This window comes from Arachis stenosperma, chromosome 3 (assembly GCF_014773155.1).
Source record: "Arachis stenosperma cultivar V10309 chromosome 3, arast.V10309.gnm1.PFL2, whole genome shotgun sequence".
NCBI classification, from domain to species: domain Eukaryota; kingdom Viridiplantae; phylum Streptophyta; class Magnoliopsida; order Fabales; family Fabaceae; genus Arachis; species Arachis stenosperma.
Window position 1 is genome coordinate 94,766,898 of NC_080379.1, and position 71,835 is coordinate 94,838,732.

At 39.2% G+C, this 71,835-nt stretch overlaps 2 protein-coding genes, 1 long non-coding RNA gene and 2 other non-coding genes across 6 annotated transcripts; 2 read left to right on the top strand and 3 right to left on the bottom strand.

Moving 5' to 3' along the window:
* The first annotated feature begins 7,584 nt into the window (after positions 1-7,584).
* LOC130968041 (AUGMIN subunit 8-like) lies at positions 7,585-12,810 on the top strand. 2 transcript variants are annotated; one of them, XM_057893122.1, is made up of 7 exons: positions 7,585-7,872; positions 7,970-9,466; positions 9,564-9,683; positions 10,174-10,290; positions 10,387-10,476; positions 10,778-10,885; positions 12,286-12,798. In XM_057893122.1, the coding sequence occupies exons 2-7, from the start codon at positions 8,123-8,125 to the stop codon at positions 12,349-12,351; spliced, it is 1,845 nt and encodes a 614-aa protein (XP_057749105.1). In that variant the 5' UTR covers positions 7,585-7,872; positions 7,970-8,122; the 3' UTR covers positions 12,352-12,798. The 2 variants fall into 2 exon arrangements, with proteins under 2 accessions (XP_057749105.1, XP_057749104.1); XM_057893121.1 differs by having other exon boundaries at positions 10,174-10,476; positions 12,286-12,810.
* Positions 12,811-14,151: 1,341 nt separating this feature from the next.
* LOC130968042 (uncharacterized) lies at positions 14,152-15,169 on the bottom strand. The gene is made up of 2 exons (XR_009081499.1): positions 14,559-15,169; positions 14,152-14,460 (listed from the first exon to the last, which is right to left on the bottom strand). It is a non-coding gene; the product is annotated as an uncharacterized LOC130968042 (long non-coding RNA).
* Positions 15,170-34,659: 19,490 nt separating this feature from the next.
* LOC130972661 (small nucleolar RNA R71) lies at positions 34,660-34,767 on the top strand. Its single transcript, XR_009083825.1, has one exon. It is a non-coding gene; the product is annotated as a small nucleolar RNA R71 (small nucleolar RNA).
* A 15,817-nt stretch (positions 34,768-50,584) lies between these two features.
* LOC130972551 (small nucleolar RNA R71) lies at positions 50,585-50,692 on the bottom strand. The gene has a single exon (XR_009083713.1). It is a non-coding gene; the product is annotated as a small nucleolar RNA R71 (small nucleolar RNA).
* Positions 50,693-67,811: 17,119 nt separating this feature from the next.
* LOC130966414 (uncharacterized) lies at positions 67,812-68,390 on the bottom strand. Its single transcript, XM_057891213.1, has one exon. It carries the CDS (start codon positions 68,388-68,390, stop codon positions 67,812-67,814), a length of 579 nt encoding a protein of 192 aa, XP_057747196.1.
* Positions 68,391-71,835: the final 3,445 nt, after the last annotated feature.

A 71,835-nucleotide genomic window follows, 5' to 3' on the forward strand; every position in this document is an offset into this window, starting at 1 on the left:
GGAAAATTTGTAGGTTTCTGAGTGAACGGAACCCATTGACAGCACATACCAATAGCCAGACCATGCTACTTCCGTGGGAGGCAAAAAAACCGGAGTTAAAAAATTTACTTATGTTATAATTAAGTTCATGCCAAAGTGAAAAGTGCTTCTGAATACCAATCGTTCCTATTTTCTAGTTTGATTATTTGCTGAGGCCAGCCATATGCGAGGCGGCTATGTCCGTGGAGGGCACTCACGTGCCCATGAACCATGGCAACCACCCATATAGGAGCAGGACTAACTATCTAAAAAAGCAAAAAAGGTACGAAAACACAGAGAAGACGAGTTCTCAAGAGACAATTCTCTAGTCCCAAGGGACAAGGAATGGATGCATGACGAGAGGGAGGAACCTAAAGAGGGAAAGCAAGTGAGGAGGTCCTTTAGCGCGGCAGTCAGAGGGGGGTAAAACTCCCGTAGCACTAGTAGAAAAAAGAAATCCAGAACAAGGTAAGGGAGACGTTGGAAATAAGGAGAAAAAGGGCACTGAGGAACCAGAGATAAGACTAGAAAAGCTTGGGGGTATACATAACTTTGTGCTCAATGACGCAGCATTGGAACACCTCTGAAAACCATGGTGGGAAGCACTAATAGTAAAGTTGCTCGGCCGAAAAATCTCATTACTAGCCCTCACAAGAAGACTGGAAGCAATGTAGAGCAAACATGGAAGCATTGAAGTGGTGGACATTGGTAACGACTTCTTTATTGTGAGATTTTACTCACAAGAAGATTTGGATTTTGTGCTCACTGGGGGGCCATGGAAGATTATGGACCATTACCTTACTCTACGTTTTTAAAAGCCAGACTTTAATCCTAATGAGGCCATAGTAGAAAAAATTGCAGCTTCGGTTCGCTTGCCAGGGTTGGCAATCGAATACTATGAAGAAAACATATTGAAAAGAATTAGAAATGTCATTAGGAGAACTCTAAGAGTGGATACACATACTGCAAAAAAGTACAGAGGGAAGTTTGTCCGCCTATGTATAGAGCTGAACATCACCGAACCTCTTGTTTTACAGTATTCTATCAATAGTCATCGATACTTTGTAGAATACGAAGGCATACATAACATATGTTTCAACTGTGGACTGGTGGGTCATGATCATTCAAACTGTTCTAAACTCCATGGCTTACAACATCCAAACCCAGGAATACCTCCAGAGAACCTAAGAGAAAAGGCAGGAGAGAAGACGAATAGATAGGAAGGGGAGGCTGCAGCTAAGGACAATATTGGAATTAACACCAATGACAAGGGCAAAAGAGTAATTGGAGAAAAAAGGGAGGCATGTGGCCCTTGGATGGTGGTTGCAAAGACAATAAGACGAAAAAGAACAGCAAGGACGGACAAAGGTACCGGTAGTGGAGCGAATGGAGATAGTGGAAAAGAGGAACAACCTGTCTTGAGGGGTACGAGGTACGATATACTCATGAATGAGGGAGAGGATTCTCATGAAGATTCTAACCAGTATGCAAAAAAGACAAAATAGAAGGGAACCATAGTGATCAGCACAACAATATAAAAGGAAAGGAAGTAGTGCAGATCCATCCCACAAAGAAGGCCTCTAATTCAAGTCCAAAACATGCAGGCCAAAACCAGAAACCCAATAACCAGAAAAACAATGATAAGCCTTAAATTCAAACCAACATCAACCCAAAACAATCTAACATAGAGCAAAAAATGACCCTAAACCAGAACACAAACACAATACATGCCTATACCCAGGACCAAGACTATAGAATACTACCTAGCCCTCTTAACCAGACCACCAACCATAGACAACAAAATCAAGAATCCATGTGCACCAACCCGGCAGAATCCCCTGATACCACCATGAAAGATACGTTCGTCTTGGAAACTGCTCCCATGGATGAAGGGATGGAAAGTCAGGCTGAACCAAAGCCTCCCGATCCACACTCTATAGACACAGAGATCATGATGGAAGCATCAATTCAATATGAAGAAAGAAGAGCCCAAGAAAAGGGAGCTACAACGGATGGCATGGAGATCCAAAATCCAGAAATGGTGATGCAACAATAAGACAGTGACATGGAGCTTGTTAGAGAAAAAGTCAACACCTCTCCTGGTGAGGAGGTATGGTTGAATTGATTTTGCTTTTTCACTTCTCTTTCTTGATGATTATATTGATTTGGAACTGTAGAGGGGCGGCCAGTGCCTCCTTTGGTCGTACCCTAAAAGAAATTATTAGAATAAACAAACCAGATATGGTTATCCTTCTAGAAATAAGGTGTAGTGGAGATCAAGCACTAAGGGCTATTAGGAGTTTTGGGTTTAGTAATTTCCATATTGAGGAAGCCAGAGGCTTTAGTGGAGGAATTTGGATCCTTTGAAAAGACACAGGTCCGAATGTAAATAAAGTGAACTCTCAAACTCAATTTGTCCATATGGAAATAAAACAAGAGCAGAGACAGCAGTGGTTCTTTACGACTATATATGCCAGCTCTCAGGAGAATACCAGGCGTAACTTTTGGGGTACTTTGAAGAGTCTTGTGGATAACATTAGAGGTGAATAGTTGCTAGCGGGTGATTTTAACGAAATAGCATGTCTGAATGAGAAAAAGGGAGGAGGAAGAGTTGATTCTGGTAACTGTAGAAGATTTAGTGAATGGATAGATAATTGCTCCTTAATAGATCTGGGTTACATTGGCACCAGATTTACATGGAGGGGGCCAAAATGGGAGGGGCTTGATCGTGTCTTCAAAAGACTAGACCGTGCGCTGTCGAATGTTAATTGGAGGACCAGATTCCCGGAAGCAAGAATTGATGTACTAACTAGAACCAATTCAGATCATCAGCCTTTGCTCATAAATATGGAACCCTAGCACAATGTGGCAAAAAACAAACCCTTCCGCTACGAAGCTATGTGGAATCTTCATCCAGAGTTTGATAAATTTGTGAATCAAAATTGAAAGAGCTATTTATATTTAAAACCGGCACTTGGAGAATTCACTGGAAAGGTTGTTGATTGGAACAAGGAGGTGTTTGGTCACGTTGGAAGACAAAAGAGAAAAACAATAAACCGTATTGGAGGTAATCAGAGAGCTAATAGTTATGGCTGAAATCCGTTCTTGGACAGGTTGGAGATTGAATTAAACAAGCATTTGGAAAAGCTTCTTGATAGGGAGGAAGTGTTATGGATGCAGAAGTCGAGAGATTAATGGATTGTTCATGGAGATTGAAATACAAAGTACTACCACACCAGAACAATCATCAGAAGAAGGAGGAACAAGATTCTAAAATTAAGAGGTAGCAATGGAGAATGGATAGAAGAACCAGAAGAGTTAATGAACCATGCGGTGACCTTCTTCAAGGATTTGTTCGAAGATCACAATATCACTAATACAACTATTAGCATGGATAAGACCTATCCACCTCTAGATGAAACCATAGGGAAGGACATGTACAACCTACCCACAATTAAAGAAATAAAAAGGCTATGTTTAGCATCGGATCGTTGAAAGCTTCTGGCCCCGATGGATATCCAACTCTCTTTTACAAGAAATTTTGGGAAATTGTTAACAAGACAGTGACTGATATGGTGAGACAAGTTTGGATGAACCCTGACATGGTAAAATTCTACAACCAGACCCTTATAGCTCTAATCCCAAAAGTAAAAGTTCCAGAATTTATGTTTCAATTTCGTCTGATTTCCCTTTGCAATGTTAGCTACAAATGCACCTCAAAGATCATTGTGGAAAGATTAAAGCCAGCTCTTAAAGACATGATAGCTCCTCACTAATCCAGCTTCGTACCAGGGCGGAGAATTCAAGATAATATCATAATAGCCAAAGAAGTGTCTCATTTGATGAAGAAGAAAAGAGGATAAAAAGGAATAATGGCGATCAAATTCGATTTTGAGAAAGCTTATGATCGCCTTAACTGGAACTTCCTCAAGAGTTGCTTGATGGAATTCGGCTTGCTTGGTAACTTCACTAAACTGATAATGGAATGTGTATCTTCTGTCAATTATAATGTCTTGTGGAATGAGAGCAAAACACAAGATTTCTCTCCTCAACGTGGCTTAAGACAGGGTGATCCTATCTCGCCCTATCTTTTTGTAATTGCCATGGATAAGCTATCTCAGTTAATAAAGGAGCATGTGGAGAACTCTTATTGGAAGCCTGTCACTATCAGCAATAGGGGACCCGGCATTTCTCATTTACTCTTTGCGAATGACCTCTTGGTATACGCAGAAGCAAGTGTGAAACAGATAGAGACAATTCAAAGTATTATGAATGAGTTCTGCCAAGCTTCAGGACTGAAAATTTGTGCAGCAAAGATAGCAGTGATTTTCTCTAAAAATGTCAAACAAGAGATAAGAAGGTAAGTCTTGAGTATATGCCAATACCAGGAAAGTAAATTCTTGGGTAGATATCTTGGAGCTCTCATTAACAATAGCAGAAAGAGCAAGGAAAAATTCAAAAATATTCTAGAAAGAACCCAGTCAAAGCTCAAGGGATGGAAAGTGCAATGTTTATCTTTAGCGGGAAGAATAACGCTTGCTAAATCCGTCCTTAGTCCTCTAGCATATTTTAAAATGTAGCATGATAGAGTCAACAAAAATATATGCCAAGAAATTGAGAAAGCACAAAGAAGATTCGTTTGGGGAAGCAGTGATAGCCACAGAAAAATGCAGCATGTGAACTGGGGAACTTTGTGTAAGCCGAAACATCAGGGAGGCTTAGGTTTCAGAAGCTTAAGCTCGATGAATGATGCGTTCTTGTTGAAATTAATTTGGAGGCGGTTAACCGAACCTGAATCTTTATGGTTGAAAGTCTTTCTCAATAAATATGAAAAGAAAATCAATGGAAGATTGGTTTTGACAAATAGAAGGAACGATTCACCCCTTTGAAAAGAGGTATCCAGATTGTGGACTGTAATGAAAGACCAAATTGAATGGATGATTGGAGATGGGAGAGATGTCAAATTTTAGCTAGACAATTGGGTCAAGAGTGAAGGAAGACTCATTAATGTGGCTAGCAACACCATACCTGAAGACCTAGTTGAAGCCTCTGTGAGAGACTTTATTGATGAAAAAGGTGAATGGAATTTCCAGGTTTTGCAAAAATTTCTACCCACAGCCACTATAGAAAAAATTTGATCAATGCCCACACCAAAAGAGAATATTGACAGAGACAACATAGCTTAGAAGCACACTGCTAATGGAGAATTCTCTGTTGCATCAGCTTATAAAATTAGAATGCGGCTAGATGGAGCTGGGGAAACAAAATGGAAGATACTGTGGAAATGGAAGGGGCCGGAGAGAACAAAGATTCATATGTGAAAGATAATGCACGGAAGGCTTTTTACAGCACAAAGAAAAGCTAAGCTCCTGGGCACTAACCCAAACTGCCACCTCTGTGCAAACTCAGAGGAGACCATTATTCACGTGCTTAGAGATTGTCTAAAGGCAGCAAGTATTTGGAACCAACTCCTTAAGTCGTGTGATATCCCAGATTTTTCAACCTGCAACTGAATCAATGGATTGATCTAAACCTGGAAAATGAGCTTGGAAATTTTTCTCAATATTCTTGGCTCGATATTTTCTTTGGAAACTTGATGCAAAGAATTGGCAATGGAGAAATAAAGAAGTTCACAGCTCGCCCTTCACAAGACCCCCTATGGCGGATAAAATAATCCTTAATCTGGTTCGAATCAATAAAGAAGCGTTCATAAAACAACGACTAGTTCAGCACAAGTCCGTAAAATATCAAAATAATGCAAATTGGAAACCTTCACCTCAAGGATGGGTAAAGCTCAATTCAGATGGCTCGGTGCAAAAAAATGGAAAACCTGCGGGGTGTGGAGGACTTCTAAGAACTCATAATGGTGAGTGGATTAGTGGATTCGTCGCTAATACTGGAAGTTGCCAAGCAACCCAAGCGGAGCTATGGGATATTTATCATGGTCTTCAAATTGCCTGGGATATGAGTATGCGAAGAATGATGGTAGAGACAGGCTCCCTAAAAACATTTGAATGTATTAGCAAAGCCTCCAAAAGTTATAGAAATTTTAATGCCCTAGTGAATAAAATTGTTAATCTAAAGGAAAGACCTTGGGAATTGACTTTTAACCATATAAATAGAGAAGCCAACACCTGTTCAGATTAAATGACGAAAAATGGAGTTAAATATACCGCTGAAGTGCATTTTATAGATAACCCTCCTTCTGACCTCAAATTGTTTTTTTTTTTTTTTGTATTGAAACGGGGTTATAAAAACCCAGAAAACAAAAGCCTAAATACAAACTAAACGGGGTAAGGTAGCCCCTATTTCATCATCACTGAGGATACTAACTAGATCTGAAGGAGGTAAATCCCAAAACACAAAATCATCATCTAAATTTAAACTCTTTTTTGCTAGGCAATCGGCACATCTATTGCCTTCTCTATAAATTTGTACAAAACGTATACTCCATTCCTTTCTTTTCCACTCATTTACTTTTCTAATTACAGAATTTGGATGGGAGGCCAATTTCTTTCCTCTATTGAGTCTTTGAACCACCGCAACAACATCTACTTCCACGACCACTTTCCTGAAACCCATCGTCCATGCAAGCTCTAATCCCTTTACCACTCCCCATAGTTCTGCTGTGAACGCCGTCGCTTCTCCAGTTCGATGCGAAAAATCCGCAATCCACCTTCCTTCATTATTTCTCAGAATACCGCCGCAACCACTTCTGCCTGGGTTCTTCTGTGCAGCCCCATCTGTGTTCAACTTCACCCATCCCTCTGGAGGCGGCTTCCACTTGACATGCTTTTCTATTCTCCTTCCTATGCGACCGATCTTATAAAATCTCTCTGTGGCTTTTTTAATTTCAGTCACTTGTTTGATGATTTCTGTTTTCAATCACTTGTTTAATAATTTCTGTTTGTGGGTTGAGTAGTCTCTTGTAGTTTTGTTCATGAATTTCTCTTGAATTTCTCTTGTAGCTTTTTTTCTGACCTCAAATTGTGGTGGGTAGAGAATACCTAGGGGCGCGAGACAACTCTTTCTAAGGAACTCGGCAAAATAGCCCCGTAACTTCGGGAGAAGGGGTGCCCCCTCACAAAGGGGGTCGCAGTCTACGGTTCGAGTCCGTATAGCCTTACCCTAAGATAATAATATATATATTTCTATTTCTTATTAAATATACTCACAAATTGAGTATCTAATATATCGCATTTATTAGTATTCTAGATTTAGAATACTATACATAATAATATTATACCTTGGATTTTGAAATAGTCGAAGTTATATTTATATAACGGTATATGTATATACCATAGTAAATTCATAATCATTTTCATTCTTTGTTTATTTTATTAGAGTGGGATAAAAAAAGCCAATTTAGATCAATCTAGATGAATAAAAACATTTTCAACAGATATATATCAATATATCTTCTTGGTTGATTAGAAGAAGATTGTAAGAGAGTTAGCATAAACATGCAACCCGTTTATTTTTTTTGGGCTTAGGCCCCGATGAAATACCAAAAAAAAAATTTACTTATAACGCCAATATTCCTTATTCCCTTGCGCACATCTCTCCCTCATCTTACATCCTCTAACTCTCCGCAGTCCGCAGTATCCCCATTTTCCCCTGGAATTTGAAATTTTGAATCCTTTCTAATATTTGTTTTCAGTTGATCCCATAAACATAATTACATAACCCACTGCCATCTAATCTAATGTTAATAAAACGTTAAATGCACGTCAGGACAGTTTCCGGGAGTTTCTCTCACCAGTTACTCCAAATGCCGTTCTTGCGTTTATTGAGTGTGAATGTGAATGTGATTGTAAAATTACTTCACAAACATATCCGACTCTCTGTAAAGACGTGGGTTACGTGTTTGTTTGTTTGATTCCTTTTCCTTTTCTTTTCTTACAACTCTGCTGCATCACTTTTTATTTTTTATTTATTTTTTCGGTGGCAGATTTACTGAACAGAAAAGGATCTGCTTTCTGGATAATTCCGTGCCGTTGAATTGTGTTCCGTTGAACGGGAGAAACATGATTGGCATGGCTGACGAATCTGGTTCACCTTCTTGAAAGACTTAAATCAATGTGGTCTGATTGGGACAGAGTGGATGGATGTATGTGAATCAGAGCAAGGCTCAGGGAAACACAAATCTGTGCAGACCCCGAGAGCAGCTCCCTTTGTTCTGGCAGAAAAGAACAATGCACCCACCACTCGGCGCTCTAGAACAAAACAAGTTAGCTCTCGGTACAAGTCTCCTGTTCCAGCTAACCTAACAGAATTTACATCTCCACATAAGTCGCCCACTCCGGTCGCCACAAGAGAAGTTAGTTCCCGGTATAGGTCACCTTCTCCGGCTCCCCTTTCTCGAAGATTCCCTTCACCAAATCCCACAAGGACAGCATTACCATCATCGTCTTCATCGTCGTCATCATTACAAAAGAGAGCTCAATCGTCAGAGAGAAGGAGGCCTTCGACTCCTCCTTCACCGCCGCCACCAAGGCCTTCCACGCCGGTCCGTGACTCATCCTTAGATGTCAAGTTATCATCCGGAAGGGCGGCGGCAGGTGGCCGTTTGCCAGAAAGTCTATGGCCTTCTACAATGCGGAGCCTCAGCGTTTCTTTCAATTCAGACTCCATTTCCAGTCCTGTTAGCAAGAAGTCAAAGCCAGTAACCTCCCTTCGTCCGACATCAAATGTGGCACACAAGCAGGCTGAAACTCTTCCCTTAATAAGGAAGCCTACACCAGAAAGAAAGAGGAGTCCTCTAAAAGGGAAAAATATCTCTAATCAGTCTGAGAATTCGAAGCCAGTGGAGATTTTGCCTTCTAAATTCATAGATCAGCATCGGTGGCCTAGTAGGATTGGCGGGAAGGTATCTTCTAGTGCCCTAAACAGGAGTGTTGATCTTGCTGTTTCTAGAAGTTTCGACACTCCAGCGCCTGCAACTGTTTTATCTTCACTGAAGAGATATTCTAGTGATGCTATTACTCTGTTTTCGCGTGTTGCAAGTGGTAATGTAAGTGGTGAGGTGTTAAGGTCACAGAAATCTCTACCTCTTACTCCGTCAGGTAAAGCAGGACCGGGGTTTACTGGAGTCAGATCTCAGTCCTTATCAGTTCCTGGATCACACTCGCATCCTGCGTTGCCTAGGAGGACCTCGGCTTTATCATGTTCGGGGACAAGAGGAATCAGTCCGTCTAGATCAAGACCATCAACTCCTCCTCCTAGAGGGGTTAGTCCATCTCGAATAAGGTCGTCTGGTTCATCCGTTCAATCCAGCAATTCCAATTCAGTGCTTAGCTTCATTGCTGATTTTAGAAAAGGGAACAAGGGTGCAGCCAACGTAGAAGATGCTCACCAATTACGGCTTCTATACAACAGATACTTGCAATGGAGATTTACCAATGCAAGAGCCGAGGCTGCACTTTACATCCAAAATGCAATTGTAGAGGTGTTACCTACTATCTTTAACAAACTTGGTAGCATACTCTTTTTGAAGTAATTCTACTGCTATGGACATGACTGCATACTCTTTTTCGTTGGTGCAGAGAACACTGTATGATGTATGGAGAACTACTCTCTCACTGTTGGAGTCTGTTATCAGGAACAGGATTGATCTTCAGCAGCGGAAGCTTGAGCTTAAGTTGAATTCTATTTTGAATGATGAAGTAATGATTTTTTCTTGACAGATGTTGTTGGTTTAACAAATTGAATAAAAAAAATAATTGCAACAAAAAATTCTGCTCTTTTTTTTTTAATTTACTTTTTTCAACTTGGAGCATATATAAGGTACATGGTTAGAAGAATTTTGGTTTTGGAGGGGGCTAAGATTTTGGTAGTACAATGTTGATGGTTTTCGATTTTCCTTGCTAGAAATGTGAAATGTTATCGTATTTCGTCTTTCCTTATTTGATTAACGATAAAGTACTATTTTGTTCTCCAGTGCTTGAGCCAAATTCTAATTCGGTCCCTAACATTTTAAATATCCTATTTCTATATATTGAGGACTAATATAGGACGTTTGAAACGTTGGGAACCGAATTAGAATTTGACCCAATTGTTGGGAATCAAAATAATACTTTACACTTTGATTAAATTGAAGTTCCTACATTTTGAGACACACCTTCAAATCTTGGCCTTTTAAAATGACTGAGGCAGATGACCTTCCTTGATGATTGGGCTGTATTTGAAAGAGATCACGGCGACACTTTATCTGGTGCTGTACAAGATTTTAAGGCAAGCACTCTTTGTCTACCGGTAGCTGGAGGAGCAAAGGTATGTATGATGGCATGCTCTTGTTTTCATTTGATTATGAATGACCTCTATGAGGAGATAGGCACCGACTTTATTACTATGGTTTCTGTTCTACAGGTCGATATAGAGCATTTGAAAGCTGCTATCGGTCAAGCTGTTGATGTTATGCAAGCAATGGGATCTACAATCTGCTCATCACTTTTACGGGTGAGTTAATTGTTCCATGAGTTCTATTGGACTGGTACAGATATCAACATCAATGTTCAGATTTCTGACAATATGTTTTATCATCAATTTATGTTCTATTTTGTAGGCCGAATTGCATTTGCTATCTTTATTTTTCTGTTTTTTTCATTGTTCTTTTTATCTTTTATTCTTCCAATTTCCCAATATATAAATTTAAAATCTGTAATCAGTATTAAAGGACCTTACTACAAATTTATTTATCTCTGTCCTATAAAATGGTCTAGTCTAGTTGCTGAGACCACGTTATTTTTGTGTGTGATAGGTGGAGGGCATGAATAATTTAATTTCCGAGGTTGCAATTGTAGCAGCCAAGGAGAAAGCTTTGCTTGATGAGTGTGAATTACTACTGGCTTCAGTAGCAGCTATTCAGGTGAGAGTTATGATTCATTGTCATAGAACATGAATTGTGTACAACGAATCTCTCATCGAAGGTTTCGTTGCTCTTCACAACTATTTGTCTCTTTTCTTCATTGGGTGCTTAGCTATTTATCTAAATACCTTTCTTTTTTGTTTATGATTATGGGTTGTTTTTTTGGTTAAGGATAGCGACACTGGGATTATCAAAACTTAAATGTCATTATGTGAAACTGCTTCTGAGCATCAGAATTTTTTCTGGTGTTTTTGTTGAAATTTCGCAAGATATAAATTGAATTTGTGGAAGTTTAGGAGAAAATACTGCACATATGGTTTAGTGTTGTCAAAATTCAAAATACAATGTTAGGATATAATACTTTCTTTTATTCTTTTAAGTAGCTTATATGATATTGCTAGTATATCATTTCATTTCACCTAAAATCAATGGCTGCACAGTTATCATCTGTAACATAATATCTTACTACAACAATAACAAATCCTTGTTTCATTAGGTGTGGTCGGCTACATGGATCAAATGATGTCATTGAGCTCTATAATGTATCGTATCTATAAAGAGATCGTTTACATGTAAATCTTGTTTGACCACCACTTCATGAATGGTCTTCCTAGGTTTTTCTTTGCCTTTCACCTCTTATTCATCTTCCATTTCATCCACCTTCCTAACTGAGTGTTCTATCAGTCCTTTTTCTCATATGTCAAAACCATCTGAAACGCGATTCTACCATCTTTTTCATAATACGTGCTACTCCAAAACTCTCTCTCTCTCTCTCTCTCTCTCGTATATCTTCGTTATTTATTCTATCCAATCGCGTATGACCACTCATCTATCTCAACATCTTTATCTCTACTACACTTAACTTATGTTCGTGCTCCTCTTTGGCTGTTCAACATTTTGTCCGGCCTTGGGACCGGTTATGTACTGCAGGTGTAGGATAGGCGGAGTTAACATAATATCTTACTATGGAAACATTATTCCTATAGATTATAAACCTTTTTTTTTTTCATGATGTTTAGTTGAAAATTCACAGAAGCGTGATGTGTTCTTCAAGTTTGACTCCAAATGTTTGCTGTTAAGAATTTGTTATGGTTCCCATTTGACATTTGACATTGGATAAAGTTTATAAGGATAATAAAGTGCATACAGAAGCTGGTTATTCTATATTCATTTCTGTTTTGGAATCTTATGTAATATCTTATTAGTTTCGTATTGAGCAAATGGGTACTAGATTATGATACTTAAGAGATACACATCTTTGCGTTCTTTGAACCATATTTATCACACTTAAGGAAATATACATCTTTACCGTTCTTAGTTTTCAATTGACTGTTAATGATGCTTGCGCCACAACGATCATTGTACATATGTTTGTTTCTAATTATTTTTGGCAAAAGCAGGTAGAAGAAAGTAGTGTCCGAACGCATCTCATGCAGATCAAGCTAGCTTTGGGGATGAGCAAATAGCGGATTTCGAAAGCAAGTGGTCCATTTCAGAACTTTAAACTCAGCAAAACTACTAAGCTAACTTGTTTCTTGAGGTTTCAGACAAAAGCATTTTAATGTCTTCCAGGTTCTTCGCCGTTGTAAATTTTCAAATATTCCTTTTTTTTAAAAACAGAAAACTTATTTTCTATCCCACCTAATTATATTGGAATTGATATTGTTTGATTACATATTATTGCTTCTTCTTCCTAAATACTAGTGGGTGGGAGCTTCCTCTTGTAATTTTTATTAAAAAAAGGAAATGTAAAAAAAATATTGATACACGTCCGATTTTTCATTTTGCTTATGTTGCAAGTGGAGAATAAGTAGATAACTCCAAAGTAATCAGTGAGAAGTGAGAACCGTACTTGAAAGGGGAAAGGATTTGTTAGTCTCACGAGTGTTGGGGACACTTTTTTGTTTTTAATTTTTTAAGAGTAATAAAACAAGTATATTTTTAAAAAAATTTTTTGTGGACTTGTTTTTAACATGATTTTGAAAACAATCGGCCTGTCGATCTAGGTGAATTCCTAATTAGCATAGTTGTCAGAATCGAATTAGCGATCGAATCGATCAAATTATTAGATTACTAGATCACTGTGGTGGGTTACAAGTTGAATTGATTAACTCGATCTCACGTAAATAAAAAAATATAAAATAGTCAAAAACTTAAAATTAAAATAATTTTTAAAATTTATTTTAGTAATTGTATAAAATTTAACAAAATAAATATATAAAATTATAATAAAATAAAAATGTTAATAATAAAATGAAAAAACACAATATTATTATTAAAAAAACAAAATTAATATTTCATATAAGTTAAGTTTAACTTAATTAAATTATATATAATTACAATATAATTTGAATTTTTATATAACGTATATTTTATATGTACAAATATATATATATCATAATTTTTTTTAAGTTGCATTAAGTTTCAATATATAATATTATAAACACAATGTGTAGCAAAGAAACAATTAGCTTAGTAGAAGAGAGGCAAGCTAATTAAATTCATGTGGAAGGTACGAATCCTTGATGACAAGCAAACTTTGTCATATCATTATCATTTTATTGGCTTGCTGTAATTTTTTCTTAAAAAAATATTTCTTTAAAATTAATTATATTTTTAACCCGAATTTTTTATGTAATTACCATTTTAACTTGAGTCTATTATATATTTATGTTTTTAGCTCAAATCATTTATGTAATTACTATTTTAACTCTAAGCTTCTAATTTTTCATATTTTGAGAGTTATTTTTGTTATTTATATTTTTTATCCACTCTTTATCCTTATTTTTATATTTAACCCAAAAAGTATATCATACATGTTTTCTAGAGCTAAAGTCTTGTTTTGATGAATCTTTTAGTGGCTTTTCTTCAAATCTTCAAATTTTTCATCTTTTAATTTTTCTTAACTTCACTTTTATCAATCTTTTGCTTATTTATAAGTTTTATAAAATTATAATTTACCTCAAAACCTTCTTTAAGTTTTTCTTTTATTATTCACATTTTTCGCCCACTTTTACTTTAAGTTACATTTTAACCCTCTTTATAGACCTTATGTTTTATCTATGACTTCTTTAGGTTTCTTAATCACTTTTCTCTTAATCTTTTTACATCCCTTCTTTAATCATCCTTTCATGAATTATGTTCTTATCTTCTCCCTTTTACAAAATTGTGTTTTGACCCCAAGCTCATATATCAATTCCGTCACTATCATCATCATATACATCCACCATAAATCATCATAAACATTACTAACACACTATAAAATATTTACCAAACATCAAACATCATAACCATCATCTTTCATCAAATCATCATACAAACATTATCAAGCAACAATATGAACATATAAACACAACCAAGAGATTTCTAACTACACCTAACCCTTACTTCTTTAATTTACTTCTTAATCCTCTTTAGCATAAGAAATCACTTAAATAACAACAACACATTAATTAATAGAAAAATAGGCCTCATGGGCGAACCAACTAGAAAGGAAAGGGAGTGATTTCTCACTCTATTGAGCTTGATTTTTGGCTAGCTTGGAGGTTCTCCTTAAAGCTCCTAAGAAAAATATGCTAATCAAGGAAAGGAACAACAAAACTCTCTTAAGAATCTCGTCCATATTGAAAAAGTTTTTTGAGGAAAAGAAATTTAAGAGATTTTCTTCACTCACCTGTTGATGATTTCAAGAGGTAAATGAAGAAGATGAAGAGGATGAGGTTGGTTCTTGAAATATTGAGAAGTGGAGGTGTTGCTCTTGAAACTTGATGAAGAAAATGGTAGAAAACAAGCTTGGTTTGATGGTTCTTGATCTCTCTCACTCTCGGCCTCCTCTAGCTCTCTTCCTTTCTATTTGGTTTTTCTCTCTTCCTTAACTTGGTTTAGTGGAAAGAAATAAAATTTGATGAAGGAAGGGGAAGGAAACCCAGTTGGAAAAGAGAGAGTTAAGCAACTGATTTCATGCTCTTTGTAAATCTTTCTTTCTTACTTCTAACTATATGAAATTTTGATGATTAATGGGAAATGGGAGAGGAATCTACAGTTACGAGAGGAGAAGAATGTTAATTACATGTGTAAATATGTAGCTTCCTAGTAGCTTCCTTAACTTTGTCATAATCACCACCTAATCATCATATTTACCATGTGATCTAATTGAGAGAGAGGGAGAGGATCCGGTTTCTTCAAGAGAGAAGAGTGAGGGATGTGGTGCCAATTTTAGTTAGTTTCTAACTAGATCTCTTGGTTTCTAATTCTTATCTAACTATGGTAACAAATAACAAAAATTAGCATGTGATTTATTTGAGAAAGAGAGGGGGAGGAACCGGTTCTTTAAAGAGAAGAAAGAGTGAGAGATTACTTAATGAAATCTTGATAAAAACATGCTTAAATTTGGCAACTTTCTAACACTTTCCTAGCCTTTATCTTAATCCTTACTAATACTCATATTTAACATGTGACTTTAGAGAAAGAGAGAGGAAAATTCAGCCTCCTAGAGAGAGAGAGAGAGGAGTGAAGGTGATTTTGATCATGTGGTTAAGTATTTAGATTTAATCATGATCACTTTAAATTAATTAACCACATGATAGAATAATATGTGGTGGAGACTGATTTATGAAAATAAAACGAATATATAAAGAGTAAAATATGTGGTGGAAATTTATTCTTGAAGAATAATTACTAAAAGTGATAATTATATAATCAGTAGTTTTACTATGACAAAGAAAGAAAAAACAGAAAAATATACCAGTAAGGACATTTTCAAAAAATTTTATTCCTTAGTTCTAAAATATTTCTAAAGTATTTTGATACAGCTAAATTGTTCAAAAAATCTTAGTACAGTTTTTTATCGGATGAATATAGACTCCATAGATAAAAGTAATCATTAATAGCTGCTATTTTGTCTTATTAAAAAATATTATTTCATAAGTAAACAGTTTTTTATACATTTTATCCTAGTCCGCCTCGTTATTATGAAATGAATCGTGATTTTCGATTTTTGCAAATTTTCATTGCAAAAGTCTAAAATTTTTATTTTTTGAAAAGCATGTTCTTATAATATATTTTAGTTTGGTATAATTTTTTGACCTACGTCCAATTCTCTCCATCAAAGTGTGGAGATTTTTATTATATTACCAGACTTATAAGGAGTTTGATAAACTGCTACAAAATAGAGAACTTTATGAACACCTCACGATATATAATTACCATTTCAATTAAGCCATTTTACTTACAGACTCTTTCTCTAAGTACTCGAAGTAATACCAACTTGAAGCATTTTTTCTTGAGTGAATAATGATTCTAGGTATCCTTACCAACAGTAGTGTAAACCCATTTGACATAGGGATCGTGTAAACCCCACGAAATTAATAAATAATTAGCTAATAAATTAATTATTATTTAAAGAAATTAGAAAACTAAATTTTAAAGTTTAGAAAAGTAGAAATATTTAAAATACGAATTTTAACACTAATTTTAAAGATTTTGACCTAAAGTTGGGCAACAGACCAAACCGATTGAACCGAGTCCGTATTAGGCCCAAGGCTTAACCAATATAATGCCAATCAGCCACTCTTCTTCCCCCTTTCTTCATGGAACCTATTGAGAAGAGAGAAAAGGAATAGAACCCTAAATCCCAAATTCAATCACAACTTCAATCCACCATATCTCTCAAGTTGGAGCTTCGAACGCTACACTGTTTGCGGCCATGCAACCATTGTGTCGAACTCTTCAAAATCATCCGAAAATTTTGGTAACGAATTAGCAATTTCTCACTCAGCCTCTCTCTCTCCAATTTCAAAATTTTGGGATTTAGGTATTAAAGAATTAAATGATTTTGATGGTTTAGGTGAGCTCTAACAACGGGTAATTACTGGATTTCGTCCATAGCACCGTAGGTACGATAAGAACTTGTTAAACCTTTGTAAATTGTGGAATTAATGAACCCTATGTTGATTATAGTGATGTTGTATGAATTAGATTGTGTTTCTTGTTGAATTGGAGTCCAATTGGTGGTTTAGAACGAAGTTCCGGTGCTTAAGCTTGTGGAATTGACGTTTGGAGGCTTGAGGCTTGTAGAAGGAGAGGATTTTAGGTTTTTTTTTTTTTTTTGCTTAGGGAGGAATCTGCCAAGGTATGACTTTGGTTTTTCGTAGTTAATGTTTAATGTCACGTGAAAACTTAGGCTAGAAGACTATATGACAGGAATGAACTGAATGAATTATGTATACTGTATATGTGAATTGTGTGTGAAGGAAATATGAGTTTATATGTGTTAGATTATAATTTTGTTGAGTATATGCGTTTGTATGTGAAATTCTGATTTTGATGAGTATAAGATAATGAGGATTATTGATGTGTTTAGAATTGATGGTGAGTTAGTGAAATTAGATTGAATGGATTGGGTGAAATATGTAGGTTGGCATGTGTGGTATGAATTTGAATTGTATGAACATGTTTAGGAGTAATTGGCATTGCTTTGGTTGTGAAATTGTTGGTTTGGAGTTGAGAAATTTGGAAAGTTAGGGATTTTGTGAAAATTGGTAAAAGCTAAATTTTGACAAACTTCAGTGGGGGCATAACTTGGCTTCCGGACCCTCAAATTTTGTAAAGGTTTCGAATGAAAAATTGGTCCGTGAAGTTTACAACATTCAAAGAGCGGACTAAAAGTGTTTAATGATGGTTAGAGGAGATTAAATCACTAAGGGATTAGGATTTAATCACTTACGGTTTGCCATAGAATGAATCATTCATTGTTAAAATAGTTAGTAAGAAGTTTTAAACCGGAAAAAGTAAACATCTCCGAAACCTTAACTGTTTTCTTATATTTTTTACACCAACCCTATTATTGCTTTCTTTATTTGATTGTTTATTATTTTATGCATTTATAGCAACAACAACTCTTTTTATGTTTGTCTAACTAAGCCAATCATTCGACCATTGTTGCTCAATCCATCAATCCTCGTGAGATCGATCCTCACTCACCTGATGTATTACTTAGATGACCCGGTGCACTTGCCGATTAAGTTGTGGATATTCCAAAAATCTGCACCAAATTTTTGGTGCCGTTGTCGGGGATTGACAACTATTAGTTGTTTGATTGCTTAGATTAGGCATTAATTTGTGTTAATTTTGTTTTTTCTTTTTAATGTTAAAAAATTTGAGTTTTATTTTAGTTAAAAGTTTTTAATTTTTGAAATTAAGTTTGGTGTCACCATAGTAATTTTTCTTTCGAAAATATTTTTCAAAATACTAGTATTTTTCTTTGTTTAGTTTTCAAATTTTTTTATCTCTTCTCATTTATTTTCGACTTTTTATTTTTATTATTCTTTATTTTATTTCTTTTAAAAAAAATTCTATTCATTCTTCTTTACTTTTCTATTTACCACTTGATGCGTTTAATTCTGTTTGGTGTTTTGTGATGAGAAAAAAATAATGGAGAAAGATCACATAGGTTACTATTCACATCCAATGAGTGATTCATATTATTATGGATGGAGGAATTACCCGATTTGGTTGGCAAGGCCAAGAGCAAAGAGATGTCAATGTTCCATATTCCATCTATAAAGAACCATCATCTACTTACTCATATCAAGAACGACCATCTCTTTATCCCTATCAAAAACCATCATCTTCTTGCTCATATAAAAAACCATCGTCTTTTGATCTTGCCTGCCAAGAACTGCTACAAATAACAGATAAAAGTTTGCAAAAATTTCCATCCTCACCCCCTGCTTAATCATACCAAGAACCATCATCTCTCTATTTATAAGAGCCAGTATCCTCGTATTCATGTCAAGAACTCTCAAATTTAGAGCTTACCATGAAAGAATTAAGGGAGACCACTCAAAGTTGCAAACATGATATGAGAATGAGTGTCAAGAATATAGAGGGGCATGTGGAGGTGATTACTGATGACCGAATTCACTCACTAATAAATGAATTCGTTCTTTGGCAAGTGCACCAAATATCGTCAAGTAATAACCCATGAAGAGTGGGGTTAAATCCACAGAGATTGATATATTTGAGCAACTTTAATTAATGGATCAATTAGTCAAGCTAATCAAGAGTGATTGTGAGTACAGAATTCTAAAAGCAAAATGATAAATGACTTAAAAATAAAAGAAAGCTAGAAAGTGCAGAGACGTAAAGAGCAGGAAACTAAAATGTAGAAACATAAATGACTGAATTGTAAATGGGGTGTGGGATGATAACAAAAATTAAAGAAAGCAGTAAAGAATGGGTAAGATAAGAATAGGGAAAATTCATTGGAGTTTGGAGATATTGTTCTCTCTGGATTAAAATCAGATCATCTTATCTTCAATCATGCAACTCATTGACCTCTTGGCAATCATGATTGATTGAACCCCAATTCCTTGGTTATTCAATCACTCAGATCTTGATAATCAGCCAATTCCTTGGTCTAATTGCTCATAAAGAGAGATAGGCTTGGTCCCTGATTTTACCACATATCATCATAGATCCATTTAATTGGGCAGATTTCATGTCACTGTACCCAATCCCAAAAACCCATATCTACTCAATGTGAGAAGGAATTTCAAGCATGGTTTTATGATCCCTCTTCCAAGGTTCACATAAAACCCAATTTGTATTCAGCCTCTTTTCCAATATGACTAAACACTAAGAATGAAGAACGAAATTCCTTCTAGCAAATTAAAGAGAAGATGAAGAGAAGAAAAAATTCACTATCAATTAATCCATCAAGTACAATAGAGCTCCGTCCCCCAATGAGAAGGAAGTTAGCTACTCATAGCTCAGTACATAATGGAAGTTCAAAACTGGAAAATAAAGCTAAGTACAAAGTAAAAATAAAAACTCCCAAGTCTCCAGAAGCTAAAAGTGTGTAAAAGTTCAAAAGTCCCACCTATTTGCAATTAGTACGACCCATTTTGGCTAAACAGTGTGCTTCCAGGAGAACGTAGCGCTCTTTGATATAACGGAGCGCTCTGGCACCCACGTGTACGTGTCCTATACGCGTGCGCGTCCCTCATCATTTTACTCAACCACGCATACACATGACCTATGCGTTCGTGTCCTCTTCATGGCACTCACTTTGCAAACGTAGCACTCTTGAAATGAACGCTCTACCATGCGTACGCGTCACCTACGCGTACGCGTGGCCTTCAAAAGTCCACTTCAACGCTTCTACTCGGTTTACGCGTTCGTGTGTATCTTCACAACCACCATATCCACGCGTACGCGTCATGCATGCGTACGCGTCGGTGGCAAATCTTCAATCCCAACTTTCAAATTGTCGCAGGTGCTCTTTTGTTGAGAACGTAGCGCTCGTTGAAAGAGAGCGCTCCCTCATATCCTCGCGTATGCGTGGTCTTCCAAAAATCACATTTCGACGCGTACGGGTCACTTATGCGTACGCGTCGCTAGAAAATCTTCTTGGTAAAGAACGCAGCGCTCTTTGAAAGAGAGCGTAGTGCTAGAGGCATGTAGCTACAGGGGAGCGCATCACTCCTTGCAAGAACGTAGCGCCACTTGGGTTCCCTGTTTCATCCCTTTTTTTGTTCTTTTTCACCTAAAATTTCAGCCAATACTCATTTCAAAGCAATGTTCATAGATTAATCATATAGCTCATATAATTGCATCTTTGAATGAGATTTCACCAATTCTATTGTTCTTTTAAATAAGAGAAAGAGGTAAATGACGTAAGTCATCACAATACCAAACTTAAATTTTGCTTGTCCCCAAGCAAATCAATATGAATTGTTCTAAATTATTGAAACTTGACCCTTAAGAAACTGTATTCATAATTAAAGATAGAGGCTAAGCATCAAATCATGTATGAACTTTGTTATTGCTTCCATGTCATAATGAACTTTCAACCGTTGAGGATCATTTTAAGTGTCTGCTATTATAGCCCTTTTTATTTATTGTCACCTTGAAGTAGTAAGATTTTATTTTTTTCCTTTTGATTGCTCTTTTTCCTTCATTCTTCTTTTATTTCTTGATCACGACTCTAAGTGTTTTGTCTCAAGACGACCTTTTAGGTTAAGCTTTCAATTAGCACTCCCAAACCAGTTGGTTTTAGGGTACTAGGTGTTGAAACACCACTAAGAATCTACTTGCTCAGGTCTCTCTTCTTGACACATCTTCACCATAAGCATCTACTAAGATCTTGGCTCTTTGAGCTATTTGTTTCTTTCTTTTAACTTAGTAGTTGATGCTCAGAGTCTTAGGTCTTACTTACTACTTCTAGGTTCTATTGATTTTCAAGGGTCATTGATGAGCGGATTTTTTATACGCTTTTTGGGGGTAATTTCATATAGATTTTAGTATGTTTTAGTGAGTTTTTAGTATAATTTTATTAGTTTTTAGGAAAAATTTATATTTCTGGACTTTACTATGAGTTTGTATATTTTAATGTAATTTCAGGTATTTTCTGGCTAAAATTGAGGGAGTTGAGCAAAAATCTGATTTAGGCTGAAAAAGGACTGCTGATGCTGTTGGATTCTGACCTCCCTGCACTCGGAACGGATTGTTTGGAGCTACAGAAGACCAATTGGTGCGCTCTCAATTGGGTTGGAAAGTAGACATCCAGAGCTTTCCAGAAATGTATAATAGTTCATACTTTGCGCGAAGATAGATGACGTAAACTGGCGTTCAACGCCAGTTCCATGTTGCAGTTTGGCGTTCAGCGCCAGAAACAGGTTGCAAGTTAGAGTTCAACGCCAGAAACATGTTACAACCTGGCGTTCAACTCCAGAAACAGCCCAGGCACGTGAGAAGCTTAAGTCTCAGCCCCAGCACATACCAAGTGGGCCCCAGAAGTGGATTTCTGCTCTATCCATCCTAGTTACTCATTTTCTGTAAACCTAGGTTTCTAATTTAGTATTTAAACAACTTTTAGAGATTTATTTTGCATCTCATGACATTTTTAATCTAAATTTTATACTCTTTGATGGCATGAGTCTCTAAACTCCATTGTTGGGGGTGAGGAGCTCTGCAGCATCTCGATGAATTAATGCAATTATTTCTGCTTTCCATTCAAACATGCTTGTTCCTATCTAAGATGTTCATTCGCGCTTCACTATGAAGAAGGTGATGATCCGTGACACTCATCACCTTCCTCAATCCATGAACGTGTGCCTGACAACCACCTCCGTTCTACATTAGATTGAATGAGTATCTCTTAGATTCCTTAATCAGAATCTTCGTGGTATAAGCTAGAATTGTTGGCGGTATTCATGAGGATTCGGTAAGTCTAAACCTTGTCTGTGGTATTCCGAGTAGGATTCTAGGATTAGATGACTGTGATGAACTTCAAACTCGCGAGTGTTGGGCGTATGACAGACGTAAAAGGATCAATGGATCTTATTCCGACATGATCAAGAACCAACAGATGGTTAGCCGTGCTGTGACAGAGCATTTGGACCATTTTCACTGAGAGGATGGGAAGTAGCCATTGACAACGGTGACACCCTACATACAGCTTGCCATGGAAGGAGCCTTGCATTTATGAAAGTGAGAAAGCATTATGTTGCAGGAATTCAGAGGACAAAGCATCTCCAAAACTCCAACATATTCTCCATTATTGCACAATAAGTATTTATTTTATGCCCTTTCACTTTTTACAATTGAACTTGAAAAACACTGTTGTTGGAATCCTGACTAAGAATAATAAGATAACCATAGCTTGCTTCAAATAAACAATCTCCGTGGGATTCGACCCTTACTCACATAAGGTATTACTTGGACGACCCAGTGCACTTGCTGGTTAGTTGTGCGAAGCTGTGAGAAATAGTCCATTAATATTGGCATACACAATTTCGTGCACCAAGTTTTTGGCGCCGTTGTCGGGGATTGTTTGAGTTTGAACAACTGACGGTGAATCTTGTTGCTTAGATTAGGAAAAATTTATCTTTTTTACTAGAATTGCATCTTTTATTATCCCTTCTAAAAAAGTTTTTCAAAAATATTAGTTTTCTTTATTAATTTTTAGTTTTTCTGTGAATTTAGTGTCATGTTTTAAGTTTGGTGTCAATTGCATGCTCTTCTTTGTCTTTCAATTTTTCAATTGCATGTTCTTTATTTTTCCTTGATCTTCAAATTGTTCTTGTCAAATTTTCTTGTTTGATCTTTGGTTTTTTCTATTTTGTGTATTTTTCGTGTTTTCCTTGTGCAAGTTTAAAATATTAGTTTTTAAAAAAATTTTATTTTTATTTATTAAAAATACCTCTTTAAAACACGTTACATTTATAGCTCAACTGGCTAGAGCGTTGGTTTATGTTCTTGGTAATTGGGTATCATCTTTTTAAAATCTTTTTCAAAAATAATTTTTTTTTGATTGAATCTTGTGCCAAACTTTAAGTTTGGTGTTTTCTTGTTAATTTTCTTTAATTTTCAAAAATTTATTTTGGTTTTCTAAAAATTTTAAGTTTGGTGTTCTTTCTTTTGTTCTTTTTGTTCTTGTGATTCTTCAAGGTGTTCTTGAGTCTTTCTTGTGTTTTGATCTTAAAATTTTTAAGTTTGGTGTTCCTTGGTCTTTTCCCTCCAAAATTTTCGAAAACAAGGAGCATTAGATCTAAAAATTTTTAAATCTTGTGTCTTTTGTGTGTTTTTCTCTTTCATCATAAAATTCAAAATTAAAAAAAATACCTCCTTTAATTTCTCATAATTTTCGGATTACTTGGGTTGACTTGGTCAAATTTTTTTTTAAATTATATCTTTTTCAAAAATATCCTAACCACTTTCTCTCTCCTCACTTTTTCGAAAATCTTCATAAAATATTTTTAAATTCTTTTTTTTATATTTTTATTTTTATTTATTCTTAATTTTATTGTCGTCTTTATTTTATTTTATTTTATTATTATTATCTCGAAATTTTTATATATAATAAAATAAATAAAATAAATCCACATCATCTCCCTTTTTCCATCATGGACCTAAGTTGAAATGAACAGTCCAGAAGGACTCTGGGGTCATATGGTAACCCCACTACTGCTTCACATGGGTGTAGTATATGTATACCCTCCATTAGAGTTAGTAGTTTTGAGTTAAACCCTCAGCTTATTATCATGGTGTAGCAAAGTTGCTAGTATTCCGATCTTCCACAGGAAGAACCTACAGAGTTTTTGGCACAATTTTTACAAATTGCTGACACAGTACATGATAAGGAAGTAGATCAGGATGTCTACAGATTGTTACTGTTTCCATTTGCTGTAAAAGACCAAGCTAAGAGGTGGTTAAATAACTAACCTAAGGACAGCATAAAGACATGGAAACAGTTGTCAGAAAAATTCCTGAATCACTATTTTCCTCCAAAACGGATGACACAGCTAAGGCTGAGCATCCAAGGCTTCAAACAAGGAGATAATGAATCCCTTTATGATGCCTGGGAGAGATACAGAGAGATGCTAAGAAAATGCCCCTCTGAAATGTTTTCAGAGTGGGTGCAGTTAGACATCTTCTATTATGGGCTTACAGAGAGAGCTCAGACTTTTCTAGACCACTTAGCTGGTGGATCTATACACATGAGAAAGACAATAGAAGAAGCTCAAGAGCTTGTTGATACAGTTGCCAGAAATCAGCATCTGTACCTAAGCAGTGAACCTTCCATCAACGAAGAGGCTAAAATAGTAACTGCTGAACTCAGTCCTGCAGAACAAGCTACTGAATTCAATCAGCAATTAGACTTTCTAACAAAACAGCTAGCCGAATTCAAGAAAATATTACAAGAAACAAGAATGGCTAATATGAATATGGAAGTGCAGTTGAAGCAAACAGAACAGCAGTTATCAAAACAAATAACAGAAGAATGCCAAGCAGTTCAATTAAGAAGTGGTAAAACATTAAATACCCCACTTCAAGGCAGCAGAAAGCAAAAAAAATGAATATACTGCTACCCAAAATCCCTCTGAGGACAGTCAGAGCCCAAAGAGGAATAATTCTGGCGCTCAAACGCCAGAAAACGGGTGGAAAGCTGGCGTTGAACGCCCAACCCATGCTCAGTTCTGGCGTTCAACACCAGAAATAGGCAAGGAATTGGCATTGAACACCCAAAGGAAGCACAGTTCTGGCGTTCAGACGCCAGAAATAGATAAGGAGTTGGCATCTAACGCCACTCCAGCTTCCACCCCTGGCATTCAAAAGCCAGTGGGAGATCAGACACATACAAGTGCTGATAGCAACCCCTCTAAAAAGGCTTCTCAACCCACATCTGTAGGCAATAAACCTACAACAACTAAGGTTGAGGAATACAGAGCCAAAATGCCTTATCCTTAGAAACTCCGCCAAGCAGAACAGGATAAGCAATTTGCCCGCTTTGCAGACTACCTCAGGACTCTTGAAATAAAAATTTCGTTTGCAGAGGTATTTGAGCAAATACCCTCTTATGCTACGTTCATGAAAGAGATCTTAAGTCATAAGAAGGATTGGAGGGAAACTGAGAAAGTTTACCTCACTGAAGAATGCAGTGCAGTCATTCTGAAAAGCTTACCTGAGAAGCTTAAAGATCCCGGAAGCTTTATGATACCATGCACATTAGAAGGTACTTGTACCAAGCAAGCTCTATGTGATCTTGGGGCAAGTATCAACCTAATACCTGCATCTACTATCAAAAAGCTTGGATTGACTGATGAAGTCAAACCAACCTGGATATGTCTCCAACTTGCAGATGGTTCCATTAAACACCCATCAGGCGTGATTGAAGACATGATTGTCAATGTTGGGTCATTTACCTTTCCCACTGACTTTGTGGTGCTAGAAATGGAGGAGCACAAGAGTGCAACTCTCATTCTAGGAAGACCTTTTCTAGCAACTGGATGAACCCTTATTGACATCCAAAAAGGGGAAGTAACCCTGAGAGTCAATGAGGACGAGTTTAAGTTAAATGTTGTCAAAGCTATGCAGCATCCAGACACCCAAAATGACTGCATGAGCATTGATATTATTGACTCTCTGGTAAAAGACGTCAATATGACTGAGAGTCTCGAATCAGAGCTAGAAGATATCTTTAAAGATACTCAGCCTGATCTGGAGGAACCAGAGAGAATAATAGAACCTCTGAAAATCCCTCAGGAAGAGGAGAAACCTCCTAAACCCGAGCTCAAACCATTACCACAATCCCTGAAATACGCATTTCTGGGAGAAGGTGACACTTTTCCTATAATCATAAGCTCTACCTTAGAGCCACAGGAAGAGGAAGCACTAATTCAAGTGCTAAGGACACACAAGACAGCTCTTGGGTGGTCCATCAGTGATCTTAAGGGCATTAGCCCAGCCAGATGCATGCACAAGATCCTATTGGAGGATGATGCTAAGCCAGTGGTTCAACCACAGAGGCGGCTGAATCCAGCCATGAAGGAGGTGGTACAGAAGGAGGTCACTAAATTACTAGAGGCTGGGATTATTTATCCTATTTCTGATAGCCCCTGGGTAAGCCCTGTCCAAGTCGTCCCTAAGAAGGGTGGCATGACAGTGGTTCATAATAAAAAAATGAACTGGTTCCTACAAGAACAGTTACAGGGTGGCGTATGTGTATTGATTACAGAAGGCTCAATACAGCTACCAGGAAGGATCATTTTCCTTTACCATTCATAGACCAGATGCTAGAAAGACTAGCAGGTCATGAATACTACTGCTTCCGGGATGGATATTCAGGTTATAATCAAATTGCAGTAGATCCCCAGGATCAAGAGAAAACAGCATTTACATGCCCATCTGGAGTATTTGCATACAGAAGGATGCCATTTGGTCTGTGCAATGCACCTGCAACCTTTCAAAGATGCATGCTCTCTATTTTCTCTGATATGGTGAAAAAATTTCTGGAAGTCTTCATGGATGACTTTTTAGTGTTTGGAGACTCATTCAGCTCCTGTCTTGACCATCTAGCACTTGTTCTAAAGAGATGCCAAGAGACTAATCTGGTTTTAAACTGGGAGAAATGTCACTTTATGGTGACTGAAGGAATTGTCCTTGGGCACAAAATTTCGAACAAGGGAATAGAGGTGGATCAAGCTAAGGTGAAGGTAATTGAAAAATTACCACCACCTGCCAATGTTAAGGCAATCAGAAGCTTTTTGGGGGCATGCAGGATTCTATAGGAGGTTTATAAAAGATTTTTCAAAAATTGCCAAACCTCTGAGTAATCTGCTAGCTGCTGACATGCCATTTATCTTTGATAAAGATTGTCTGCAGGCATTTGAGACTCTGAAAGCTAAGCTGGTCACAGCACCAGTCATCTCTGTACCAGACTGGATATTACCATTTGAACTAATGTGTGATGCCAGTGACCATGCCATTGGTGCAGTGTTGGAACAAAGGCATGACAAGCTTCTGCACGTCATTTACTATGCCAGTCATGTTTTAAATGACGCACATAAGAACTACACAATCACAGAAAAAGAGTTACTTGCAGTAGTTTACGCCATTGACAAGTTCATATCTTATTTAGTAGGATCAAAAGTGATTGTGTACACTGACCATGCTGCTCTTAAATATCTACTCACAAAGCAGGATTCAAAACCCAGACTCATCAGATGGGTGTTACTTCTGTAGGAGTTTGATATAGAAATAAGAGACAGAAAAGGGACAGAGAACCAAGTAGCAGATCATCTGTCCCGAATAGAACCAGTAGAAGGGGCGTCCCTCCCTCTTACTGAAATCTCTGAAAACTTTCTGGATGAGCACCTCTTTGCCATCCAGGAAGTGCCATGGTTTGCAGACATTGCAAACTACAAGGCAATGAGATTCATACCCAAAGAGTACAGTAGGTAGCATACAAAGAAATTGATCACGGATGCAAAGTACTATCTTTGGGATGAACCATATCTCTTCAAGAGATGTGCAGACGGAGTAATCCGTAGATGTGTGCCTAAAGAAGAAGCACAGAAGATCCTCTGGTACTGCCATGGATCACAGTGTGGAGGACATTTTGGAAGTGAGCGAACAGCTACAAGAGTACTCCAATGTGGCTTCTACTGGCCTACTCTCTATAAAGACTCCCGAGTGTTTGTACTTAATTGTGACAGTTGCCAAAGATCTGGCAATCTACCTCACAGTTATGCCATGCCTTAACAAGGGATCTTGGAGATTGAGTTGTTTAATGTATGGGGTATTGACTTCATGGGACCTTTCCCACCATCATACTCAAACACTTATATTCTGGTGGCAGTGGATTATGTATCCAAATGGGTGGAAGCTATTGTAACACCCACTAATGATACTAAGACAGTGCTAAAATTCCTCCAAAAATACATCTTCAGCAGATTTGGTATCCCTAGAGTACTAATCAGTGATGGGGGCACTCATTTCTGTAATAAACAGCTTTACTCTGCTTTAGTTCGATATGGAGTTAGCCACAGGGTAGCTACTTCATATCATCCACAGACAAATGGGCAAGCTGAAGTCTCTAATAGAGAACTTAAAAGAATCCTGGAATGGACTGTGATTAACCGTAGAAGGGATTGGGCAAGAAGCTTGGATGATGCTCTGTGGGCATACAGAACAGCATTCAAGACACCTGTAGGAACTTCTCCATACCAGCTGGTGTATGGAAAAGTGGTGTGCGAAATTGTGATCACTACAACTTTGCATAACTAACCAGCAAGTGCACTGGGTCGTCCAAGTAATAAACCTTACGCGAGTAAGGGTCGATCCCACGGAGATTGTTGGTATGAAGCAAGCTATGGTCACCTTGTAAATCTTAGTCAGACAGACTCAAATGGGTATAGATGATGAATAAAACATAAAGATAAAGATAGAGATACTTATGTATATCATTGGTGAGAGCTTCAGATAAGCGTATGAAGATGCTTGTCCCTTCCGTCTCTCTGCTTTCCTACTGTCTTCATCCAATCCTTCTTACTCCTTTCCATGGCAAGCTTATGCAAGGGTTTCACCGTTGTCAGTGGCTACCTCCCATCCTCTCAGTGGAAATGTTCAACGCACCCTGTCACGGCACGGCTATCCATCTGTCGGTTCTCGATCAGGCTGGAATAGAATCCAGTGATTCTTTTGCGTCTGTCACTAACGCCCCACCCTCAGGAGTTTGAAGCACGTCACAGTCATTCAATCATTGAATCCTACTCAGAATACCACAGACAAGGTTAGACCTTCCGGATTCTCTTGAATGCCACCATCAGTTCTTACCTATACCACGAAGACTCTGATCTCACGGAATGGCTGGCTCGTTTGTCAGGCGAGCACTCGTTGTCAGCGATCAACCATGCATCGTGTATCAGGAATCCAAGAGATATTCACCCAATCTAAGGTAGAACGGAGGTGGTTGTCAGTCACACGTTCATAGGTGAGAATGATGATGAGTGTCACGGATCATCACATTCATCAAGTTGAAGAACAAGTGATATCTTGGACAAAGAACAAGCTGAATTGAATAGAAGAACAATAGTAATTGCATTAATACTCGAGGTACAGCAGAGCTCCACACCTTAATCTATGGTGTGTAGAAACTCCACCGTTGAAAATACATAAGAACAAGGTCTAGGCATGGCCGAATGGCCAGCCTCACAAAGTGATCAAAAGATCTAAAGATCAAAAGATTCCAAAGATCAGATCCCCCTAATACAATAGTAAAAGGTCCTACTTATTGGAAACTAGTAGCCTAAGGTGTACAAAGATGAGTAAATGACATAAAAATCTACTTCCGGGCCCACTTGGTGTGTGCTTGGGCTGAGCAATGAAGCTTTTTCGTGTAGAGACTCTTCTTGGAGTTAAACGCCAGCTTTGGTGCCAGTTTGGGCGTTTAACTCCCATTCTTGTGCCAGTTCCGGCGTTTAACGCTGGGAATTCTGAGGGTGACTTTGAACGCCAGTTTGGGCCATCAAATCTTGAGCAAAGTATAGACTATCATATATTGCTGGAAAGCCCTGGATGTCTACTTTCCAACGCCGTTGAGAGCGCGCCAATTGGGCTTCTGTAGCTCCAAAAAATCCACTTCGAGTGCAGGGAGGTCAGAATCCAACAGCATCTGCAGTCCTTTTCAGTCTCTGAATCAGATTTTTGCTCAGGTCCCTCAATTTCAGCCAGAAAATACCTGAAATCACAGAAAAACACACAAACTCATAGTAAAGTCCAGAAAAGTAAATTTTAACTAAAAACTAATAAAAATATACTAAGAACTCAACTAAAACTACTAAAAACATACTAAAAATAATGCCAAAAAGCGTACAAATTATCCGCTCATCACAACACCAAACTTAAATTGTTGCTTGTCCTCAAGCAACTGAAAATCAAATAAGATTAAAAGAAGAGAATATGCAATGAACTCCAAAAACATCTATGAAGATCAGTATTAATTAGATGAGCGGGGCTTTTAGCTTTTTGCCTCTGAATAGTTTTGGCATCTCACTTTATCCTTTGAAATTCAGAATGATTGGCTTCTTTAGGAACTCAGAATCCAGATAGTGTCATTGATTCTCCTAGTTAAGTATGATGATTCTTGAACATAGCTACTTTATGAGTCTTGGCCGTGGCCCAAAGCACTCTGTCTTCCAGTATTACCACCGGATACATACATGCCACAGACACATAATTGGGTGAACCTTTTCAGATTGTGACTCAGCTTTGCTAGAGTCCCCAATTAGAGGTGTCCAGGGTTTTTAAGCACACTCTTTTTGCCTTGGATCACAACTTTATTTCTTTCTTTTTCTTTTTCTCCCTTTTTTTGTTTTTTTTTTCGCTTCTTCTTTTTTTTTTTTGTATTCACTGCTTTTTCTTGCTTCAAGAATCATTTTTATGATTTTTCAGATCCTCAGTAACATGTCTCCTTTTTCATCATTCTTTCAAGAGCCAACATTCATGAACCACAAATTCAAAAGACATATGCACTGTTCAAGCATATATTCAGAGAACAAAAAGTATTGCCACCACATCAATATAATTAATCTGTTATAAAATTTGAAATTCATACAATTCTTCTCTTTTTCAATTAAGAACATTGTTTATTTAAGAAAGGTGATGGATTCATAGGACATTCATAACTTTAAGGCATAGACACTAATGATCATAAGACACAAACATGGATAAACATAAAGCATAATTTTCGAAAAACAAGAAAATAGAGAACAAGGAGATTAAAGAACGGGTCCACCTTAGTGATGGCGGCTTGTTCTTCCTCTTGAAGGTCTTATGGAGTGCTTGAGCTCCTCAATATCTCTTCCTTGTCTTTGTTGCTCCTCTCTCATGATTCTTTGATCTTCTTTAATTTCATGGAGGAGGATGGAATGTTCTTGGTGCTCCACCCTTAGTTGTCCCATGTTGGAACTCAATTCTCCTAGGGAGGTGTTTAGTTGCTCCCAATAGTCTTGTGGAGGAAAGTGCATCCCTTGAGGTATCTCAGGGATCTCATGATGAGAGGGGTCTCTTGTTTGCTCCATCCTCTTCTTAGTAATGGGCTTGTCCTCATCAATGAGGATGTCTCCTTCTATGTCCACTCCAACTGAATAACAGAGGTGACAAATGAGATGAGGAAAGGCTAACCTTGCCAAGGTGGAGGACTTGTCCGCCACCTTATAGAGTTCTTGGGCTATAACCTCATGAACTTCCACTTCCTCTCCAATCATGATACTATGAATCATGATGGCTCGGTCTATAGTAACTTCGGACCGGTTGCTAGTGGGAATGATTGAGCGTTGGATAAACTCCAACCATCCTCTAGCCACGGGCTTGAGGTCATGCCTTCTCAATTGAACCGACTTCCCTCTTGAATCTCTCTTCCATTGGGCGCCCTCTTCACAAATGTTAGTAAGGACTTGGTCCAACCTTTGATCAAAGTTGACCCTTCTAGTGTAAGGATGTTCATCTCCTTGCATCATAGGCAAGTTGAATGCCAACCTTACATTTTCCGGACTAAAATTCAAGTATTTCCCCCGAACCATTGTAAGCCAATTCTTTGGATCCGGGTTCACACTTTGATCATGGTTCTTGGTGATCCATGCATTGGCATAGAACTCTTGAACTATTAAGATTCCGACTTGTTGAATGGGGTTGGTAAGAACTTCCCAACCTCTTCTTCGAATCTCATGTCGGATCTCCGGATATTCACTCTTTTTAAGTGAAAAAGGGACCTCGGGGATCACCTTCTTCAAGGCCACAACTTTATAGAAGTGGTCTTGATGCACCCTTGAGATGAATCTCTCCATCTCCCATGACTCGGAGGTGGAAGCTTTTGCCTTCCCTTTCCTCTTTCTAGAGGTTTCTCCGGCCTTGGATGCCATAAATGGTTATGGAAAAACAAAAAAGCAATGCTTTTACCACACCAAACTTAAAAGGTTTGCTCGTCCTCGAGCAAAAGAAGAAAGAAGAGAGTAGAAGAAGAAGAAATGAGGAAGAAGGGAATGGCTTTGTGTCCGGCCAAAGAGGGGGAGAAGTGGTGTTTAGGTTGTGTGAAAATGAAGGAGTGAAGAAGGGTTTATATAGGAGAGGGGGGCTCATGGTTCGGTCATGTATGGGTGGATTTGGGAGGGAAAGTGGTTTGAATTTGAAGGGTGAGGTAGGTGGGGTTTTATGAAGGATGGATGTGAGTGGTGAAGAGAAAGATGGGATTGGATAGGTGAAGGGTTTTTGGGGAAGAGGTATTGAGGTGATTGGTGAATGGGTGAAGAAGAGAGAGGGTGGTGGGGTTGGTGGGGATCCTGTGGGATCCACAGATCCTGTGGTGTCAAGGAAAAGTCATCCCTGCACCAAATGGCATGCAAAAACGCGTTTTGAGCCAATTCTGGCATTAAACGCCGGGCTGGTGCCCATTTCTGGCATTTAACGCCAGGTTCTTGCCCTTTCCTGGCGTTTAACGCCAGTCTGGTGCCCCTTTCTGGCGTTAAACGCCCAGAATGGTGCCAGACTGGGCGTTAAACGCCCACCTGCTAGCCTTACTGGCGTTTAAACGCCAGTAGGTTCTTCCTCCAGGGTGTGCTGTTTTTCTTCCTGTTTTTCATTCTGTTTTTGCTTTTTCAATTAATTTTGTGACTTCTTATGATCATCAACCTACAGAAAACATAAAATAACAAAGGGAAATAGGTAAAATATAATATTGGGTTGCCTCCCAACAAGCGCTTCTTTAATGTCAGTAGCTTGACAGAGGGCTCTCATGGAGCCTCACAGATGATCAGAGCAATGTTGGAACCTCCCAACACCAAACTTAGAGTTTGAATGTAGGGGTTCAACACCAAACTTAGAGTTTGGTTGTGGCCTCCCAACACCAAACTTAGAGTTTGACTGTGGGGGCTCTGTTTGACTCTGATTTGAGAGAAGCTCTTCATGCTTCCTCTCCATGGTGACAGAGGGATATCCTTGAGCCTTAAACACAAAGGATTCTTCATTCACTTGAATGATCAGTTCACCTCTATCAACACATCAATCACAGCCCTTGCTGTGGCTAGGAAAGGTCTGCCAAGGATGATGGATTCATCCATGCATTTTCCAGTCTCCAGGACTATGAAATCAGTAGGGATGTAATGGTCTTCAATTTTCACCAGAACATCCTCTACAAGTCCATAAGCTTGTTTTCTTGAATTGTCTGCCATCTCTAGTGAGATTCTTGCAGCTTGCACCTCAAAGATCCCTAGATTCTCCATTACAGAGAGAGGCATGAGGTTTACACTTGACCCTAAGTCACACAGAGCCTTCTTGAAGGTCATGGTGCCTATGGTACAAGGTATTGAAAACTTTCCAGGATCTTGTCTCTTTTGAGGTAATTTCTGTCTAGACAAGTCATCCAGTTCTTTAGTGAGCAAAGGAGGTTTATTCTCCCAAGTCTCATTTCCAAATAACTTGTCATTTAGCTTCATGATTGCTCCAAGGTATTTAGCAACTTGCTCTTCAGTGACATACTCATCCTCTTCAGAGGAAGAATACTCATCAGAGCTCATAAAAGGCAGAAGTAAGTCCAATGGAATCTCTATGGTCTCATTTTGAGCCTCAGATTCCCATGGTTCCTCATTGGGAAACTCAGTGGAGGTCAGTGCACGCCCATTGAGGTCTTCCTCAGTGGCGTTCACTTCCTCTCCTTCCTCTCCAAATTCGGCCATGTTGATGGCCTTGCACTCTCCTTTTGGATTTTCTTCTGTATTGCTTGGAAGAGTACTAGGAGGGAGTTCAGTAACTTTCTTACTCAGCTGTCCCACTTGTGCCTCCAAATTCCTAATGGAGGACCTTGTTTCAGTCATGAAACTTTGAGTGGTTTTGATTAGATCAGAGACCATGGTTGCTAAGTCAGAGGGGTTCTGCTTAGAGTTCTCTGTCTGTTGCTGAGAAGATGATGGAAAAGGATTGCCATTGCTAAACCTGTTTCTTCCACCATTATTGTTGTTGAAACCTTGTTGAGGTCTCTGTTGATCCTTCCATGAGAAATTTGGATGATTTCTCCATGAAGAATTATAGGTGTTTCCATAGGGTTCTCCCATGTAATTCACCTCTTCCATTGAAGGGTTCTCAGGATCATAGGCTTCTTCTTCAGATGAAGCATCCTTAGTACTGCTTGGTGCATTTTGCATTCCAGACAGACTTTGAGAAATCAAATTGACTTGTTGAGTCAATATTTTATTCTGAGCCAATATGGCATTCAGAGTATCAATCTCAAGAACTCCTTTCTTCTGATTAGTCCCATTGTTCACAGGATTCCTTTCAGAAGTGTACATGAATTGGTTATTTGCAACCATTTCAATTAGCTCTTGAGCTTCTGTAGGCGTCTTCTTCAGATGAAGAGATCCTCCAGCAGAGCTATCCAAAGACATCTTGGATAGTTCAGAGAGACCATCATAGAAAATACCTATGATGCTCCATTCAGAAAGCATGTCAGAAGGACATTTTCTGATCAATTGTTTGTATCTTTCCCAAGCTTCATAGAGGGATTCTCCATCCTTCTGTCTGAAGGTTTGGACTTCCACTCTAAGCTTACTCAATTTTTGAGGTGGAAAGAACTTTGCCAAGAAGGCATTGACTAGCTTTTCCCATGAGTCCAGGCTTTCTTTAGGTTGTGAGTCCAACCATGTCCTAGCTCTGTCTCTTACAGCAAAAGGGAATAGCATAAGTCTGTAGACCTCAGGGTCAACCCCATTAGTCTTGACAGTGTCACAGATTTGCAAGAATTCAGCTAAGAACTGATGAGGATCTTCTAATGGAAGTCCATGGAACTTGCAATTCTGTTGCATTAGAGAAACTAATTGAGGCTTAAGCTCAAAGTTGTTTGCTCCAATGGCAGGGATAGAGATGCTTCTCCCATAGAAGTCGGGAGTAGGTGCAGTAAAGTCACCCAGCACCTTCCTTGCATTGTTGTTGTTTTCGGCTACCATGGGTTCTTCTTCTTTGAAGATTTCTGTTAGGTCCTCTACAGAGAGTTGTGCCTTAGCTTCTCTTAGCTTTCGCTTCAAGGTCCTTTCAGGTTCAGGGTCAGCTTCAACAAGAATTCCTTTGTCTTTGCTCCTGCTCATATGAAAGAGAAGAGAACAAGAAAATATGAAATCCTCTATGTCACAGTATAGAGATTCCTTGAGGTGTCAGAAAAGAAGAAAAATAGAGGGAAGAAGGAGAAGAATTCGAACTTAGTCAGATAGAGTTCGAATTGTGCATTGAGGAGGAGTGGTACTCCATAAATAGAAGGATGTGAGAAGAGGGGAAGAAATTTCGAAAATTAAGTTAAAAAGATTTTAAAAATATTTTGAAAACTTTAATTGATTTTCGAAAACCAAGAGTGGGAAAGAAATCAAGTGATTTTTGAAAAAGATTTTGAATTTAGAAATCGAAAAGATATGATTGAAAACTATTTTGAAAAAGATGTGATTAAAAAGATTTGATTGAAAAGTTATGGTTTTAAAAAGATATGATTGAAAAGATATGATTTGAAAACAATTTAAAAAGATTTGATTTTAAAAATTAATGACTTGCCTAACAAGAAAAGATATGATTCAAACATTAAACCTTTCTCAACAGAAAAGGCAGCATACTTGAATTGTTCAATCAAATCATTAATTGTTAGCAAGTATCTTTAAAAAAGGAAAGAAATTGATTTTGAAAAAGGTTTGATTGAAAAGATTTTATTTGAAAAAGATTTGATTTTGAAAAACTTTGAAAACTTGAAAAAAATCTGAATTAAAAACAGAATCTTCCCTCTTGTGCCATCCTGGCGTTAAACGCCCAGAATGGTGCACATTCTGGCGTTTAACGCCCAATGCACTACCTTTTTGGGCGTTAAACGCCCAACCAGGCACCCTGGCTGGCGTTTAAACGCCAGTCTGTCCTTCTTCACTGGGCGTTTTGAACGCCCAGCTTTTTCTGTGTAATTCCTCTACTGCATGTTCTGAATCTTCAGTTCCTTGTACTATTGACTTGAAAATAGAACCAAGATCAAATAAACAATGCATGCAAGACACCAAACTTAAAATTAGACACTAGACTCAAACAAGAAACATAAAATATTTTTGGTTTTTTTATGATTTTGTAATTTTTTTGTGCTTTTTCGAAAATTATATGAAAATAGAAAATAAAGGTTTCAGAATTCTCAATTTGGATTCCAGGAACCATTGCAATGCTAGTCTAAGACTTCGGTCCAGGAATTAGATATGGCTTCACAGCCAGCCAAGCTTTCAAAGAAAGCTTCGGTCCAAAACACTAGACATGGCCAATGGCCAGCCAAGCCTTAGCAGATCATTGCTCCAATAGCAAGATTGATAGAAATCAACAAGCTCTTGTGATGATCAGTTGAAACCTCGGTCCAATAAGATTAGACATGGCTTCTTAGCTAGCCAGATTTCAACAGATCGTCATGAAACTCTAGAATTCATTTTTAAGAACTCTGAAAAATACCTAATCTAAGCAACAAGATGAACCGTCAGTTGTCCATACACAAAACAATCCCCAGCAACGGCGCCAAAAACTTGGTGTGCGAAATTGTGATCACTACAACTTTGCACAACTAACCAGCAAGTGCACTGGGTCGTCCAAGTAATAAACCTTACGCGAGTAAGGGTCGATCCCACGGAGATTGTTGGTATGAAGCAAGCTATGGTCACCTTGTAAATCTTAGTCAGGCAGACTCAAATGGGTATAGATGATGAATAAAACATAAAGATAAAGATAGAGATACTTATGTATATCATTGGTGAGAGCTTCAGATAAGCGTATGAAGATGCTTGTCCCTTCCGTCTCTCTGCTTTCCTACTGTCTTCATCCAATCCTTCTTACTCCTTTCCATGGCAAGCTTATGCAAGGGTTTCACCGTTGTCAGTGGCTACCTTCCATCCTCTCAGTGGAAATGTTCAACGCACCCTGTCACGGCACGGCTATCCATCTGTCGGTTCTCAATCAGGCCAGAATAGAATCCAGTGATTCTTTTGCGTCTGTCACTAACGCCTCGCCCTCAGGAGTTTGAAGCACGTCACAGTCATTCAATCATTGAATCCTACTCAGAATACCACAGACAAGGTTAGACCTTCCGGATTCTCTTGAATGCCGCCATCAGTTCTTGCCTATACCACGAAGACTCTGATCTCACGGAATGGCTGGCTCGTTTGTCAGGCGAGCACTCGGTTGTCAGGCGATCAACCATGCATCGTGTATTAGGAATCCAAGAGATATTCACCCAATCTAAGGTAGAACGGAGGTGGTTGTCAGTCACACGTTCATAGGTGAGAATGATGATGAGTGTCACGGATCATCACATTCATCAAGTTGAAGAACAAGTGATATCTTGGACAAAGAACAAGCTGAATTGAATAGAAGAACAATAGTAATTGCATTAATACTCGAGGTACAGCAGAGCTCCACACCTTAATCTATGGTGTGTAGAAACTCCACCGTTGAAAATACATAAGAACAAGGTCTAGGCATGGCCGAATGGCCAGCCTCACAAAGTGATCAAAAGATCTAAAGATCAAAAGATTCCAAAGATCAGATCCCCCTAATACAATAGTAAAAGGTCCTACTTATTGGAAACTAGTAGCCTAAGGTGTACAAAGATGAGTAAATGACATAAAAATCTACTTCCGGGCCCACTTGGTGTGTGCTTGGGCTGAGCAATGAAGCTTTTTCGTGTAGAGACTCTTCTTGGAGTTAAACTCCAGCTTTGGTGCCAGTTTGGGCGTTTAACTCCCATTCTTGTGCCAGTTCCGGCGTTTAACGCTGGGAATTCTGAGGGTGACTTTGAACGCCGGTTTGGGCCATCAAATCTTGGGCAAAGTATAGACTATCATATATTGCTGGAAAGCCCAGGATGTCTACTTTCCAACGCCGTTAAGAGCGCGCCAATTGGGCTTCTGTAGCTCCAAAAAATCCACTTCGAGTGCAGGGAGGTCAGAATCCAACAGCATCTGCAGTCCTTTTCAGTCTCTGAATCAGATTTTTGCTCAGGTCCCTCAATTTCAGCCAGAAAATACCTGAAATCATAGAAAAACACACAAACTCATAGTAAAGTCCAGAAAAGTGAATTTTAACTAAAAACTAATAAAAATATACTAAGAACTCAACTAAAACTACTAAAAACATACTAAAAACAATGCCAAAAAGCGTACAAATTATCCGCTCATCAAAAAGCCTGTCACTTGCTAGTGGAACTGGAACATAAGGCCTATTGGGCAACTAGATTCCTAAACCTTGATGCCAAGTTAGCTGGAGAAAAACGATTGCTCCAGTTAAATAAGCTAGAGGAATTCAGACTCAATGCTTTCGAAAATGCAAAAATTTACAAAGAGAAGGCAAAAGGATGGCATGATAATAAACTGTCATCCAGAGTCTTTGAGCCAGGGCAGAAAGTTCTGCTGTTTAATTCTAGGCTCAGATTATTCCCTGGAAAATTAAAGTCCCGGTGGAGAGGTCCATATGTGATTACAAGTGTATCACCATATGGATACGTGGAGCTTCAGGATAATAATTCTAACAAAAAGTTCATTGTTAATGGACAGATAGTTAAACATTATCTTGAAAGCAATTTTGAGCAAGAATGCTCAAAACTGAGACTTGATTAAAGCTCAGTATTAGTCCAGCTAAAGACAATAAAGAAGTGATTGCTGGGAGGCAACCCATCCATTTACAAAGCTTATTTATTAATTAATTGATTTTTACAGGTTTATGTCAATTATCTTCAAGGTAAAATAGCAATTGCTCGAGTTCACAAAAATTACAGAAGGATTCGCAGGATAAAAGAGCAAAAAGAAAGCTCACTGGTGTGAAAAAGCCAGTAAGAGCTGTTTTGGGCGTTGAACGCCCAAAAGAAGCATCTACTGGGCGTTCAACGCCAGTAAGGATAGCCATCTGGGCGTTAAACGCCAGAAAGAAGCATCTTCTGGGCGTTGAATGCCAGAAAGAAGCACCTTCTGGGCGTTTAACGCCAGATTTATAGCGTTCTGGGCGTTCAGAAAAACGCCCAGTGACAAAGGAGTTCCTGGCGTTCAACGCCAACTAGAAGCAACAGCTGGGCGTTGAACGCCCAGGAGAAGCTGCAAATGGGCGTTAAACACCCAAAACATGCAGCGTTTGGGCGTTTAATGCCAGGATTGTGGGGAGGAGGTAAATTCGTTTTCAATTCACATTTTTTCAAATTTTTATGTTCCAATTCATGATTTCTTGCATAAACATGTTACAAACTCTCATCATTCAATTCCAAAAATTTTAATCCTAATTTTTAAAATCCCTTTTTCAAAAATATCAAATGTATCTTAATTCATAAACACAAATCCTTTTTCAAATCCCATCCAACTTCTTTTCAAATCTTTTTCAAAAAAATCAATTATCTTTAATCCCAAATCTTTTTTTTTTTAAAAATTCAGATTTATTTTTTTCAAATATCTTCTATATCTTTTTAATTTTCAATTATATCTTTTTCCTATCATATTTATCTTTTACAAATCATATCTTCTATCCTATCTTTTTGTAAAATTTTTGAAAACCCACCCCTCCCTTTAAATCCACTCTCGGCCTCTCCCCTCTCATCAACAATTCGAAAACAAGCTCTCCTTCTATCCCTCTCCTTTCTTTTCTTTTGCTTGAGGACAAGAAAACCTCTAAGTTTGGTGTGTTTATCCGTGATCACTAAACCATACCCACTAAGATCATGGCTCCTAAAGGAAAACAACCCACTCCAAGAGGCAAGAAAGAGAGTATTCCAAAACCACTTTGGAATCAAGGAAAGTTCTTAACCAAAGAACATTCAGACCATTACTACAAAATAATGGGTCTAAGGTCAGTGATCCCGGAAGTCAAATTCGATCTGAAAGAAGATGAATATCCGGAGATCCAAGAGCAAATTCGAAATAGGAACTGGAAAATCCTAGCTAATTCTGAGACAAAGGTGGAAAGAAACATGGTTCAGGAATTCTACGCTAATCTGTGGTAAACAGACAGGCAGAGAATATCTGGAACTGCTCTCTATGACTATCGGACCTTGGTCAGAGGAAAGATTGTTCACATCCACCCTGATAAAATCAGGGAGATCTTTAAGCTACCTCAGCTGAAAGAAGACCCATACTCCTTTAATAGGAGAATGATGAGAACAAATAAAGGCCTGGACAAGATTCTAGAGGACATATGCCTCCCTGGAGCCAGGTGGACCACCAGTACCAAGGGCGTCCCAAATCAACTCAAGAGAGAAGATCTCAAACCAGTCACTAGAGGCTGGCTGGACTTTATTGGGCGTTCTATACTGCCCACTAGCAACCGCTCTGAGGTCACCGTTAAAAGAGCAGTGATGATCCACTGCATTATGTTAGGAAGAGAAGTGGAAGTTCATCAATTAATTTCGTGTGAACTTTACATAATTGCAAACAAGAACTCCAAAGATGCCAAATTGGCTTATCCTAGCTTAATATCTATGCTATGTAAAGATGCTGGAGTAAAGATGGGAATAACTGAGTATATCTCAGTTGAGCGACCAATCACCAAAACATCAATGGAAAAATAACAAGTACAGGATGACCCCATCAAGAGGAGAGCACAGGAATTCATCCCAGAATTTCCTCAATTTGAATACTGGGAGCATCTTGAAGCATTGGTTACCAAGTTGCAAGAAGCTATGGACAAAACAAAGGAAGAACAGAATAATCAAAATAGCATGCTTTGCAAACTGCTTGGGGAACAAGAAGAGCAAAGGCATGACTTGAAGGAACTGAAGCGTCATAAATTATCTCTTGAAGGATCAATCACCCTACAGACTAGAGGAACATCCACTTCCCAAAATAAAGGTTGTTGAGTCCTAATCTTAGCTTTACTATGTGATAGTTGTCTTAAAGATTTACCTTAGAAGTTATATAGGAGTAGTAGTAATTAGTATATCTATTTTGATTTTATTTTCAATTAAGCTATAATTTATTTTTCTCATCATCATCAAACATGAAAAAAATAGTAGATTTTTAGAATAAAGAGGCAATTTAATTTCGAGTACTTAATAAGGAAAATTCTAATTATTTATATGTGGTGGCAATACTTTTTATTTTCTGAATGAATGCCTGAACAATGCATATTTTTTGATATTGAAATTCATGAATTTTAAAAGTATTGGCTCTTGAAAGAATGATGAACAAGAGAAATATTATTGATGATCTGAAAAATCATAAAATTGATTCTTGAAGCAAGAAAAAGCAGTGAAAAAAAAGAGGAGTCATTGGATAAAGAAAAAGAAAAAGCCTACAACCCTTAAAACTAAAAGGAAAGGATGAAAAGGATCCAAGGCTTTGAGCATCAATGGATAGGAGGGCCTAAGAAAATAAATCCAGGCCTAAGCGGCTAAATCAAGCTGTCCCTAACCATGTGCTTGTGGCATGCAGGTCCAAGTGAAAAGCTTGAGACTGAGTGGTTAAAGTCGTGATCCAAAGCAAAGGAGTGTGCTTAAGAACTCTGGACACCTCTAATTGGGGACTCTAGCAAAGCTAAGTCACAATCTGAAAAGGTTCACCCAATTATGTGTTTGTGGCATTTCTGTATCCGGTGGTAATACTGGAAAACAAAGTGCTTAGGGCCACGCCCAAGACTCATAAAGTAACTGTGTTCAAGAATCAACATACTAAACTAGGAGAATCAATAATACTATCTGAATTCTAAGTTCCTATGTATGCCAATCATTCTGGATTTCAAAGGATAAAGTGAGATGTCAAAACTATTCAGAGGCAAAAAAACCTACTAGTCCCACTCATCTGATTAGAATCTGAGTTTCACTTGAAACTCTGAGATATTATTGCTTCTTAATTTCTTTTTTTATCCTATTTTATTTATTTAGTTGCTTGAGGACAAGCAACAATTTAAGTTTGGTGTTGTGATGAGCGGATATTTTATACGCTTTTTGGGGGTAATTTCATGTAGATTTTAGTATGTTTTAATTAGTTTTTAGTATAATTTTATTAGTTTTTAGGCAAAATTCATATTTCTGGACTTTACTATGAGTTTGTGTGTTTTTTTGTAATTTCAGGTATTTTTTGGCTGAAATTGAGGGAGCTGAGCAAAAATTTGATTTAGGCTGAAAAAGGGCTGCTGATGCTGTTGGATTCTGACCTCTCTGCACTCGAAATGGATTTTTTCAAGCTACAAGAGTTCAATTGGCGCGCTCTCAATTGGGTTAGAAAGTAGACATCCAGGGCTTTCCAGAAATATATAATAGTCCATACTTTGCACGAAGATAGATGATGTAAACTGGCGTTCAACGCCAGTTTCATATTGCAGTTTGGCGTTCAGCGCCAGAAACAGGTTGCAAGTTGGAGTTCAACGCCAGAAACAGGTTACAACCTGGCGTTCAACTCAAGAAACAGCTCAGACACATGAGAAGCTTAAGTCTCAGTCCCAGCACATACCAAGTGGGCCCCAGAAGTGGATTTCTGCTCTATCCATCCTAGTTACTCATTTTCTATAAACCTAGGTTTCTAGTTTAGTATTTAAACAACTTTTAGAGATTTATTTTGCATCTCATGACATTTTTCAATCTGAATTTTATACTCTTTGACTGCATGAGTCTCTAAACTCCATTATTGGGGGTGAGGAGCTCTGCTGCGTCTCGATGAATTAATTCAATTATTTCTGCTTTCCATTCAAACATGCTTGTTCCTATCTAAGATGTTCATTCGCGCTTCACTATGAAGAAGATGATGATCCGTGACACTCATCACCTTCCTCAATCCATGAACGTGTGCCTGACAACCACCTCCGTTCTACATTAGATTGAATGAGTATCTCTTAGATTCCTTAATCAGAATCTTCGTGGTATAAGCTAGAATTGTTGGTGGCATTCATGAGGATCCGAAAAGTCTAAACCTTGTCTGTGGTATTCCGAGTAGGATTCTGGGATTGGATGACTGTGACGAACTTCAAACTCGCGAGTGTTGGGCGTAGTGACAGACGCAAAAGGATCAATGGATCTTATTCCGACATGATCGAGAACCAACAGATGATTAGCCGTGCTGTGACAGAGCATTTGGACCATTTTCACTGAGAGGATGGGAAGTAGCCATTGACAACGGTGACACCCTACATACAGCTTACCATGGAAGGAGCCTTGCATTTATGAAAGTAAGAAAGCATTATGTTGCAGGAATTCAGAGGACAAAGCATCTCCAAAACTCCAACATATTCTCCATTATTGCACAATAAGTATTTATTTTATACCCTTTCACTTTTTACAATTGAACTTGGAAAACACTGTTGTTGGAATCCTGACTAAGAATAATAAGATAACCATAGCTTGCTTCAAACCAACAATCTCCGTGGAATTCGACCCTTTCTCACGTAAGGTATTACTTGGATGACCCAGTGCACTTGCTGGTTAGTTGTGCGAAGCTGTGAGAAATAGTCCATTAATATTGGCATACACAATTTTGTGCACCAGTCATCCTTAGCATCTACTTGTAATGTCCCCTGAGTCTAATTGTTCCATTATGGATTACTCACTTCCAACGCCAATTCATGATTTTATACTTATTTCTCATCTTATTTTGAATCCAGCTCACTTGGGTCTAATTTCTTATTCTTATTTTGCAGTAACTCATCATTGAATCTTTGTGGAAACAAACTAATTCAATCAATGCAGTGAAAACTTAGCAGAGACATTTTCTTTCTCACAATAAAACTTGGAAATCAAAGAACTCATAGAATGATTCTAAAATTGTCAGTAGGAACAACAAAACAAAAGGAGCACTTAAGCAGTGAATTAAGAGAGTAAATTTTCAACATGAAACTTAACAACCTTTGCTCATTATAGTGCAGCTTTAATGCATATGTTCCTGATCCTTTATCCTTCTTCTTAGGTGACATATCTGGGAGGCTCCTTCTTGTGCTGGGGTGTACTTTAGCTTCCAAAAGCTCAACCTCCTGAATAGCATTCATTTTGTGTGTCTTTGTGACACCAAACTTAAGTTCTTTACATCTAGTGACTCACTCATGATGGTGGTCACACCAAACTTAAATTTTTGGCTTATTCTTAAAATTTAATCCAATTACTGTAAGTCCAAAATTAAAGTGGTTGGTAGCCACACCAAACTTAATTCCTCAGTCAGCTTCTCAACTCGATTAATCATCATCACATAATTTAACACGCAAAATTGTACTTCTAGCAACTAGAAAATTTTTGGAGTTCAAATTAAAGGAACTATCAGCAAACAGTTAACAACTGAAATTGAAAAACAATCAACCAAAGTGACTTAAACATAAACTATCTAAAAAGCTTGAAATTGAAAGGATATGAATATTGGGGTGCCTCCCAACTAGCGCTTCTTTAACGTCACTAGCTTGACGATTCTTCCTTCTTCAGCTGAGATTGTAGTTCACCCTCTGCTCCTCTAGTGAGTCTCCCAAGTAGTGCTTAAGTCTTTGGCCATTAACAGTGAAAGTCCTCTGAGTCTTCTCATCCATAAGCTCCACATGACCATAAGGGGAGGCCTTGACTATAGTGAAGGGTCCAGACCACCTTCACTTAAGTTTTCCTGGAAAGAACTTGAGTCTTGAGTTGCATAGTAGCACCTTTTGACCTTCGATAAAATCTCTTCTTGCTATCTTTTGGTCATGCCATTTCTTAGCCTTCTCTTTGTAAATTTTGGCATTTTCATATGCTTGAGCTCTAAATTCTTCCAATTCTTGCAGTTGCAAGATCCTTTTCTCCCCAGCAGTGTTACTATCAAAATTTAGTAGCTTGAGGGCCCAGAAAGCTTTGTGCTCCAGCTCCAAAGGCAGGTGACATGCCTTCCCATACAACTGCTGATATGGGAACATCCAAATTGGTGTTTTGAAGGCTGTCCTATATGAACAAAGAGCGTCGTCCAGCCTTTTTGACCAGTATTTCCTTGAAGCTCCCACAGTCTTCTCTAGGATCCTTTTTAACTCTCTGTTGGATACCTCTGTCTGCCCATTTGTTTGAGGGTGATAAGGTGTGGCAACCTTATATTTTACTCCATATCTCAGAAAGAGGGCTTCTAATGGTCTATTGCAGAAATGGCTTCCTCCATCCTTGATAAGGGCTCTGGGGACTCCAAATCGACTGAAGATGTTCCTTCTAAGGAAGTTCATCATGACTACCTTATTATCATTTGTTGGGGTTGCAATGGCCTCCACCCACTTAGATACATAGTCCACTGCCACTAGAATGTACTTGTTTGAGTATGAGGTAGGAAGGGGACCCATGAAGTCAATTCCCCATACATCAAAAAGCTTAAGTTCTAGGATGAATTATTGTGGCATCTCATTTTTCTTGGGAAAATTTCCAGCTTTTTGGCATTCATTACAATCCTTCACTAATTCTTTTGCATCTTAAAAGATAGTGGGCCAAAAGAATCCACATTGCAGCACCTTGGCTGCAGTTCTTTCCCCATTGAAATAGCTTCCATATGGGGTCCATGGCACTGCCAGAGGACCTCTTGTCCTTCCTCATGGGATATGCATCTTCTTAGGATTCCATAGCACACCTCTTGAAGAGGTATGGCTCATCCCATATGTAGTGCTTAGCATCATTGATGAGTTTCCTTTTCAAGTGTTTGTTAATGTTTGAAGGTAGCTCTCCAATAGCCTTGAAATTAGCTATATCTGCAAACCAGGGGGCATCTTGGATCATCATAAAATGTTCATCTAGAAAGCTCTCATTCACTGCAGGGCTATGTGCTTCATTCTCCTCATGTGGAATCCTTGACAAGTGGTCAGCCACTTTGTTCTCTGCCCCATTTCTATCCTTGATTTCAAGGTTAAATTCTTGGAGCAGCAAGATCTATCTTATTAATCTAGGCTTGGACTCTTGTTTGGTCATCAGATATTTAAGAGCTGCATGGTCAGTAAACACAATGACTTTAGAACCAATAAGATATGATCTAAACTTATCAAATACAAAGACTATAGCAAGAAGTTCCTTCTCTGTGGTGGTGTAGTTCTTTTGATTCTCATTAAGAACCTTGCTAGCATAATACATGACATGCACTAACTTATCTTTCCTTTGTCCTAAAATAGCACCAATAGCAAAGTCTGATGCATCACACATCAATTCAAAAGGTAAGTCCCAACTAGGTGGTACTATAATAGGTGCAGAGAAAAGATTGCTTTTAAGCTCATCAAAGGCGCATTCTCTATCAAAGATAAAAGGGATATTAGAGACAAGCAAGTTACTTAAAGGTTTGGCAATTTTTGAAAAGTCTCTAATGAACCTTCTATAGAACCCAGCATGTCCTAAGAAACTTCTAATTGCTTTGACATTGCAAGGTGGGGGTAATTTCTCAATTACTTCCACTTTAGCTCTGTCCACCTCTATGCCTCTTTTGGAGATCTTGTGACCAAGAACAACTCCCTCTGTGACCATAAAGTGACACTTCTCCCAATTCAAAAAGAGGTTAGTTTCTTGGCATCTCCTTAGCACCAAGGCAAGGTGATGCAAGAACTTAGAATATGAATCACCAAACACAGAAAAGTCATCCATAAACACTTCAATAAATTTTTCAATCATGTCAAAAAATATGGAGAGCATGCTGATGAGCGGATAATTTATACGCTTTTTGGCATTGTTTTTAGGTAGTTTTTAGTAGGATCTAGCTACTTTTAGGGATGTTTTTATTAGTTTTTATGCAAAATTCACATTTTTGGACTTCACTATGAGTTTGTGTATTTTTCTATGATTTCAGATATTTTCTGGTTGAAATTAAGGGACCTGAGCAAAAATCTGGCAGGAGGCTGAAAAAGGACTATAGATGCTGTTGGATTCTAACCTCCCTTCACTCGAAATGAATTTTCTGGAGCTACAAAACTCTAAATGGCGCGCTCCTATTTGCGTTGGAAAGTAGACATCTAGGGCTTTCCAAAAATATATAATAGTCCATACTTTATTCGAGTTTAAATGATGCAAACTGGCGTTCAACGACAGTTCCATGCTGCATTTTGGAGTAAAACGCCAGAAACACGTCACAAACCAGAGTTAAACGCCAAAAACACGTTACAACTTGGCGTTTAACCCCAAGAGAAGTCTTTGCATGTGTAAAGCTCAAGCTCAGCCCAAGCACACACCAAAGTAGGCCCCGGAAGCGGATTTCTGCACTAAGACTTATTTTTGTAAACCCTAGTAACTAGTCTAGTATAAATAGGACTTTTTACTATTGTATTTGAATCTTTGGACGAGCTTTTGGAACATCTTTGATTATTGTTAGTCCTTAGACATTGGGGGCTAGCCTCACGGCCATGCCTACCTTATTTTCACTTATGTATCTTCAACGGTGAAGTTTCTACACACCATAGATTAAGGTGTGGAGCTCTGCTGTTCCTCGAGTATTAATGCAAGTACTACTGTTTTCTATTCAATTCATGCTTATTCTTATTCTAAGATATTCATTCGCACTTCAACCTGATGAATGTGATGATCCGTGACACTCATCACCATTCTCACTTATGAACGCGTGCCTGACAAACACTTCTGTTCTACCTGCGAAAGCTAGAGTGTGTATCTCTTGGATTCCTGACCCACGACGCATGGTTGCCTCGCCTGACAACCGAGCCTCCCATTCCGTGAGATCAGAGTCTTCGTGGTATAAGCTAGAATCCATTGGCAGTATTCTTGAGATCTAGAAAGTCTAAACCTTGTCTGTGGTATTCTGAGTAGGATCTGGGATGGGATGACTGTGACGAGCTTCAAACTCGTGAGTGTTAGGCATAGTGACAGACGCAAAAGGATCAATAGATCCTATTCCGACATGATCGAGAACTGACAGATGATTAATCGTGTTGTGACAGCGCATTTGGACCATTTTCACTGAGAGGATGGGAAGTAGCCATTGACAACGGTGACACCCTACATGCAGCTTGCCATAGAAAGGAGTAAGAATGATTGGATGAAAGCAGTAGGAAAGTAGAGATTCAGAAGGAACACAGTATCTTCACGCGCTTATCTGAAGTTCCCACCAACGAATTACATAAGTATCTCTATCTTTATTTTATGCTTTATTTATCTTTATATTCGAAAACCATTATAACCATTAGAATCCGCCTGACTGAGATTTACAAGATGACCGTAGCTTGCTTCATACCAACAATCTCCGTAGGATCGACCCTTACTCACGTAAGGTTTATTACTTGGACGACCCAGTGCACTTGCTGGTTAGTTGTGCGAAGTTGTGAAAAAGAGTGATATTACAATTGTGCATACCAAGTTGTTGGTGCCATTGAGATCACAATTTCGTGCACCAAATTTTTGGGACCGTTGCCAGGAATTATTTGAGTTTGGACAACTGACGGTTCATCTTGTTGCTCAGATTAGGTAATTTTCTTATTTTCTTTTCAAAAAGTTTTCAAAAATCTTTCAAAATTTTTTATTTATTTTTGTTTTTTTTTTTCAAAAAGACATTTTCGAAAAAAACCCAAAAAAATTAATAAAATCATAAAAACCAAAAATATTTTGTGTTTCTTGTTTGAGTCTAGTGTCAATTTTTAAGTTTGGTGTCAATTGCATGTTATTAAAATTTATGCATTTTGTTTTTCGAAAAATTCATGCATGGTGTTCTTCATGATCTTCAAGTTGTTCTTGGTAAGTCTTCTTGTTTAATCTTCATATTTTCTTGTTTTGTGTCTTTTGTTGTTTTTCATATGCATTTTTGCATTCATAGTATTTAAGCATGAAAAATTTCTAAGTTTGGTGTCTTGCATGTTTTTCTTTTCTTGAAAATTTTTCAAAAATAAGTCTTGATGTTCATCTTGATCTTCAAAGTGTTCTTGGTGTTCATCTTGACATTCATAGTATTCTTGCATGCATCATGTGTTTTAATCTAAAATTTTCATGTTTTGAGTCATTTTAGTGTTTTTTTTCTCTCTTCATTAAAAATTCAAAAATAAAAAATATCTTTTCCTTATTTTACTCATAATTTTCGAAATCTTTGGGTTGACTTAGTCAAAAATTTTTAAAATAAGTTGTTTCTTGTTAGTCAAGTCAATATTTCAAAATCAAATCTTTTTCATTTTTCTTATTATTTTTCGAAAATTTTAAAAATTGATTTTCAAAATCTTTTTCTTAATTTTATTTTATGATTTTCGAAAACTTTACTAACAATTAATATGATTGATTCAAAAATTTAAAGTTTGTTACTTTCTTGTTAAAAAAGGTTCAATCTTTGAATTCTAGAATCATATCTTTTAGTTTCTTGTTAGTCAAGTAATCAATTTCAATTTCAAAAAATCAAATCTTTTTAAATTTCTTTTTCAAATCCTTTTCAAAATAAATTTCAAATCATATTTTTTCAATCATATCTTTTGAATTATATCTTTTTCAAAAATTTGATTTCAAAAATCTTTTCTAACTTCCTATCTTTTCAAAATTGATTTTCAAATCTTTTTCAACTAACTAATTGACTTTTTTTGTTTGTTTTACTATTTCTTATCTTTTTCAAAACCACCTAACTACTTTTCTCTCTCTAATTTTCGAAAATCACCTCCCTCTTTTTCAAAAATCTTTTTACTTAACTAATTATTTTAAATTTTAATTTTATTCCTTTTTATAAATTCAAATTTTAACTTTAATTTAAAATAAAAACAAAAATAATTTTCTTTTATTTTAGTTAATTTTCGAAAACTCCTCTCTCTCATCTTCTTCTATTTATTTATTTATCTACTAACACTTCTCTTCTACTCAAAATTCGAACCCTCTTCTCCCCTCTACCTGTGTTTTTGGATTTTCTTCTACTCACATAAAGGAATCTTTCTACTATGGTAAAGATGATCCCTATTATTATTTTCTGTTCCCTTCTTTTTCATATGAGCAGGAGCAAAGACAAGAACATTCTTGTTGAAGCAGATCCTAAACCTGAAAGGACTCTGAAGAAGAAACTAAAAGAAGTTAAAATACAACAATCCAGAGAAAACGTTACAGAAATTTTCGAAAAAGAAGAGGAGATGGCAGCCGAAAATAATGACAACAACAATAATGCAAGGAGGATGCTTGGTGATTATACTACACCTACTTCCAATTTTTATGGAAGAAGCATCTCAATCCCTGCCATTGGAGCAAACAATTTTGAGCTGAAGCCTCAACTAGTTGCTCTAATGCAACAGAACTGTAAGTTTCAAGGACTTCCATCAGAAGATCCCTATCAGTTTTTAACTGAGTTCTTGCAGATCTGTGATACTGTTAAGACTAATGGAGTAGATCCTGAAGTCTACAGGCTTATGCTTTTCCCTTTTGCTGTAAGAGACAGGGCTAGAACATGGTTGGACTCACAATCTAAAGATAGCCTGGACTCTTGGGATAAGCTGATCACGGCCTTCTTGGCCAAGTACTTTCCTCCTCAAAAGTTGAGCAAGCTTAGAGTGGATGTTCAGACCTTCAAGCAAAAAGATGATGAATCCCTCTATGAAGCTTGGGAAAGATACAAGCAGTTGACCAAAAAGTGTCCTTTTAACATGCTTTCAGAGTGGACCATTTTGGATATATTCTATGATGGTCTATCTAAGTTCTCTAAGATGTCACTGGACCATTCTGCCGGTGGATCCATTCACCTAAAGAAAACACCTGCAGAAGCTCAAGAACTCATTGACATGGTTGCAAATAACCAATTCATGTACACCTCTGAGAGGAATCCTGTGAGTTATGACATGCCTTAGAGGAAATGAGTTCTTGAAATTGATGATCTGAATGCCATATTGGCTCAGAACAAAATGTTGACTCAGCAAGTCAACATGATTTCTTAGAGTCTGATGGATTGTAAAATGCATCCAACAGTACTAAAGAGGCATCCTCTGAAGAAGAAGCCCATGATCCTGAGAACCCTGCAATGGCGGAGGTGAATTACATGGGTGAAGCCTATGGAAACACCTATAATCCCTCATGGAGAAATCATCCAAATTTCTCATGGAAGGATCAACAAAAGCCCCAACAAGGCTTTAATAATGGTAGAAGAAACAGGTTTAGCAATAGCAAGCCTTTTCCATCATCTTCTCAGCAACTGACAGAGAATTCTGAGTGGAGCCCCTCTAGCTTAGCAAATATAGTCTCTGATCTATCTAAGGCCACTTTAAGTTTCATGAACGAAACAAGGTCCTCCATTAGAAACTTGGAGGCACAAGTGGGTCAGCTGAGTAAGAAAATCACTGAAACTCCTCCTAGTACTCTCCTAAGCAATACAGAAGAGAATCCAAAAAGAGAGTGCAAGGCCATTGATATTATCAAAATGGCCGAATCCAAATAGGAAGGGGAGGACGTGAATCCCAATGAAGAAGACCTCATAGGATGTCCTCCAGACAGAAGGAGTTCCTTATTGAGGACCTAAAGAAATCTGAGGCTCATATAGAGACCATAGAGATTCCATTAAACTTTCTTCTGCCATTCATGAGCTCTGAGAACTATTCTTCCTCTGAAGAGGATGAAGATGTAACTGAAGAGCAAGATGCCCAATATCTAGGAGCAATCATGAAGCTGAATGCCAAGTTGTTTGGTAATGAGACTTGGAAAGATGAACCTCCCTTGCTCATTAGTGAATAAATACATGGGTTCAGCAAACTCTACCTCAAAAGAAATAAGATCCTGGTAAATTCTTAATACCATGTACCATAGGCACCATGACCTTTGAGAAGGCTCTGTGTGACCTGGGGTCAGGTATAAATCTGATGCCACTCTCTGTAATAGAGAAACTGGGGATCTTTGAGGTACAAGCTGCAAGAATCTCATTAGAGATGGCAGACAAGTCAATAAAACAAGCTTATGGATTGGTAGAGGACGTGTTAGTGAAGGTTAAAGGCCTTTACATTCCTACTGATTTCATAATCCTAGACATTGGGAAGGATGAGGATGAATGCATCATCCTTGGAAGACCCTTCCTAGTCACAGCAGGAGCTATGATTGATGTTGACAGAGGAGAGCTAGTCCTTCAATTGAATGGGGACTACCTTGTGTTTAAAACTCAAGGATCTTCCTCTGCAACCATGGAGAGGAAGCATGAAAAGCTTCTCTCAATACAGAGTCAAACAAAGCCCCCCACAATCAAACTCTAAGTTTGGTGTTGGGAGGCCACAACCAAACTCTAAGTTTGGTGTTGAACCCCCACATTTAAACTCTAAGTTTGGTGTTGGGAGGTCCCAACAATGCTCTGAACATCTGTGAAGCTCCTTGAGAGCTCACTGTCAAGCTATTGATATTAAAGAAGCGCTTATTGGGAGGCAACCCAATTTTTATTTATCTATATTTCTATTATTTTTTTTATGTTTTATTAGGTTTATGATCATGTGGAGTCACAAAACAATTGCAAAAAAATTAAAAACAGAATCAAAAATAGCAGAAGAAAAAGCACACCCTGGAGGAAGAGCTGTCTGGCGTTTAAATGCCAGAAACAAGCATCTGTCTGGCATTTAACACCAAAAACAAGCACCAAGCTGGAGTTTAACGCCAGAAACAAGCATCAGGCTGGCGTTAAACACCAGAAACAGGCTACGTTTGGGCGTTTAACGCCAGAAACAAGCTGCAGTCTGGCGTTAAACGCCAGGATTGCATACAAAGGGCATTTTACACGCCTAAAAGGTGCTTGGATGAGAAATCCTTGACACCTCAAGATCTGTGGACCCCACAGGATTACCTCAGGATCTTTGGGCCCCACAGGATCCCCACTTACCCCACCTCTCTCTTCTTAACACAATCTAATAACACTATACCCTTCACTAATCACATCCATCCACTCTTCCCCATAAACCCCACCTACCTTCAAATTCAAAATCTCTTTCCCACCCAAACCCACCCTAAATAACCGAATCCAAACCCCTCTCCCTCCACTATATAAACTCCTCCATCCTTCTTCATTTTCACACAACACTACCCTCTCTTCTCCCCCTTGGCCGAGACCCACACCTCTCTCCCTCTCCTCCATATCTTCTTCTTCTTCTTCTATTCTTTCTTCTTTTGCTCGAGGGTGAGCAACTTTCTAAGTTTGGTGAGGTAAAAGTATAGTTTTTTTATTTTTCCATAACTATTGATGGCACCTAAGGCCAGAAAAACCTAAAGAAAGAGGAAAGGGAAGGCAATTGCTTCCACCTCTGAGTCATGGGAGATGGAGAGATTCATCTCAAAAGCCCATCAAGACCACTTCTATGAAGTTGTGGCCAAGAAAAAGGTGATCCCTGAGGTCCCTTTTAAGCTAAAAAAGGGCAAATATCTAAAGATCTGACAAGAGATTAGAAGAAGAGGATGGGAAGTTCTCTCCAATCCCATTCAACAAGTCAGAATCTTAACGGTTCAAGAGTTCTATGCAAACGCATGGATCACTAGGAACCATGATCAAAGTATGAACCCAAACCCAAAGAATTGGCTTACAATGGTTCGGGAGAAATGCTTAGATTTCAGTCCGGAGAATGTAAGGTTGGCGTTCAACTTGCCTATGATACAAGAAGACGCACGCTCCTACACTAGAAGGGTCAACTTTGATCAAAGGTTGGACCAAGTCCTCATGGACATATGTGTGGAAGGAGCTCAATGGAAAAAAGACTCAAAAGGCAAGCCGGTTCAATTGAGAAGACTGGACCTTAAGCCTGTGGCTAGAGGATGGTTGGAGTTCATCCAATGCTCCATCATCCCCACTAGCAACCGATCCGAAGTAACTGTGGATCGGGCCATCATGATCCATAGCATCATGATTGGAGAGGAAGTAGAAGTTCATGAAGTCATCTCTCTAGAACTCTACAAGGTAGCGGAAAAGCCCTCCACCTTGGCAAGGCTAGCTTTTCCACATCTCATCTGCCATCTATGCAACTTGGCTGGAGTTGTCATAGAAGGAGACATCCTCATTGAAAAGGACAAGCCCATCACTAAGAAGAGGATGGAGCAAACAAGAGAGCCTATTCATGGATCTCAAGAGACGCATGAGGAAGCTCATCATCAAGAAATCCCTGAGATGCCTCAATGGATGCATTTTTCTCCAAACAACTATTGGAAACAACTCAACACTTCTCTAGAAGGATTGAGTCATGACATGAACCAATTAAGGGTGGAACACCAAGAACACTCCATCATTCTCAATGAGATTAGAGAAGATCAAAGAGCTATGAGGGAAGAGCAACAAAGGCAAGGAAGAGACATATAGGAGCTCAAGAACACCATTGGTCCTTCAAAAAGAAGGCGCCACCATCATTAAGGTGGACTCATTCCTTAACTTCCTTGTTCTTATCTCTCTATTTTCGGTTTTTGAGCTTCATGTTTGTCTATGTTTGTGTCTTTATTACATGATCATTAGTGTCTAGTGTCTATGTCTTAAGGCTATGAATAATTCCATGAATCCTTCACCTTTCTTAAATGAAAAATGTTTTTAATACAAAAGAACAAGAAGTACATGAGTTTCGAATTCATCCTTGAAATTAGTTTAATTATATTGATGTGGTGACAATATCTTTTGTTTTCTGAATGAATGCTTAAACAGTGCATATTTTTTATCTTGTTGTTTATGAATGTTAAAATTGTTGGCTTTTGAAAGAATGATGAACAAAGAGAAATGTTATTGATAATCTGAAAAATCATGAAATTGATTCTTGAAGCAAGAAAAAGCAGTGAAAAAGAAGAAGCTTGCGAAAAAAAAGAAAGAAAAAAAAGCAAGCAGAAAAAGCCAATAGCCCTTAAAACCAAAAGGCAATGATAAAAAGGATCCAAGACTTTGAGCATCAATGGATAGGAGGGCCCAAGGAAATAAAATTCAGGCCTAAGCGACTAAATCAAGCTGTCCCTAACCATGTGCTTGTGTCATGAAGGTCCAAGTGAAAAGCTTGAGAATGAGTGGTTAAAGTCGTGATCCAAAGCAAAAAGAGTGTGCTTAAGAGCTCTGGACACCTCTAACTGGGGACTTTAGCAAAGCTGAGTCACAATCTGAAAAGGTTCACCCAGTCATGTGTCTGTGGCATTTATGTATCCAGTGGTAATACTGGAAAACAAAGTGCTTAGGGCCACAGCCAAGACTCATAAATGTAGCTATGTTCAAGAATTAACATACTTAACTTAGAGAATCAATAACACTATCTAAACTGAGTTCCTATGGATGCCAATCATTCTAAACTTCTAAGGATAAAGTGAGATGCCAAAACTGTTCAGAAGCAAAAAGCTACAAGTCCCGCTCATCTAATTAGAACTAATATTCATTGATATTTTGAGATTTACAGTATATTCTCTTCTTTTTATCCTATTTGATTTTCAGTTGCTTGGAGACAAGTAACAATTTAAGTTTGGTGTTGTGATGAGCAGATAATTTATACGCTTTTTGGTATTGTTTTTAGGTAGTTTTTAGTAGGATCTAACTACTTTTAGGGATGTTTTTATTAGTTTTTATGAAAAATTCACATTTCTGGACTTTACTATGAGTTTGTGTATTTTTTTGTGATTTCAGGTATTTTCTAGCTGAAATTGAGGGACCTGAGCAAAAATCTGATAGGAGGCTGAAAAAGGACTACAGATGTTGTTGGATTCTGACCTCCTTGCACTCGAAATGAATTTTCTAGAGCTACAGAACTTTTAATGGCGCGCTCTCAATTAAGTTAGAATGTAGACATCCAGGGCTTTCTAGCAATATATAATAGTCTATACTTTATTCGAGTTTAGATGATGCAAACTGGCGTTCAACGCCAGTTCCATGCTGCATTCTGGAGTAAAATGCCAGAAACACGTCACAAACCATTGTTAAACACCAAAAACACGTTACAACTTGGTGTTTAACCCCAAGAGAAGCCTCTGCACGTGTAAAGCTCAAGCTCAGCCCAAGCACACACCAAAGTGGGCCCCAGAAGCGGATTTCTGCACTAAGACTTATTTCTGTAAACCCTAGTAACTAGTCTAGTATAAATAGGACTTTTTACTACTGTATTTGAATCTTTGGACGAGCTTTTGGAACATCTTTGATAATTGTTAGTCCTTAGACATTGGGGGCTGGCCTCATGGCCATGCCTACCTTATTTTCACTTATGTATCTTCAACGGTGGAGTTTCTACACACCATAGATTAAGGTGTGGAGCTCTGCTGTTCCTCGAGTATTAATGCAAGTACTACTGTTTTCTATTCAATTCATGCTTATTCTTATTCTAAGATATTCATTCGCACTTCAACCTGATGAATGTGATGATCTGTGACACTCATCACCATTCTCACTTATGAACGCGTGCTTGACAAACACTTCCGTTCTACCTGCGAAAGCTAGAGTGTGTATCTCTTTGATTCCTGACCCACGATACATGGTTGCCTCGCCTGACAACCGAGCCTCCCATTCCGTGAGATCAGAGTCTTTGTGGTATAAGCTAGAATCCATTGGCAGCATTCTTGAGATCCGGAAAGTCTAAACCTTGTCTGTGGTATTTCGAGTAGGATTTGGGATGGGATGACTGTGACGAGCTTCAAACTCGCGAGTGTTGGGCGAAGTGACAAACGCAAAAGGATCAATGGATCCTATTTCGACATGATCAAGAACCGACAGATGATTAGTCGTGCTGTGACAGTGCATTTGGACCATTTTCACTAAGAGGATGGGAAGTAGCCATTGACAACGGTGACACCCTACATATAGCTTACCATAGAAAGGAGTAAGAATTATTGGATGAAAGCAGTAGGAAAGCAGAGATTCAGAAAGAACACAGTATCTTCACGCGCTTATCTGAAGTTCCCACCAATGAATTATATAAGTATCTCTATCTTTATTTTATGCTTTATTTATCTTTATATTCGAAAACCATTATAACCATTAGAATCTGGCTGACAGAGATTTACAAGATGACCATAGCTTGCTTCATACCAACAATTTCCGTAGGATCAACCCTTACTCATGTAAGGTTTATTACTTGGACGACCCAGTACACTTGCTGGTTAGTTGTGCGAAGTTGTGAAAAAGAGTGATATTACAATTGTGCGTACCAAGTTGTTGGCGCCATTAAGATCACAATTTCGTGCACCACATGCATATTTGGAATGTTGCAAGTGTATTGCACAATCCAAAGGGCATTCTTCTATAAGCAAGACACCATATGGACAAGTAAATGAGGTCTTCTTTTGGTCCTTGGGGTCTACAACTATTTGGTTGTAGCCAGAATATAACTGTTCCGAGGGTTACCTGAAACGTATAGCTCGGTCGTCTGGAGAGGCCCGAGGTGAGGGTCAGGGACCCGAGCTTGATATGTAGAGTGGTTGGTGGTTGTACCTGCAATGACACTCCGATGCTTAAGTTAGCATGGGTCCAAGCAGATATGTGTAGAATGTGGAATGAATGCCATACCTGGGTGTTCCAGTGCATTTATAGTAGTTGGCCGTGATCTTCCCTGGATAAGATATTCTTATCTTATCTTATCTTTTTGGGAGTTTTATCTCTATCTTTGTGGAACCGCCTCTTCTAGGCCTTTTCGGCCTTTAGGTTTTGGGCTGCGTTCCTTTTGATGGGCCTTCTTTGCTTTATTGTCCGAGGTCCGACCTCTAGGCGTGGGCCTTAGGACAAGGTCGGACCTTTCACGGTTTTGCCGAGTTGGAGGAGCCCGGTCAGGGTATGAACAGTGCCCCTGCCCGAGTTCGTCCTTTTTTGGAGGTCGAGCTCGGGCATAGTAGTTTTTCAAAATTCAAAAATGGCCGTTCCTGCATTTATTGCTTTTTACCGTTTCTCCTCGATTTCCGTTCGGGCTCTGTGAAAGCATTATTTATTTGCTCCCTTCCTGTTTTTCTAAGTTTCGCCGTCTCCTTTTTCGAGCACTGCTTCTTCTCTCTCTTAGTTCTTCTTCCCCGAATCTTTCCGTGTGTCTTTCCGGGGTTTCCTCTGCGCCGCCGTTTCGTTCTCCTTGCTTCGGAGCTCTTCGCCTTCGTTTTCTTTCTTCCAGGTTTGTTCCCCTGTTTCTATTTTCTTGTGATCATATGCTTCTGTTCTTTGTGTGGCTCTTGTTTGTTTCTTTTTCTTTATGCCTGAGTTGCCCCGAAAAGAGGCGCCGCCATTGCTTTGTTTGTATATGGGGGGCTCTTTTTGTTTTTTCTGGTACTTTGTTCCGGGTCGCCGCATTTTCTTTTGTTGGGTTTTTGTTTCTTGCTTGGCTGAACGGGTTTTCGCTGTCTGCTTTATGTGATTTTTGCTTGCTGTTTGTATTTCTTCTTTGTAGGTAAGAGTTTTTATGTCTCGAAAGGTTCTTCAAGCGATGTCGACCAAGATTCCAAGTGGTCTTGGTTGGGTAGACCCTCTTCCTCTAAAAGTCCCTTCTGTGGTAGATTCTGAATACTTGGCTAGGTTCCGTAGGCACTGTAGTATATATGAGAATAGAGAGTCTGAGAGGGATTATGAACTAGTAGCCCCGGATTCCGAGGAGAGAGTTTGCTTCCCGCCTTTAGATAGTTCCGAGAAGCTCTTCTTTTATGCTTATGATTGTTTTTTCTCTAAGCTGAGTGTCCGACTTCCTTTTACCGACCTGGAGTCCGAGGTGTTGTGGTCTTGTAACCTTGCCCCTACGCAGCTCCATCCAAATTCTTGGGCGTTTTTAAAGCTGTTTCAACTTTTGTGTCAGTTTTTGGGCGTCGCTCCCTCTATTTCTCTTTTTTCCTACTTGTTTGTGTTGACGAAGCCGGGGTCGGGTGGAGGGAAGGTGTCTTGGGTCTCTTTTAGGGCTAACCAGGGAAGGAAGTTTTGTACCCTTTATGATGAGTCCTTTCATGATTTCAAGAACTTTTATTTCAAGGTCCGGGCTACTGGAGACGTCCGACCTTTCTTTCTGGATGAGAGTGGGGAGCCTTCTTTTCCTCTTTGTTGGCAGGAGAATGTAGTGTCTGCTAAGTATACTTTTGAGAGTCTAGATGAGGTTGAGCAGGCTTTTGTGGGTGTGGTGAGCAGTTTATGGGGTCGGGCACCTCACTTGGACACGAAGAAAATGTTGGGAGATCCAAGCCTTCTCCGTTCCGAGTTAGGTAGTTTCCCGACCTCTCCGAGATTCTTTTAGTATTTTGGTTTTGCTTGTTTTTGGTGGAATTTCTGTTGTGGTAATCCTTTTCTTTTTATTTCTACAGAGATGTCTTCTCAGGTGGATTCCATGAAGTTCCTTCGTCGGACGAAGAAGTCTGTGGCTGCTCGAAATATCGAGGCTGGGGAGGCTTCTGCCCGATCTTCTCCGCAGAAGACTACCGTGGGTGTTCAGACTCGGTCGAAGACTATTCCGACTCCCCAGTTCCGTGCTATAAGTCAAGACCCTCCGACCTCCGGGCCTGCTACCTCTTCTCCTCCCCCGTTCTCGGGTCCTCCTCCCAAGAAGCAGAAGACCTCTCAAGAGCTTGCGGGTTTTAACGATAAGGATTTCGATGCTCTTGGTTGGATTGAACAGCATATTCTCCCTCAGACTTTTATTTCTACTGATGACGTGTCTATGGAGCACCATTTTCAGTATATGGCGCGGAGTTGTGTTCGGATGGCCAGTCTTCATGCTGCTATTGCCCGGGAGTTCAAGAAATCCCCCATTGGCGCGACCAGCTCCCGACTTGAGAAGGCTCAGTCCGAGTTTGAGAAGATTAGTGAGCTGAAGGCTGCTAGGATTACTGAGCTGGAGGCCTCTTTGGAGAAAGAGAAAGCTAAAGCTACCGCGGCGGTGGCGGCAGCGAAAGCATCTGAGGAGATGGCGAAGGCGGCGACGGAGAATTATACTCGGGTATACGCCGAGCTTGTGGAGACAAAGGAGAGGTTGCAGTCTGCTCAGGATGATTTTTACGAGCTAGAAGGGCATGTGGCTAAGGGTATGGATGCCATGTATGAAAATTTGAAGGCTCAGGTCCGGGTTCTTGCTCCTGACCTGGATCTGAGTTTATTCAGTACGGATAACGTTGTTGTGGAGGAAAAGATTGTTCCTGCTCCCAACGAGGATGAGGCTCCGGTGTCCGACCCCAAAGTTCCGGTGTCCGACCCCAAAGTTCCAGTTGTGAACCCGACTTTGCCTTTGGCCGAGGAGGAATCTGGTGTGGAGGTTTTGAACCGAGATGACGGTGCCGTCCATGCTGTCCCGATTTCAATGTTTCCTCCGCAGCCTTCTGCCGATGTGGAGTCCGGGAAGGATCTTGGCTCCCTGTAATCTTTTTTTCTTTTGGTTGTTTGCCCGGCCTGTGGGCTCTTTTTTAGATGCTTTGAACACCTTTTTGCTATTTAGCTACTTGTAGTAACTTTTTTTAGCTTTATTATGCGGTGTTTGGTTTGCGTTTTGGCTTTTAGCTCCGCTTTATGCTTTTTAGTTGTTTTTGGGTAACAACCTTTTAGCTAGCGCGTTTTTCCTTTTGATTTCGTTTTTTCGCGTGTACTTTTTAGTTGCCTTTGTATAGCAACTTTTTAGTAAGCGTTTTCGAAATCTTTGTTTTCTCTTTTTGATTTCGTTTTTTCGCTTGTACTTTTTAGTTGTTTTTGTATAGCAACTTTTAGTAAGCGTTTTCGAAATCTTTGTTTTCGCCGTTTTAAGGCTTCTTTCTCGGATCCGGGCTTTTTCTCGGGCCTCGGGTGGGTCGGTCGAGTACTTCCCTTTGTTGGGTCCGACCTTGTCGTTGGTCGGCCTTTTAAGTTATTTTTGTAATCTCTTTTTGTTTGGCTTTTTGAGCCTTTTCAGAGTTGCTTTTATAACTTCTCACATTAATTTGAACCTCGTCGCTTTATCTTGCCGACCTTGTATGGTCTCTTGGCAATGATTTTTTGCATTTTGTCGAGCATAAATTAATGCGCCTTGGCGGGGTACTTTTTCAGGATTTGTTTCATCACGAGGAAGAACAAAAGAAAATAGAAAGATTTGATTAGTATTAAAAAAAGAAAGAATATTTACAGAGTGTTTACCCTTGACTAGGTCGGGTGCCTTACTTGACCGGGTGTCTCATTAAAAAACCCCTGTAGGGGAAAAAGAGTACACCTCGGGTCAAATTTTTCTAGCTGTAGTACCGTCTTAGATTACAGGCGTGCCAGGCCCTGGGTAGCTCATTGCCTTCTAGGTCGGATATCTTGTAATAGCCTGTTCCTAAGACTTCTGTTACTTTGTAGGGTCCTTTCCAGTTTGCGGCTAGCTTTCCTTCTCCCGACTTTTGTGTTCCGATGTCATTTCGGATTAGAATTAGGTCGTGAGTGGAGAAGCTTCGTTTTATTACCTTCTGATTGTATCTGAGGGCCGTTCGCCGTTTTAAGGCTTCTTCTCGGATCCGGGCCCTTTCTCGGACCTCGGGGAGGAGGTCGAGTTCTTCCTTTTGTGCCTGCGGGTTACCTTCTTCGTTGTAGAAGATGACTCTGGGTGACCCTTCATCTATTTCGATAGGAATCATTGCCTCCATCCCATAAGCTAGTCGGAATGGCGATTCTCCCGTTGTAGAGTGTGGAGTTGTCCGATATACCCATAGCACCTGGGGGAGCTCTTCGGCCCATGCCCCTTTGGCCTCTTGGAGTCTCCGTTTTAACCCGGCCAAGATGACTTTATTTGCAGCCTCTGCTTGTCCATTGGCTTGTGGGTGCTCGACTGAGGTGAATTGCTGTTTGATTTTTAGTTCGGCCACCAAGTTCTGAAAACTTGTGTCCGTGAACTGTGTTCCATTGTCTGTTGTGATGGAGTAGGGGACTCCAAACCTTGTGACAATATTTTTGTATAGGAATTTGCGACTTTTCTGAGCCGTAATGGTGGCTAAGGGTTCAGCTTCGATCCACTTTGTGAAGTAGTCGACCCCTACTATGAGGTATTTGACTTGCCCCGGTCCTTGGGGAAACGGGCCGAGTAGGTCAAGTCCCCATCTTGCGAAGGGCCATGGTGCGGTGATGCTGATAAGGTTTTCGGGTGGTGCCTTGTGAAAATTGGCGTGTTTTTGGCAGGGGGGCATATTTTCACAAATTCCGTTGCGTCTCTTTGCAAGGTCGGCCAGTAGAATCCGGCTCGGACTACTTTTTTGGATAATGCCCGAGCTCCGAGATGGTTCCCACACATGCCTCCGTGGATTTCTTCGAGGACGCCCTTTGTTTCTGAGGTCGGGACGCACCTAAGGAGGGGGTTTGAAAATCCTCTTCTGTATAATACGTCGTGAATTAGTGTATAATTCTGGGCGTCTTTCGTGAGTCTTTTAGCTTCCTTTCTTTCGGTGGGGAGAGTTCCCGACTTCAGGTAGTTGAGTATGGGGGTCATCCATCCTTGCTGTTGGTTGGATATATTTAGCGTTTCTTCCTCTCTTATCACAGAGGGAGATTGTAAGGTTTCCTGGAGGAGACTTCTGTTGTTACCTCCGGGCTTGGTGCTGGCGAGTTTTGAGAGGGCGTCTGCCCGGGCGTTTTGTTCCCGAGGTATGTGCTGGATCTGTATTTCTGAAAAGTGGCGTAATTGTGCCTGTGTTTGGTCCAGGTATTTTTTCAAAGTTGGATCTTTGGCCTGGTAGCTTCCATTTACTTGTGACGTGACGACCTGGGAGTCGCTGAAGATCGTGATTCTCTGGGCTCCGACCTCTTCGGCTAGCTTTAGACCTGCTAGTAGGGCCTCGTATTCGGCTTGGTTGTTCGAAGCCTGGAACTCGAATTTTAGGGATAGTTCTATCCGCGTTCCTTGGTCGCTTTCGAGTATAACCCCGGCTCCGCTTCCTGTTTTGTTTGAGGACCCGTCGACATACAGGTTCCATGAGAGTGGGGTTCCAGGGGTCTCAGTGTATTCTGCGATGAAGTCGGCTAGATACTGAGATTTTATGGCAGTCCGGGCTTCATAGTGGAGGTCGAACTCGGACAGTTCTACCGCCCATTGTAGTATTCGTCCTGCTAGGTCCGTTTTTTGCAGGATGTGTCTCATGGGTTGGTTTGTCCGGACTTTGATGGTGTGGGCTTGAAAGTAGGGACGGAGCCTCCGAGCTGTAAACACTAGGGCGTAGGCGAATTTTTCTATCTTCTGATAGTTTAATTCGGCCCCTTGTAGTGCCTTGCTTACAAAGTATATGGGGTGTTGTCCTTGATCATTTTCGCGTATTAACGCTGAGGCGACTGCTCGATTTCCAACCGAGAGGTATAGTACGAGTTCTTCTCCTTTTAAAGGTCGGGTTAGGATTGGTGGCTGCCCGAGGAATTCCTTGAATTCTTGGAATGCTTTTTCGCACTTCGAGGTCCATGAGAAGGGTTTCCCTTTCTTTAGGAGCGAGTAGAGAGGTAGTGATTTTATCGCTGATCCTGCCAAGAATCTTGATAAGGCGGCTAGCCTTCCATTCAGTTGTTGTACTTCTTTGACACACGTCGGGCTCTTCATATTGAGTATTGCTTGGCATTTATCCGGGTTCGCTTCGATGCCCCTTTGAGTCAGCATGAAGCCTAAAAATTTTCCGGATTCTGCGGCGAAGGTGCACTTTGTCGGGTTAAAGTCTCATGTTGTGTTTTCTGAGGGTGCCGAAGACGCTGGCGAGGTCGGTCAGCAAGTTTCTGTTTTCTTGTGTCTTTACCAGCATGTCGTCGACGTACACCTCTAGCTGTAGTCCGATGTGCTCTGAGAACACTTTGTTCATTAGCCTCTGGTAGGTTGCCCCTGCGTTCTTCAGCCCGAAGGGCATTACTACGTAGCAGTAGTTTGCCCTTGGGGTTATGAACGAGGTCTTTTCTTGGTCGGGTCCGTACATCGAGATTTGATTGTATCCCGAGTATGCGTCCATGAAGGAGAGATATCTGTAGCCTGAGGCTGCGTCTACTAAGGCGTCGATGTTTGGTAGTGGATATGGGTCTTTGGGGCAGGCTTTGTTGAGGTCAGTGTAATCGACGCACATCCTCCATTTTCCGTTGGGCTTTTTTACCAGGACCACGTTTGCAAGCCATAGGGGGTATTTTACTTCCCTAATGAACCCTGCATCTAGTAGTGCTTGTACTTGTTCTCCTATCGCTTGCATGCGCTCGGGTCCGAGCTTCCGGCGTCTTTGTTGGACAGGTCGAGATCCCGGGTAAACTGATAGCTTGTGGCACATCAGGTCGGGGCTTATGCCTGGCATGTCGGAAGCTTTCCAGGCGAAGAGGTCGGAGTTCTCCTTTAAGAGGGTTATGAGTTCCTCTTTTAGGTCCGTTCTAAGGTTCGCTCCTATGTTTGTTATTTTTTCAGGTGTGTTCCCAATCTGGACTTTTTCGGTTTCTCCTTCTGGTTGTGGTCGAAGATCTTCTCGGGACTGCACTCGTCCGAGTTCTATCGTGTTGACCTCCTTCCCTTTTAGGCTCAGGCTTTCGTTGTAGCATCGCCGCGCTAGTTTTTGGTCGCCTTTTAGGGTAGCGATTCCTTTTGCGGTAGGGAACTTCATACAGAGGTGTGGGGTTGAGACTATAGCTGCCAGTCTGTTTAGGGTTGGTCGCCCAATGAGGGCATTGTATGCCGACGTGACGTCGACTATAATGTAGTCGATGCTTAATGTTTTAGATTGCTCGCCTCTTCCAAAGGTAGTGTGTAGCGGGATGTATCCTAAGGGATGGATCGGGGTATCCCCTAGCCCAAATAGGTCGGTGGGATAGGCCTTTAGTTCTTTTTCTTCAAGTCCGAGCTTGTCGAATGCCGTTTTGAACAGGATATCCGCTGAGCTTCCCTAGTCAATCAGGGTTCGATGTAAGTTGGCGTTTGCTAGGATAATGGTGATTACCATTGGATCGTCGTGCCCGGGGATTATCCCTTGAGCATCTTCTCGGGTAAATGAGATAGTAGGTAACTCGGGCAGGGGGCTGTCTTCCCAGACATGATAGACTTCTTTGAGGTGTCTTTTTCGCGAGGATCTGGATGTTCCTCCGCCTGCAAAACCTCCATTTATCATGTGAACGTGCCTTTCAGGGGTTCGCGAGGTTTGTTCGGCCCGACCTTCGTTATCTCCCCGCCTTCTCTTCCTGGTCTCTTCTCCTTTCTCTGCTATGTATCTGTCGAGTTTTCCTTCTCTGGCCAGCTTTTCTATGACGTTTTTTAGGTCGTAGCAGTCGTTAGTAGAATGACCGTAGAGCTTGTGATATTCACAGTATTCGGACCGATCTCTTCCCGCTCTCTTGTGTTTTAGCGGTCGGGGCGGTGGGATCTTTTCGGTGTGGCATACTTCTCTGTAGACCTCTACCAGGGAGACTCGGAGGGGGGTGTAGTTGTGGTACTTCCGTGGCTTGTCCGAGTTGGGGTCCTCTTTTTTCTTTTGTTCCCGATCCCGATCTCGGAGTGGGTAGGTTGATTCCTTCCTAGAAGAGTCTCTTAGCTGGGAGGTTTCCTCCATGTTGATATATTTTTCTGCCCGCTCCTGCACCTCGTATAGGGAGGTCGGGTAGCGCTTGGACAGGGATTGGCTAAACGGTCCCTCTTTTAGGCCGTTTGCTAGTCCCATGATAGCCGCTTCAGTGGGTAAGTGTTGTATGCCCAGGCAGGCTTTGTTGAATCGCTCCATGTATTCTCGGAGAGTTTCTTGGTTACCTTGCTTGATCCCGAGTAGACTGGGGGCATGTTTTGTCTTGTCCTTTTGAATAGAGAATCTTGTTAGGAATTTTTTGGTTAGGTCTTCGAAGCTGGTGATTGATCTTGGTGGCAGGTTGTCGAACTACTTCATGGCTGACTTGGTGAGAGTGGTGGGGAAGGCTTTGCATCGAATCGCGTCGGAGGCGTCGACTAGGTACATTCTGCTTCTGAAGTTGCTGAGGTGGTGACTTGGATCGGTGGTGCCGTCGTAGAGATCCATATCGGGTGGTTTGAAGTTTCGTGGTACCTTTTCCTTCATGATCTCTTGCGTGAAGGGATCATGGTTGCCTTCGGGGGGTGCCGCGCTCTGTCCGGCCTTTCAGGTTGGCCTCTACTTTCCGTAGTTTTTCTTCTAATTCTCTGCGCTTGCGAGCCTCCCTTCTCAGATCTTGTTCAGTTTCTTTCTGCTTCTTTATGTCCTCTTCGAGTTATTTCAGCCGGTGTTGTTGTGCCCGGACTGTTTCTAGAATTTCCGAGCTCTTCTCTTTTTCGGAATTTTGCGGATCTTTGTTTGGGAGTGATGTCTTTGGGCGATTCTGTTTGTTTCCTCCTGGAGTGCGTGGTGATAGAGGGCTGTCCGGTCGTTCTCCGGTGTCAATTTCGTCCTCTTGTTCAGATGCAGCGCGGTCATTGTTGTGAGGGTCGTCCGCCATGGTAGAGGGATGACTTCCAGGGTCCCCGGCAACGGCGCCAATGTTCCGAGGGTTACCTGAAACGTATAGCTCGGTCGTCTGGAGAGGCCCGAGGTGAGGGTCAGGGACCCGAGCTTGATATGTAGAGTGGTTGGTGGTTGTACCTGCAATGACACTCCGATGCTTAAGTTAGCATGGGTCCAAGCAGATATGTGTAGAATGTGGAATGAATGCCATACCTGGGTGTTCCAGTGCATTTATAGTAGTTGGCCGTGATCTTCCCTGGATAAGATATTCTTATCTTATCTTATCTTTTTGGGAGTTTTATCTCTATCTTTGTGGAACCGCCTCTTCTAGGCCTTTTCGGCCTTTAGGTTTTGGGCTGCGTTCCTTTTGATGGGCCTTCTTTGCTTTATTGTCCGAGGTCCGACCTCTAGGCGTGGGCCTTAGGACAAGGTCGGACCTTTCACGGTTTTGCCGAGTTGGAGGAGCCCGGTCAGGGTATGAACAATAACCATCCAAGAAGAAGTAATATTCATGTCCCGCAAGTCTTTCTAGCATCTGATCCATGAAAGGTAGGGGAAGTGATCCTTCCTAGTGGCTTCATTAAGTCTCCTATAATCTATGCACATGCGCCATCCAGTCACTGTTCTTTTTGGTATCAATTCATTCCTTTTATTTGGCACAATAGTGACTCCTCCCTTCTTGGGGACTACATGCACTGGGCTCATCCAACAGCTGTCTGAGATTGGGTAAATTACCCCTTCTTGCAATAATTTTAGCACTTCTTTTTGTATCACTTCCTTCATTGTTGGATTTAGTCTTCTTTGTGGCTGTCTTGAAGGCTTGGCATCCTTTTCGAGCAAGATTTTATGTATGCACATAGAAGGGCTGATCCCTTTTAAATCTGCAAGTGTCCATCCTATGGCATCTTTGTGTTGTCTCAGCACCTTGATAAGTTTTTCTTCTTGCTCCTCACTCAAGCTTGAATTAATGATGACTGGGTATGTGTTATTGTCACCCAAATAAGCATACTTCAAGCTTGGAGGCAGGGTCTTCAACTCTACTTTTGGTGCTTCCACTTCTTTCTTGCTTGCTTTACTCAACATGATTGAGCCTTCTAGGAATTCTCGTGGTGGTTCACCACCTGAGGCTTGTTGGTTTTCCTCCATTGCTTCTTCAAATTTGTCTTCCTCCAAAGCTCCTTGGACTAGTGTCTCAATTGTATCCACCATCATGCACTCTCCAATAGGCTCCTTGGGGTAGTTCATTGCTTTGAAAATATGGAACACCATCCTTTTTTCATGTAATCTTAAGACCAACTCTCCCTTTTGCACATCAATTATGACTCCAGCAGTGGCTAAAAATGGTCTTTCCAAGATAATTGATGTGTTAGTCTCCTCTTCCATATCAAGCACAACAAAATCAGCTGGGAATATAAACTCTCCCACTTTCACCAATAAGTCTTCTACCACCCCATGAGGAAATTTGAATGTTCTGTCAGCTAATTACAGGGCCATTCTTGTTGGTTTTGCTTTTTCAATTCTCATTCTTTTCTTCATAGCCAAAGACATGAAATTGATGCTGGCTCCCAGATCACATAGTGCCTTCTCAATGTTGATATCCCCTATGATGCAGGGAATTTGAAAGCTCCCAGGGTCCTTCATCTTTCGGGGTAGCTTCTTTTGTATGATAGCACTACATTCTTCAGTGAGCACCATAGTTTCCTTTTCACCCCAGTTTCTCTTCCTTGTTATGAGCTCCTTTAAGAACTTGACATAGAGTGGCATCTGCTCTAATGCCTTAGCAAAAGGTATGTTAATTTGAAGCTTTTTAAAAATCTCCTGGAACCTAGAAAACTGGCCATCCTTCCCATCCTTTCTCAGCCTTTGTGGATAAGGTGCTTGTGGTACATAAGGCTTTAGAACTTGCTTTGGTGGGGATGGTGCAGGATTTTCTTCTTCTTTCTTGGTTTTGGATTCATTTACAACTTCCTCTTCTTGCTTGTTTTGACATGGGGATGCTTCATTTATCACCTTCCCGCTCCTTAATGTGATGGCCTTGCATTTCCCTCTTGGGTTGGCCATGGTATCACTAGGGAATATATGTGTGGGCATTGATATTTGCTTGGATAAAATTCCTACTTATGCTTCCAGTTTGGAGATTGCTTCCTGACGATCATATTTTCTATCGGTAAAAAAATATAAAAATATAATCGCATTGTAAGTATAGTTTCTAAACCAACAGAGAATCCTTTCGTACAAAAGTTTTGTTTGTCGCCTAAGCAAACCCAATAAAAATAAATAACAGAAGTATTCAAATTTCGGGTCGTCTTCTCAAGGAATTGCATGGAAGTATGATTTATTATTGCTTATGGAAAAAGATATATTTTTGGGTTTTTGAAATAGAGAACAAGTAATTTAAATAGCAAGAAAAATAAATTAATAATTAAGAAAACTCTTGGCAAGGTATGAGAATTAGAATTCCTATCCTAGTTATCCTTATCAATGGTGATGAGAATTATATTTTGCTCCCACTAAGTCAAGTGGTTAAATTAAATTAACACCTAAAGTCCTAGTCAACTCCTAAGGAAAGACTAGAGTTATAGGAATCTAAATCAATCAGCAAAGATATCAATTATTAATCACAATGAGTCTGACAACTCAAAAGTTACTAATTAATCAACCAAAGCTAAGAACGTAGAAAGCTAAATAAAAATCATATATCTGAAAATACCTCAAATTGCATTAATTAAGAAAATCCTAACATGAAAAGTTCATAAGCCAATTTGGCAACATAAATCAAATAAAAGCATTAGAGTATCTAAGAATGGAAGAGAAACATAAATTAAAGTGACATTGAACCTGTAATTGAAGAGGTCATAGCTTAAACATAATAGAAATCCTAAATCCTAATCCTAAGAGAGAGGAGAGAACCTCTCTCTCTCTCTCTAAATGTACATCTAAAAACTAGAATTATGTGAATGAGAAGTTGTATGAATTGTTTTCTTATGAATGAATGTATTTCCCCACTTTATAGCCTCTAATATGTGTTTTCTGGACTTGGATTTGGACCAAAAAGGGTCCAGAAATCGCTAGGGACGATTTCTATAATTTTCTGCACGTGGGGTCCGTCATGCGTTCGCGTGGGTCACGCGTCCGTGTCATTTGGAGTTTTGCTCTTCTGCGCATCCGCGTCAGTCATGCGTTCGTGTCAATTGCGTTCTTCTTAAGGCATGCGTCCGCGTCGTTTATGCGTTCACGTCGATGCTTTTTGCGCTAAGCACGTGTCCACGTCGTCCACACGTTCGCGTCGCTGCTTTTCTTCAAAAACTCCATTTTGTGCGTTCCTTCTATTTTTGTTTGTTTCCTTTCCATCCTCTAAGCCATTCCTGCCCTATAAAGCCTGAAAGTACTCAACACACAGATCACGACATCGAATGGTAATAAAAGATAATTAAATTTAATATTTCTAAAGCATAGGAAACATGTTTTCACATATGTCATATCATAAGGAAGGAATTGTAAAAACATGCAAATTCATATGAATAAGTGGGTGAAGAATTGATAAAATCATTCAATTGAGCACAAGATAAATCATAAAATAGTGGTTTATCAACCTCCCCACACTTAAACATTAGCATGTCCTCATGCTAAATCCAAGAGAAAAGAGTAAAGGTAAAATGGTGGAATCTTATGCAATGCAATATATTCTAAATGCAAGCTACCTACATGAGTCATGCAATTTTAGTTTTTTTTATCCACCTATATATATAGAGCTTAAATGTGGTTAATTTGCTTCATATCTTCAAAGAATCATATATGTACAATTAAGGCCAAATCATATTAAAGCACAGTCACAATTGAGTTGGGTTAAGATAGGTCACAAACTTGCAAGACAATTAATGAATTAAACATGGATATATGAGAATGAGGTGTTGAACCCTCACTGATTTTTGTGTTTACTCTCTAATCACTCAGTATTTGGGGTTAATCACTCTCTTCTTTTCTAGTCATGCTTTCTAAAACCTTATTTTTTATCTAACCAATCAACAAATATTGAATATAGACATACAAATATCATGAGGTCTTTTCCTAGGTTGTAATGTGGCTAAGGTAAGGGTAAGGGTGTATATATAAGGCTAAGTGAGCTAATAAAGTGAATCCTTGATTAGTCTAAGATCTCACCTAACATATACATACTTTATATAATTTCAAAGTTCTTTACCTAGCTACCCAAATTTTCTCACTTTTGTATTGCATACACATGCACCAAATTTATTTTTGAATTCTGTCCCATGTGCATTGGTTCTTTTTATTTTGCATTGGGGTAATTTTTGTATCCCCTTATTTAATTACTTAAATATTTTTTTTATATATATCAATACACATGGTAATTTAATTATTTTGATTTCACATGAGCATACTTCCCAAATTTTTCAAATAACTTATTCAATTTAATTCTTTTTTTTCTATCATCCCATGTTCCCATAAAATTTCCCATACTTATTTTATACATTATATCTATCTTAAGCTAACTAAGGATTCAACTTGAGATTTTTATTTTGTTTTTCTGCTTAAGGCTAGTAGTGTGGTTATAAAACCGAAGAGGGGGTCAAAAGGCTCAAGGGGGCTAACAAGGATGGCAATAAAAGGTACGTTTATTTAGGATAAGTGAGCAAAAATACAAATAATGGCCTCAATCATCTCTTGGTATGTATCTATATTCTATATTGGACATATAGATTAAAACAAAGTAAAGATTGCAAGCATAGAAAAGGAGTGCGAAACACACAGAAATAAAATTTATGGTTGGATGTAACCATACAATTAAGCTCAAAACTCACAGGTTGTGTGTTCTCTAGCTCAGAAATCATATATCAGTTATATATGTCATGTAAGTAGAAATCAAGAGTTTTCATTCAACTCAATATAAATCTTAAGGTGGCCCTTAAAATCTTAGTGTTCCTCCTTGAAGAAATGTTGTTAACTAACTCACATTTGTTGCTATATATATACAACGTGTGTGGATTGTTTTGATTCACTAAATTTCCTAGTTTACTCTTTTATTTTCAATTAAACCAACTTATCATATGCTAAAAGGGCAAACTATACTAATTAATCCACTTAATATATAACTAGTAAGCTAAAAGTGCAAATTAAGCTAAATATCTAAGATATATACAGCCCAAAGTGCAAAATGCAAAAATAAAATAAAAATATAGCAAAAGCAAAAGAAAAATGTGCAAGTACTAAAAGATAAAATAAAATACAGAAAATGAACAAAATAAGATAGAAGAGTCTTATAGTGGTTCACCAAAAAATATATGCCAGAGATGGCGACCTCCCCACACTTAAAATATAGCATCGTTCCCGATGCTCACTCAAGTTGGGTGTGAAGAAGTGTCATCTCCGGAAGGATGGGCTGCTAGAGTCTCAGTGGTAGGCTGACGGTCTGCAGTCTCTGTGAGTGTAGGAGGAGCGGCCTACTGAAGCGGAGGCTTTGTCTGTAGAGAAATCTCTGGATCTGCGG

What these genes read in the sequence shown, in the direction of transcription:
- LOC130966414 (XM_057891213.1), bottom strand. Translation starts at nt 68,390, where the DNA reads ATGGCCAACCCAAGAGGGAAATGCAAGGCCATCACATTAAGGAGCGGG.
- LOC130968041 (XM_057893121.1), top strand. Translation starts at nt 8,123, where the DNA reads ATGGATGTATGTGAATCAGAGCAAGGCTCAGGGAAACACAAATCTGTG. An exon ending in TCCAAAATGCAATTGTAGAG is followed by an intron (nt 9,467 to 9,563) that starts GTGTTACCTACT and finishes TCGTTGGTGCAG; the next exon opens with AGAACACTGTATGATGTATG. An exon ending in TCTGCTCATCACTTTTACGG is followed by an intron (nt 10,477 to 10,777) that starts GTGAGTTAATTG and finishes TGTGTGTGATAG; the next exon opens with GTGGAGGGCATGAATAATTT.